At 44.2% G+C, this 62329-nt stretch overlaps 3 protein-coding genes across 8 annotated transcripts; 2 read left to right on the top strand and 1 right to left on the bottom strand.

Annotated features, from left to right (window-relative positions):
- The first annotated feature begins 24709 nt into the window (after positions 1-24709).
- Positions 24710-31672, top strand: LOC124872114. Its single transcript, XM_047371810.1, has 2 exons — positions 24710-26239; positions 29634-31672. The coding sequence occupies exons 1-2, from the start codon at positions 24828-24830 to the stop codon at positions 31237-31239; spliced, it is 3018 nt and encodes a 1005-aa protein (XP_047227766.1). The 5' UTR covers positions 24710-24827; the 3' UTR covers positions 31240-31672.
- Positions 31673-32423: 751 nt separating this feature from the next.
- On the top strand, positions 32424-54827 carry capslb (calcyphosine-like b). 6 transcript variants are annotated; one of them, XM_047371878.1, is made up of 6 exons: positions 32424-32549; positions 34730-34868; positions 37644-37821; positions 51385-51594; positions 51744-51841; positions 54480-54827. In XM_047371878.1, exons 2-6 carry the CDS (start codon positions 34732-34734, stop codon positions 54481-54483), a joined length of 627 nt encoding a protein of 208 aa, XP_047227834.1. In that variant the 5' UTR covers positions 32424-32549; positions 34730-34731; the 3' UTR covers positions 54484-54827. The 6 variants fall into 6 exon arrangements, with proteins under 6 accessions (XP_047227834.1, XP_047227832.1, XP_047227830.1 ...); XM_047371876.1 differs by lacking the exon at positions 54480-54827 and adding an exon at positions 52185-53584; XM_047371874.1 differs by lacking the exon at positions 54480-54827 and adding an exon at positions 52182-53584.
- il7r (interleukin 7 receptor) lies at positions 54757-60858 on the bottom strand. The gene is made up of 8 exons (XM_047371854.1): positions 60701-60858; positions 58962-59094; positions 58728-58879; positions 57561-57712; positions 57272-57437; positions 57075-57189; positions 56931-57003; positions 54757-56852 (listed from the first exon to the last, which is right to left on the bottom strand). The coding sequence occupies exons 1-8, from the start codon at positions 60789-60791 to the stop codon at positions 56469-56471; spliced, it is 1266 nt and encodes a 421-aa protein (XP_047227810.1). The 5' UTR covers positions 60792-60858; the 3' UTR covers positions 54757-56468.
- Positions 60859-62329: the final 1471 nt, after the last annotated feature.

The following is a 62329-nucleotide window of genomic DNA, read 5'->3' as shown; positions in this document are numbered from 1 at the left end:
TTATGGCTGATCTGTGTTTAAACCATTCATTAAAATAAAGTTTGTTGTAACTTTAAAACAACACATAAGAAACAGACTAGCCTCAATGCTGAGAGGCCTGTTCACAGCTGAGCTGATAGCCGGCTAGCAACTAATGTGGAACCAAAACCCATGTAAGAGAATGACTCCGCCCCTCGACACATTTTTTAAAATTCCACCAAAGTGGGCGGAGCCAAGTGTGGGGTTGTGTGATCAGGAGAACGAGGGAAAGATGCATTACTGAGATAGAGTTAACCCTAACCTTTATCCTGCAATAAACCTACATAGGCAGTAAAATGGTGACAAACCAATTAGCGCTCATATCTTTTCTGCATACATCACTCACAGTAAACTTAAAATTGGGACCCATATGAGTTGCATGTATGTTTTTCAGCTGGGTCCCACATCTCACACATTATTCATACCCATATATGCAATTGAGTCAGGTCATTTATGTAACTGGCAGACAGTTCTCATTGGGGCTAATAGTTTTACCCCATTCTGGGCCCCAATGGGCCCCACATATAAATGTTAGCTGGGTGGTGATCAGGAAAGCTAAAAAGACCGAAAACATCAAAAGAAAAAGGTTTTGTCAGGTCTACAAAGAGGATCAGGGCGCGCACACACACACATATATATATATATATATATATATACATACAGTATAAGTATTTTCTTTTCTATATTTCTGAACACAATTATTTCCCACCAAATGTTATATATTTATATTTTAAATGTTTATACATTGAGAGCAAAGTTGAACCAAAGTCCAATTCATTGTTTTTCCAGAAATGGGGTCCTGATTGTGTAATGGCAACGATTGCTTTTATTTTGAAAGTTGCTGTACTTTGACTGACTGAATGTAATTTGTGAATTGAAATCATGTTATTATCTGAATGCTTTATTTTGAGTTGGAGTTTTTTAAGGGTTTTATGAAGTCCGTATTTGAAGAAAATGAATCATTTGGCCGATAATGTGATGTTGGTGAGTTGCTGTATTTTGGAGCAAATTGGTGCTCTTTAACCTCCACCAGCAGAACCAGCTTTACTCTCTGGGCTGCAGCATGTGGACTCCCAGCACAGTCAGAGCCAGAACCTCCAGCAGAACCTCAGGTGGTCGATCCCAGCTGTTGCTCAGCTCTGTCAGCTTCTCATCGCAGGAACAGAGGAGTTCAGCTGCCCAGCGTAGCTCCCCGTCCTGCTGCAGGGGGGCAGGTGGAGACTCTGGGAGACAGGCGTCACCTTCGTCCTTCAGGCTGTCCACCTGGAGACACATGGAGACACATGCAGAAGGTTGAAGTCACCAGATGTCAGTGAATGTATTCTCATGAGATGGTCAGTGTTTGGGGTGGTCGTTTCTGAGAGAAAATGGACGAACCAGCTGGCTGAGGACTGCAAGGGTTTCACGACCGCAGGAGGTCAGAGGGCGCAGCATTATCTCTGGCAGAGCTGCAGAAAACCGAAGAAGACTTTGAGAATGGAGCCTGTAGAGGTTCCTGCTGTGAGTCATCTCATGCAGAAAGAAGTTACTAATGAAAACATCTGACTCATTTAAACATCATCATACTCTTTTCTGAAACCATCTCAGAGGTCCTGAAATTTGAACTTTCTGTGCTGTCAGGTTCTTCTGACAATGGGGGCTTCAGACTTACCCTCCATGGCAGTAACCAGCAGGTGAACAGAGTCCTTCACTGCTCCACACCCTTTGGACCTCTCCAGAAGGTCCATGAAGGAAGAGACGGCCTGAGACTGGGGACACTCATATGCTCCTTTGTTGCTCTGATCCAGCTGAGAAGAACATGAGGAAGAGGAGGATAATAATGATCCATGGATCCAGAATCAACTCAATAAATTATGGAGATGGGATAAACTGAGAACATGTGAGGAGATGTTCATCATGTCTGTGGAAACAAACTGGATCCCACCTTTCTGTCATTACAGCGCCACCACTGGTTAAAAATGGGTCAAACATTTTACAGCAGCAGGACAATCAGATTTAAACCATCAGAAAAATCAAACCTGGAAGTTTAGTTGGGAAAAAACTCCCAAATCTGAAAACTTTTCTCTACAAGGTGTCACAGCTCAGATCTACTGAAACTATGGTTTAGTGCTGCGGAAATTTGTTTTATATCAATGCTCAGATTTATTCTAAATCAAATGGTCTACTAGGTTCTGCAGAGACCTGCTAATGAGTCAATTATTAGATCCAAGTGATGCATCTACCTGAGGCTGTTATTGTGGCAGAAACTGCTTCATTGAAAGCTCAAGCTCTGGGTGAAAGGACTTCTAAAACACAAAGCTCTGACAGTAAATATGTCCCTGTTTCTGTGGGACACTGTGTGAAGGGGGGGTAAATACTTCCTGGAGGCAAACCCACCTCTATTAGCCCTTCTTTACAACAGGAAACACAGGAGAACATTCTATTAAAATAAGCCAGAAGTGTCTTCTGGCCTAAAGATCCCCTGCAACTGAGACAAGAAGGATGGACAAACACCCAAGTATATCTTCCACCTCAGAGAGAGGGGGACAATGCAAACATCTCCAAACATCACTGTTAGAGACCTGCAACAAAGAGTCACCAAGTCTCAGCAACAAGCATCCAGTCTGGCACACACTTGGCAGTTCAGCACCAGTAAGCCCCGTCCCAGGAGTAGAAGATGCAGATATCAGTCCATGAATGGACAGGAGCTTTCTGGTGTTGGCCATCTTATTATCAGAGTCCAACTCAGAAATGACAGCAAAGAGGAAGAGGAGACGACTGTGGAAGCACGTCACTTTAGAAAACTTGGTGACATCAGGAGTCTCGCTGCACGATTTTCCCTCAACATTTCAGATGCCGCTCCATATTTATCTCTGGACTTTGGTCATAACGTTAAACCAGAGCATCAGTCACTCTGAGCAGCCTCAAGCTTACCGCCGGAGATGTTTTTATGTCTGTTATAGTTGATGTTTACAGGGTGTGAGCTGGGTTCACAGATAATATGACTTCTAACTGGACCTGTGAGCTTTGGTCAGAAGAGACTCAGACTGAGCTTTTCAGCAACAAACACTCCAGGTGGGGTGGCTGTGAAACAAAGGACGAATCGGTGGAGAAGCACCTCACGCCCACTGCTAAGCATGGTGGAGGACATGGGATGCTGTGGGTCTGTTTTAGTTCCAACAGCCTTGGAAACCTTGTTGTAGTGGACCGCACCAGGGAGTCCTAAAATACCAGGATATCGAAACTAAATATAAACCAACTAAATGATGTATAAATGAGTCGACTCTTTCTCATTATTCAAATTTTCACATTCCAGGAAATCCTGAGGGAGGAGCATGAGTTGTACCCATCTTTCAGTCATTTATTGATCCATCCCAAGCAAATTAATATGAATTAATATCTGCAAGTTTATTGGTGGTTCCAAGAGGTTCTGAAATTTTAATGGAAGGCAGATCTTTTAGTTATCAGGCTCATAGAAGCTACACCTGGCCTGGCTCTGTGTTTAGCTGTGACACCTTCCTGGAGGGGGACATCAGCTGAGCTGCTGCTGACAACAACTTAATGCTCACCTTCTACAGATGATCCACATGGCCCTGTCTTTCAGTGTTTAACCCTTTCTCTCTCCTAGACATGGCTACTGACTGAGCTTCTACTGTAACTAACTCTATGTTCTCTCTTTCAGACTCTAACCTTGAAAACTGGTTCAGAGTTTATCTGTTCTTTCTTTCTAGATGAAACGACTAAAGGAGCTACAGGGGTTGAACAATGAAACTGAAACACCTGTCATTCTAGTGTGGGAGGTTTCATGGCTAAATTGGACCAGCCTGGTAGCCAGTCTTCATTGATTGCACATTGCACCAGTAAGAGCAGAGTGTGAAGGTTCAATTAGCAGGGTAAGAGCACAGTTTTACTCAAAATATTGAAATGCACACAACATTATGGGTAACATACCAGAGTTCAAAAGAGGACAAATTGTTGGTGCACGTCTTGCTGGCGCATCTGTGACCAAGACAGCAAGTCTTTGTGATGTATCAAGAGCCACGGTATCCAGGGTAATGTCAGCATACCACCAAGAAGGACGAACCACATCCAACAGGATTAACTGTGGACGCAAGAGGAAGCTGTCTGAAAGGGATGTTCGGGTGCTAACCCGGATTGTATCCAAAAAACATAAAACCACGGCTGCCCAAATCACGGCAGAATTAAATGTGCACCTCAACTCTCCTGTTTCCACCAGAACTGTCCGTCAGGAGCTCCACAGGGTCAATATACACGGCCGGGCTGCTATAGCCAAACCTTTGGTCACTCATGCCAATGCCAAACGTTGGTTTCAATGGTGCAAGGAGCACAAATCTTGGTCTGTGAACAATGTGAAACATGTATTGTTCTCTGATGAGTCCACCTTTACTGTTTTCCCCACATCCAGGAGAGTTACGGTGTGGAGAAGCCCCAAAGAAGCGTACCACCCAGACTGTTGCATGCCCAGAGTGAAGCATGGGGGTGGATCAGTGATGGTTTGGGCTGCCATATCATGGCATTCCCTTGGCCCAATACTTGTGCTAGATGGGCGCGTCACTGCCAAGGACTACCGAACCATTCTTGAGGACCATGTGCATCCAATGGTTCAAACATTGTATCCTGAAGGCGGTGCCGTGTATCAGGATGACAATGCACCAATACACACAGCAAGACTGGTGAAAGATTGGTTTGATGAACATGAAAGTGAAGTTGAACATCTCCCATGGCCTGCACAGTCACCAGATCTAAATATTATTGAGCCACTTTGGGGTGTTTTGGAGGAGCGAGTCAGGAAACGTTTTCCTCCACCAGTATCACGTAGTGACCTGGCCACTATCCTGCAAGAAGAATGGCTTAAAATCCCTCTGACCACTGTGCAGGACTTGTATATGTCATTCCCAAGATGAATTGATGATGTATTGGCTGCAAAAGGAGGCCCTACACCATACTAATAAATTATTGTGGTCTAAAACCAGGTGTTTCACTTTCATTGTCCAACCCCTGTATATCCCTTAACATTTACTTTTCCTTCCCATAGAAAGTACTCCTGGATCAGTGCTTCTTTGTTCTCTTTGTGTCTCTGCTCTGTTCTCTCAAACCTCCAGTCGGTCGTGGCAGATGGCCGCTCACACTGAGCCTGGTTCTGGTTCTACTGGAGGTTTCTTCCTGTTAAAAGGGAGTTTTTCCTCTCCACTGTCGCTACATGCATGCTCAGTATGAGGGATTGCTGCAAAGTCAACACCAGTGACTGTCCACTGTCTCTACATGCTCATCCAGGAGGAGTGAATGCTGCAAGTCACTGACTGGATGCAATCTGCTGGGTTTCCTTAGATAGAAAAACTTTTGATCCAATTTGAATAAATAACTGAATCTGACTGTTTGATGGTTAGGATTAACTGGAATGTATGAACCTGACTGGGAATCTGTCTGATACATGCTTTATCAAGACTTACGTAATCAGTCACATCAGCGTTATTTTACAAGTCTGTCAGATTTATGCTTAATTTGATGGTTTGGAAAGAAATCAACAGGTCTGGGCAAATTCTGTTGTTCCTGCACACAGTGGGCCAGTGATACGGGTCATTGGCCTCATTAAACTCTGGCTACAGAAAGATGGACACTGAGCCTTAAAACCAGGGGTAGGACTCTGTAGAACCTGCTTGCATGCTGAGGAGCTTCTTCAGCTATTTGGTCCAGGGGTGTTTGACAATGGACATCAGCCCTGGAGGACTGGAGTTCATGACCCCGCTTTAAAATGAGTCTCTGCTCATGCAGGGCCTTCAAACATTCCAGTTGTATTAGAGCTAATCTTCACTGAGGCTTCCAGTTCTCTTCTGTTTTCATCCATCCACCCGCCAATCCAGTCATCCGTGCCAGTCTGTTCCCAGAACCAACCTGATCTCCAGTCAGGGTAAAGAATATGCCTGAGGTTTGCTCCTCATGAAGGCTGCAGGTTTCAGCAGATTCTTTGTGTTATATAAGTTCTGTTGCCTCTGGACTTTTCTGATTCTCATCAAAGCCAGTTTGATAAGAAGAGCTTGTCCGGACAGAACGCTTCCAGAAAGAGTTCATTTACCAAACCTGATTAACTTCTAGCTTCCAGAATCATCAACAATGAAATCAAATCTGCAGAAATAAGTCCAGACAGAACAATAAAACCATCAGAAACATTAATTGTGACATTAATGGAGGTTCTGTCAAATGCGGGGAAACAAAAAGCTACTGAAGAAAACTGAGGACAGGACCCCACGAGTCCAACCGGTATTTGGGCCTTAAAATAAGCTTTTTACCATTATCATTTTCCTCTGGTCTGAGATGAGCAGGTCCAGGTCCAGGTTGGCCCAGATTTTAAACTCATCTTCTGCTCCTTCCGCTCTGAAACATTTGTTCCTACATTTAAAGGAGGAACATGCCACTGAAGCAGTTTCCTACTGTTGTAGAAAACTTGTATTTTCCAAAGAAAGAGAACGATGATAGCCATTCAACCAGCTTTATTAATTTAGTCTTATAAGGGAGACAGATCTTTCAGCATCCAACGTGTTACTGAACAGAGCCGAGCTCATATCTAATGAGACAAGTGCTGACCCCTCCTTATATCAGTCTGGTCCTGACACCCCCCCCTCTAGGAGAAACAGAGGTGAGAAATCAACCTAACTTTCTTGCAGACATCTCGGCTCCTCTGCGACTGATTGTTTGTTGGACTAGCAGGGGTTCCAGGGACAGGAAGAGAGACAAAACACCTTTTGTGTTCAGACACATTTCCCCTTCAGCTTGTAAATGCCTTGGGAAGACCACCCAGAGGGGGCAGAAAGGAAGGTAAAGCTATTGTCATTTCAAACGTGGTCATCACCTCAGAAGCACAAAAGCAATTTAAATTTTTACATTACACTACACAGGTCCAAACATCCCCCGATGTTCTCCATGATTTGTTTCAGGTTGTTAGAAGATCTGTGGAAGATGAACGCATGTAAAAGGATGATCACACATACTGTAAATTTATTATCAGCAAATAAGCAATGAATGTAACTAGTCAAAAAGAAGAATTAAAAGTAAAGATAGGTCATTTTAATCATTAAACTTGATTTATTTCATATTTCATATTTTTGCTTTTAGAGGCTGAAAAATAATTCAGTTAATATTTTTAGCTCAAAGTTCAGTTTTCCATGAAACTGTTGCATTTCTGAAGAGTCTTAAAGAAAACATCAGAACATGAGAAGTTAGAGCGATAAACTAACAGGAAACTGTTACTGTTCATAAAACATCTATAATAGACTGAACATTGGATCCATCTGACCTACATTCAGTCAGGAGCTTTAAGGGACAACACAGTCACCTAAACGTTGCAGCATAGTTGCTCTAGAGAACTGGAACTAGGCACCCCTTGATTAGGGTGATGGCAAAGAGGCTTCCAAGCTGTGAGACTTGGAGCTCATCACCAAAGACCACTAATCAGAACACCAGAGGAGATCAGCAGAAAGCTGCCCAGCTGTTAGAAGGAATGATGCTAAGACTTTTCCAGGGGTTATCAAGAAGATGAATATGAATACTTTATACATAACATTAGTTTTTCTTTTAAATTAATCCTTCTTTTAATTGTTTTAATTATCTTCTGAGAGATGCCTCTCTCTGAAACAAACTTCATGGCTGAATGAAAACTATTTTATATCTAAATCTGCTGCATTTATGGGAGTGGTGGCCTTGTGGTTAGAGAGCAGGGCATCTTGGGAAGATGGACGTTTCCCAGTTTGAAACACAGACTGCCTCCTTGAGCCAGACCCACAGCTCCTGAATGCTCCTCAGGGTTGTGTTTAATGCAAATGTGAATTTTGATTTAATGTATCAGTTGCATTAACAAATGGAGATGATAATTATTATTATACTTGAATTAAGCTTTGCGTTTTCAGTGGGATCAGGCGCCCCCTGCTGTTAATGTTGAACCCAACAACTTGTGGCAGCTGCTGGCCTATAAACTCTGCTGGAAGGAGATGAACCCTGACATAAAATGGCTCTGATATCCAATAAGTAGAAATCCTGAGAACCAAGATGCTGTTTGGCTTCTTCTTAAAGGAGATGTTGGTGAAGGAAAGATAATCATCTTTGAGGGGAAACAGCGCCCCCTAGTGGCACACCATGGTGCTAAAAGGTGTCCAGTAAAGCTCATATAAAGCACTTAAAACATGGTGTATATGACCTTTGAACTGTTGTGTGGACTGGACAAGAGGTCCACAGGGACACAGGCTAAACCATCATTAAGGCAGGTAGAGGACAGGTTGGGCTGTAGGTGACCCAAACAATGGCAGCAGGTGTGGAACGTTAATGGGAGGGAACATTGTTCCGTTTGTATTTTAGGAACTGAAGGAAGGAGTGTGACAGAACCGATCCGGTTCCACTTGTTCTGTGGAATGTCCGTGCGGTCAGAAGAGCTTCAACGGCTGAACAACAGACTCTTGAACACACCTGTCTGGCAGGGCAGGTAAATCTGTATAGAACATTTTAGAAACAGGAATTAATGTCCTAAATCCTTCACTATCAGATGTTCCTGTTCTCAAAGTAGGATCTGTTGCAGCTCTGAGCATTAACCACATTTTTTTAAATCTAGAAATGGTGGAGTCCGTCTGCAGTGTAAATGAAACCCAAACCTTTCTCTGAAATCTGCCGTCTGACAGCCATCACTGGGCATGCTCAGTCTGACTCACCAGCAGCCCAGCGCCGAGCCTTCTAGAAAGACTTGATCCACTTTATTATCTGTGTATATATTTATGCTTGATGGTGTTTATTAATCTTGATCTTTTTTAAACACCACAGGTTCCAGACAGTCAGTTTTTATTCAACAAGATAAAGATGGAAAAGCTGCTCAGCCTAAACGCTCCAGATGCAAATAGAACATCAGGACCGGAGATGTTCTGCTACTCTAGAGGTACAGTTAGAACCAGAAGACCAGGAACAATGCTGCCCCATGTTTCCATCCAGAAGAAGAACATTTATCACTGAACAAATAAATGTGAGACTATAACCCAGACTGAGAGCTGTTCAGCTGCTGAAGTCAGGATCATACTGCAGGTATCAGGTCATCTGCAGAGATGAATGAGCAGATCTGCTTCTAAATGAGTCTTTTTCAACTCCTTTATGGACTTCACAGCTAAACACGGTTCTGAAGGCTGATCCAAAGGAGAAACACAGGAGGATACTGGACTTCTAGTCGGGTTTCAACTAAACGAGTCTATTTAAAGATAAAAAGTACTTGTTGAAGACAAAATGTCCTAAATCCTACAGTCATTATACAAATATGTCAAGTTTTTCATCATTTTAATTCATTTCTATTGTCAAAACTATCCAGATGATTGTTGCTTTCATGTCTTTCTTTCTTCATTTTCTGCACCGGCTTTTTCCAAACAATGAGAGACGAGGAGCACCTGAAACATCATCAGACCTTCAGGGTTAAGAAACTGTCCCCAGGGCACTGAAGTCCAGTTGCTGGTCATTACATCAGCTGCTGGCTTTATGAACAAACCCTCTGAGAAAACAGTTAGATATGTCCTGCTGGACTGGAAGCTGCTGGATGAAGAGCATCAGCAGAAAAAACGACCAGCAAACAAGCAGCAGCATCACTGCATCCTCTCAGCCTGAAGCAGGAAGAGGAAGTAGCAGCACACACACAGAGTGATCACATGACTTCACTGTAACCAGTAGAGGGTGACACGGGAGTGTATTTTCTCTCCTGTCCCATCCCAATCCCAGGCCAGCATAATGAAAAAAATCCTGTCCCGTCCCACTCCTGGTAAATTGACTCCCACTCCTGTGACTCTCCCAGTTTAGTTTTCTTCATTTAGTCTTTTGGTAATTTGTTTCTTTGAAGGACCAGTTAGGTCCCTGTTTTTAGCTGTAGTAAAGGCCAGTTAAAGTAAAAAGAATAATAATGAAGAAATAATAAAATATTAAACAAGGAAACAGACCATGTCTATCTTAGTTGTATTTTACTTATTTATTAAGTGATTGTTTCCTTTGAACAATGACATCACTTTTATGTTTCAAGTTGCTGAAACAAAAGAAAAATGCACCTAGTAAGAGAACTGTACTTGTTGAACAAAAGGACAAAAAGACAAAACCTTCATAATTTAGAAACTGTACCTCAATGGTTCACAGCCCTGGTCCTCAGGGACCCCTTCCCTGCAAGTTTTAGATGTTTGTCTGATCCAGAACACCTGATTTAAATTCTGACATGACCTCCTATACAGGCATCAAGAATGGAGGGTCAAACTGGACAAAATTAATACAATAAAATCATCATTAAATAAATAAATGTTGTGAATGTCCCATAAGTGAAGTAAATGTAACATGAAATAAATGTAACATTAAATGTACCATTAAATTAAAGGTACCATTTATTTATTTAATACATCATTAGAAACAATAAATGTACCATTATATCATGAAATGGACTATTATGCAATTAAATGTGCCACTGAATAATTAAGTATAATTTTAAAGACGACATGACGTAATTAGTGGTACACTTAATATTTAATGTTGTATTAAATAAATTGTACATTTAATGGTACATTAAATTTTTTTCTATTTCACAACATATTTATTTAATATCTTCCCTTGATGAAGTCTTTCTACGAGGTCCGCGAGGGGACAAGGGGGGAATTTTTTTCTTTTTTGTGTCCCCACGCAATAGTCTTTACGTTATTTCGCAATACTTTGTGGGATGATTTCCAAACCAGATAACTGCTAAAATGAAACAAACACTACACCCGTTTTGAGATTTATTGAGTTTTATTTTGAAATCAGCGTTAAATAAAATGATCTTCAAATCAGACTAAAAGACAGTTTTTATCCACAAGCTGTCAAACAAACTACTGAACAATAAAACTACATGAAACCACATCTGTGACACTTTATTTCCTTATTACTGCTGCATGATGGGTACTTTTTTTTGTACGCCATTAGTGTTTTTGTTTTTATCGTGATTTGAACGGTTCTTCTTATCCTAAACATTTAATCACATTGTTTACTGCGTGTTAACCTGCATATGATAAATAAATCATATTAATGACATATCAGTGTTTGTTTTATGAGCAGTTTATCATCTGTGCTGTTGCTCCAAAATGCCGAACGTAAAATAAATAAATTTCCCCATGTCCCCTCACGGGCTTCCGTACCTTACCTCTTAAATCTTTAGTGCAGCAGTTTTGTTGGTCAGATGAGACTTGACACATGATGGTACTTTTGGTTTGATGAATGAAGAGATGCAGGACTGATTTAATCCAGAATATGTTTTACAAGTGTCCTTTAATCTCTGGTGAACTTGATTACAACTAAACACGTTTTACAACCAGCAGACTGCGTGTTAAAACCGCTACATTCAACTTTCCTGAAGTTCGGTCATATTTGAGACTTTCCTGTCAACTCTATGAGTTTAATAGATAAGTCTTTATTTCTGACTTTACGTTACAAATATAATTTTACCACGTCCAGTTCTCCACCTGCGTTTGTTCCCTCCATCCTGAACGCAGGTGGAAAACATAGATCAGAAGCACTGTTGGCTTGTGGGTCGTGTAGTTCGTTTGACTCACATTATAGTTTAGGCTTCTTGGAAAAAAACTACACAATGGCGGCGTCGATCCAAGTTTTTTTTTTCTTAACGTTTATAACAAAGTCTCAGTTTTACATTTCCAAATACAATTGATCCTAGTTTATTTTCCCTCCTATTGGTTAGCTCCCGCTCCCGTCTGCTCCAGTTCATGTTTTATCCTGTACCGTCCCAATTTACTGATGCTGTCTCCCGTCCTGCGGGATTCCCGTGGGAATCCCGTGACCCGTGGGACTCCCGAAAAAATGTCAGCCTCTAGTAACCAGGTGTGTCACACACAGGTGGAAAAGCCTCTGCAGTGAGGAGCTGTTTCAGAGGGAGAGTTGAACTTCTGCTGACCTCCAGGTAAGACCACGAACCTTTCCCCCACTGCTCTGCCACAAAGAATAAAACGTATAAAACTGTGGAGTTTCTGATGTGTTTTATTTACAGTTATTTACCATCTGTTGGTTTTCTTCACTCACAGAACCATCCAGACGTGGTCTCTTCAGGTTCCTGGTGGTTTTCTGAAGATGGACACAATTCAGAAGGAAGCAGCATTATTTATCCAACTGTGTCACAGCACTGAAGTAAAAATGAAACGCATCGTGCTTGAGGCTCAGCATGTTGCTGCTGAAAGACGACACATTCAGAAGGAGACAGAGAAGTGGGTCATTGCTGGAGTTGCTGTTGCAGCAGCTGGAGCTCTGCTGTCCATCCTAGCAGCCCCGGTCACTCATGGTTTAAGCTTCAATGTGTTTGGAGGAACTGCTGTTTGTGGAAGTTTTGCTGCTCTTTGCTTTATTCTAAAACAGAAACTGAAAGAACTGGCTAAAATGTCTGAAATGAACAGCCTGACAGCAGTTCAGTTTGCTTGTGAAACCCCTACAGAGCTTACTGGAAGAAGTGAAGAGGTCATGTAGGAGTCTCTGCAGCAAATCACCTGAAGGTGAAGCTTTAAAGTTCACACGGCTGGAAGTCAACATCCTGCAGATCTTCTACATCATTGAGAAGCTGAGAAACTCTGCATCTGTGATCTGTGTTACACAGCAGGCTGAGGGGGTGAAGAAGGTGGCTGATGAGCTTGGAAGGATGAAAACAGACATTAAAACCTTTTACTGATAAGACAGACGCTGAGAATAAAATGCTTCATGATAAGCTGAAGATCTTCTGACCATGAGTCTCTATAGACTTCAGGCGGGCGACCAGGAGGTCATCCCCAGCACGCACAGAGTTCAGGCGAACCCTCGGAGGCTGAAGCAGAGCCTGGCGAACCCTCGTCTCTGTGTTCAAAGGCCAGAACGAGGACAAAACGTTCCTCAAACCCCTCAGGAACAGGGTTCAGCGGAGCTTCCTCCTCAAACCCCTCGTCGCAGGGTTCAGAAGCCAGAACAAGGACCAGTTCCTCACTGAACCCCTGCAGACTAGGAACAGGAGCTGAGGTGTCGGCGGGACCCTCAGTGACGTGAGTAGGGTCGTCCCTCTTACGACGTCCTCTGCGCCGTGTGGAGGGGGTTGAGGCTGACATGGGGACAGGCGTCATCCCAGACTGTGGTGTGTCAGACTGAAGACCTGGCTGTGGACCTGACGTGGGCTGCTCTGCAGCAGCAGCAGCAGCAGCTCAGGTCCGTTGTTGGCGGAGACATTCTGATAGGTATTATTTAATCAACTCAGAGGTAAGGAAAGACACCGAGACAGTTTTACTTGCAAGGGTAGCTGTGCACTACAGACTACGAAGTATTAGCCCCCTCTCTCTTTATTTATACATGCTTGGTCACACACAGTTCAAACATCATTCAGGATGGGGTTGTGTGTGTGTGTGTGTGGGGTCAGAAAGGTTAGGGTTCATCTGTCTTGATTATAAACAAACAGAGGAAGTGGGAACCTGGTGTATAGCCCCCAGATGCTGCTAGTAATAAAAGCATAACTCATTCTTGTGACCATCTCCCTTCCTGTAACATGTAAGGAGGGAAAAGCACTTAGATGAGTGATAAACAATATAAAAAGTCATAAAAACCCTAACACATTCTGTTATGGTTTGCAAGATATTGGACCCCAGAATGCAGACGAGCAGGCAGCGTGATGGTAAGTGAAAAAAGGTTTAATTACAAAAACTCACACACAGCAGGAGGCAGGAACAAAACAAACGGGCAGGTAAGACAGGCATGGCATGATCAAAAAGACAAGACTTGGTTTGTGAACAAGACATGAGCATGAGAAATGTTTCTGCCACAACTAACAGAACAGGTGTGAATATATGGCGTGAAAACCAGGTGGAGCAAGGAGACAGAATAACTTGAAGCAGGTGAACCGAATAAACTTAATTAACAGAACAAAACGTGACTGGAGCAAAACAGAGACTCTTGAACACAAACTAGAAAAACATGAAGCAAAAGCATAACCAGATCCAAAAACCAAACTTGACAAAACATGAACAAGACGACAAAACTAAAGCATGACCAGGAAAATAAACAGAAACATGATTCAAAACTTCAACAGTGAAAAAGATAAGGAAAAAACCCGAAACCAAAAACCAAACAACCCTACATCATGACAGTTCTAGCTTGGTGAAGTGTCTTTTTATACAACAGTAGGCTATTTTTCCAGATTAAGTAGGAATCCTCTAGGTGTTTCGAGCGCCATTTTCTCTCCAATTTTCTAACATTGTGCTTTAAAGTACGCAGCTCTGAATTAAACCAAGGAGCTAGCCTCCTATTAATGATTACCTTCTTTTTCAAGGGGGCTGCATTGTCCTATTTGTGCAGACAAATGAGCCTTACTTAGAGAATGTCTTCTTATGAGCAGGATCTCTGGAGCTCTGACATGTACAAAAAACATTTGTCTTCTCAGTCCAGAGAGCTGCAAACTGGAATTGCAAACTGCTAAATCCAGTTTCTTGGCCAGAAATATATGACAAAGATCTACCCGATACGCATACAGCCAGATCTTAAAGTTTCTTCTTTGAAGGTTTAAGGGAAAGTTTGCTTGCCAGCAAATAGATAAATCCACTTGTGGTGAGATGCTTTTGATGCAGGCAGAAAGAGTGACGTAGCTGCATTGTGACTTCCTTATATAACCTCGGTCTGTGACATCAGCAGAATCCAGAAACTACAATTAATGTTGGGTGGAGTAGTTCGATTAGCCTTCTTTTCGGTAATGGTGGCACAACAATTTGTTAACAGTGCAGCAACTTGAAATATACAGGTCCTTCTCAAAATATTAGCATATTGTGATAAAGTTCATTATTTTCCATAATGTCATGATGAAAATTTAACATTCATATATTTTAGATTCATTGCACACTAACTGAAATATTTCAGGTCTTTTATTGTCTTAATACAGATGATTTTGGCATACAGCTCATGAAAACCCAAAATTCCTATCTCACAAAATTAGCATATTTCATCCGACCAATAAAAGAAAAGTGTTTTTAATACAAAAAACGTCAACCTTCAAATAATCATGTACAGTTATGCACTCAATACTTGGTCGGGAATCCTTATGCAGAAATGACTGCTTCAATGCGGCGTGGCATGGAGGCAATCAGCCTGTGGCACTGCTGAGGTCTTATGGAGGCCCAGGATGCTTCGATAGCGGCCTTTAGCTCATCCAGAGTGTTGGGTCTTGAGTCTCTCAACGTTCTCTTCACAATATCCCACAGATTCTCTATGGGGTTCAGGTCAGGAGAGTTGGCAGGCCAATTGAGCACAGTGATACCATGGTCAGTAAACCATTTACCAGTGGTTTTGGCACTGTGAGCAGGTGCCAGGTCGTGCTGAAAAATGAAATCTTCATCTCCATAAAGCTTTTCAGCAGATGGAAGCATGAAGTGCTCCAAAATCTCCTGATAGCTAGCTGCATTGACCCTGCCCTTGATAAAACACAGTGGACCAACACCAGCAGCTGACACGGCACCCCAGACCATCACTGACTGTGGGTACTTGACACTGGACTTCTGGCATTTTGGCATTTCCTTCTCCCCAGTCTTCCTCCAGACTCTGGCACCTTGATTTCCGAATGACATGCAGAATTTGCTTTCATCTGAAAAAAGTACTTTGGACCACTGAGCAACAGTCCAGTGCTGCTTCTCTGTAGCCCAGGTCAGGCGCTTCTGCTGCTGTTTCTGGTTCAAAAGTGGCTTTACCTGGGGAATGCGGCACCTGTAGCCCATTTCCTGCACACGCCTGTGCACGGTGGTTCTGGATGTTTCTACTCCAGACTCAGTCCACTGCTTCCGCAGGTCCCCCAAGGTCTGGAATCGGCCCTTCTCCACAATCTTCCTCAGGGTCCGGTCACCTCTTCTCGTTGTGCAGCGTTTTCTGCCACACTTTTTCCTTCCCACAGACTTCCCGCTGAGGTGCCTTGATACAGCACTCTGGGAACAGCCTATTCATTCAGAAATGTCTTTCTGTGTCTTACCCTCTTGCTTGAGGGTGTCAATAGTGGCCTTCTGGACAGCAGTCAGGTCGGCAGTCTTACCCATGATTGGGGTTTTGAGTGATGAACCAGGCTGGGAGTTTTAAAGGCCTCAGGAATCTTTTGCAGGTGTTTAGAGTTAACTCGTTGATTCAGATGATTAGGTTCATAGCTCGTTTAGAGACCCTTTTAATGATATGCTAATTTTGTGAGATAGGAATTTTGGGTTTTCATGAGCTGTATGCCAAAATCATCCGTATTAAGACAATAAAAGACCTGAAATATTTCAGTTAGTGTGCAATGAATCTAAAATATATGAATGTTAAATTTTCATCATGACATTATGGAAAATAATGAACTTTATCACAATATGCTAATATTTTGAGAAGGACCTGTACATGTCCATGCTGCGGTATAACTATGACAGAATAGTTTAGATTTGATTCCCCAAATTAAAGTATGCAAAGTTTATTTTAATAGCAGGTAAAAATAACTAAGTAAATTGAGCCTAAAACATTGAAAATGAAATTATCTGATCCCTGTGAAATGCTAGGACTTTTCTCTTTTAGCAAGCCTTGAATTACAACCTTTCTTGCACCTGGAAATCTGAAACGTGATCCAGTCAAACCAGTTGAGCCATCAAATTCAATAACGAGAATAATGTTCCTGTTGTTGACGTCAGTCCTCCAACCTTGTGTATAAAAGTATATTTGTCCTGTGGTAAAATATTCCGGTAATACGCCAAGTGATGAAATGTCAGTTAAACAGTTTCAATGCTAAGAATCTGATGTTTAAAAAGATCAACAATTAATTTCTGACAATTTCTATCATATTATTCTGTTGTTTTCTCATTTAGACAGGAAGGAGACAGAGTTCATGGGAGATCACATGACCACAGGTTCCACATGCTCCAGGGTGAGGAATAAAAGGAGGAGAACTCTGACTTCTCCTTTCTCTTTCTGGATTTTAGCGCTGTAGAACATCAGAAGGTAAGAACTCGTCAGGCGTCTGCAGGAAAAGATCGGACAAATACAGATACTTAATTCTAGATATGAGAATGGAAAAGGTTAAACTGATAGAAATCCCAATGACACTCCTCTAACTAATCAGTTTCATTATATGATCATCTTTCCCCGTCAAAAGAAGCATTCGAAAGGATTTTTTTAATAATGACTCTATTATGGGAAATATTTTTATGAATGATCATGTTGGAAATCTGTAACGTTCATTGTTTTTCTAATTTTCCAAATGTTTAGACAGATTACAGGTTCGACAGGTTCTTTGCAGCCTGCCTGTTAGGTCAGGGCATGAAAACGAAAGCAAAAATTCTGAATCCAAATGAGTCCAAGCTGACAATCCAATATATAGAATGAAAAGTCCCTTACCAGAAACCTCTAGGCAACAAGATGACAGCCTATAAGGTAACTATCTACTTTCAGAAAGGGACAGCATTGGAAAGGATGGGTTTAGTTCAGTGAAGATTTTGGTATGGAAATTCTGGTGGGGCCCAGGCTATTCATACCAGAAAATCTGATAATATAATCCAAACATGAACATATAACACTGAACCTTACCCTCAATACAAATACAACTTGCTGTGCACAAAGTGCGTAATCACACAATAATGAAGATGTGATGACATAATTTATTCTATCAACAGTACCAAAGTGTTTAAGAATCCACGTTTTTTACTAACTAACAACTACAAGCAGATTGTTCAATCAGAACCATATGAAATGGTCGTATGAACACTGACAGCACACACAACAAACAATGCTGCTGTCCATTGTGCTGTCGGAAACTGAACGCATCACCTGCATCATTTGGAAGATTTGATTAATTGAATTAAACAATAAACCCAGCAGCAACAAAGTAATGTGTATTTTAAAGATACATTAGGACCCTGATAGAAAAAACATCATATATTCTGAAAAATCGCTTTAACCCCTGCAGCAGTCAACAGTTGATAATTAAGCATAACAATATATTAGACTCACCAGTGAGGTTCATTTCTTGAAGAGGAAGGAAGCCCGGCGGTCCTTCATGTGTGCAAACATCTCTATGACCTTGCTGTTAAAGTCAAACAGTCAATGGATTGTCCAAGTTCATTTTCAATGGACAGCATTGCCAGGGCATTCAGTCTTTGCTGTCCCATTGTATTCCATCTAAATGTTTTTATCCTTTTTAGAGTGAAGAAGTTTCTCTCAGATTCAGTGCTTATCATTGGTGTTGTGATGATGATTTGGAGAAGTGTCACGGTTTCAGATAAGGCCTCTTGGAGGTTGTTTTCATTAAAGAAAGTGCGGTGTTGTCTTTGCTGAGTTCACTGTGTTGGTATAAGGACATCAACTCGGTTTTCAGCTTTGCCTTATTTGTTATTGGCCATAATTTAATGGCACATTCCAGTTCAGCTTCTGGAAATGACTGCACAAACTTGGAGAAAAGAGTGCAATCAATGAGATTTGGTGCCATCAAATGGTCACTCCTAGAGAACATCTCCTCCACTTGACTCATCACAGTGTCGCAGGCCTCTTTCATGACGTGTAGCCGTGTTGGTTTTCCTCCTCTTACTTCCTTCTGGATTACTTTCTTGCACAATCACATCAGCTCGTTCCCTAAGACGTCCTACATTTCTGTTGAAGGTTTTCATCGCGTGGTTGATGCCAGCTGCATCAATGTCCCGTTTTTGCAGTACACTGTAAAATATGTCCACTTCTGGCATGAGCTCGGAAAAGAACTGCAAGAATTGAAGGAACTTTGGTTCCTGCAGGTGCATAGACAGACCATAGGCCTCGCTGACCCTGTCCCATCCCTCTGTTGTGTGAATGTGGTCCAAACACTTCTTAATCTCTTCACGGCATTCCCACACAGCATTAACAGTTCTGCTTTCTGGAGGTCTTGGGATGTGCCTATCTGATGTTTCAGCAAGAGCAGCTGTTCTCTTGGGTGATCAAGAGAAAAAGGTTGCGAAAGCTGACAGATCAGCAAAAACACTTTTAATTCAGAAATCCTTGCTGAGCAGATTTGTTAAAGTGTTAAGTTTAACTGATGCGCGTAACAGTGCACAAAATGGGCGTTTGGATATCGCTCCTTCACAAGAGTCTGAACTCCACGCACACCTCCACTCATTACTGCAGCCCCGTCATATGTTTGCACTATGAGCTTGTCAGTCAGGTTCAGAGGCTCAAGAGATGAAAATATGGCATTTGATAAACCAGCAGCCGTTTTGTCTTTCACCTCAATAAATTCCCAAAACCTTTCTGTCACTGTGCCGTTTACCATATAGCGCAGAACGATGACCATTTGTGATTTACAAGACACATCGGTTGTCTCATCTGCCTCCACGGCAACAAAGGGTGCATTTGTCACCTGCTGAAAAACCTCATCCTTATAAACACTGTACATGCAATCTAAAAGTTCATTTTGAATGACTGCTGAGGTGCCCTTAAAATAGGGTTGAGCATCATAATGGCTCCTGAGTCTGGAGTCTCCCTCGCACATCGTCTCAAATATGCATCTAAAAATGTCGGGATTTAAGGAACCAGCAGACTCGTCATGTCCACGCAGGGCAATTTCACACTTTCTGCAAAGTTTTATACAGGTTATAATTCGGCCGAGAACATACCTGTTTTCTTCAGTCTGTCGGTTATGTTGTTCAATACCACGCTGGTATGCCCTGTCAAGCTGCGATGCAACATTCGTTGTCCCTAGTAAAGCTAACTTGATCGCATTATCCACATCGTGTTTTACCAGCCTTTCTGACAGATTTTTTAAATCTTTAAATCCAGTTGTCATCCAGACAGTTTCCCCTCCAAAGAGAAGACACGGAAAGCAGAACAGGGATTTTTTCAAAATGCTAGCTGTTAGCCACGTTTTCCTTTTGAACCACTCCTGGTTAAAGGATCTTGTTTTATCTTTACCTTCTTGTAAAATGGTAAAGTCATCTGGTCGATGTGGTCCCAAACGTTTCATTTCCAATTTCTCCTCAAATGGCAAGGTGCAAAATCGAGCGGTCGTTAAGTAGTCCACACGATTCATCATTAGCTAAAGAACAGCTATCGCAAAGGGCATGCCCGCCCTTTTGTATCAACCAATGGGAACACTTCGGGGGCCCTGGCCGCCTGACCCTACTTACGAAATTAAAGTGCATGTTGAGCACGCGCATGCGCAACAGTTTGTCCAGCTCATAACAGTGCACGTACAGGGCCAACTCTGCTGTGCCCCACCGAGCGAAAACTGGCGAGCAGCATAAGCACAGAGACAAATTCACACACTACTACGCTATTACCTTAAGCTCAATCACATTATTGTGTCTGATTTATAAAAGAAATTATAAAAATGTATATCTTATATCTGATTTATTAAAAAAACATATATCTTCTTGTACAAAACAGCCCCACTGGTGGGGCCGTGCCCCACGGGCCCCTAATGCAAAAACGCCACTGGTTTGGTTACTGATTACTTACAATGATTAAAATCCTTTAAAAAATAAACAAATGTGCAGCTTTTATAAATCTAAAATAATTTCAAGAGGGAAAGTTTTTTTAAATCATATAATAAATCAAAGTTGTTTTTTTTGAATATCAAAACAAACTTTAGTTTTGTCTGTGGCAAAAACTTCCTGCTTATTTCCTGAAGTGTTAGCCTTCCTTATCTCAACAAATAGGCATAAACTTGCAGCAATATAGTAAACTTAGTAATATACTTAAATCTGCATTGCAGACACTTAATGTATGTTACTGGTCACAAAGAATTAGTGTGAACCCAAAATGTAGAGGATTCAAGGATTTTTATTGTCATACCAGCTCACATTTACATGTTAAGGTACAAAATTCAGACTTGGTCCCAGTTAAGAATGGTAATACGTAAGTAAAAAGAAAACTAACTATCACCAACAAAGCTAAATCTAACAAGAAATAGCCGGTCAGTTTGATAAAACTTTTTTTTGATTAAAATGACTCATTTTTTCTCACGAAGAGAAAAAAGTTATTTGCAAAACATAAACTTTTATTTGCGCAGGTCAAAAATCTTTGGTTACGACTCTCTTGGTTTTGACGCTCTCTGTTTTTGGTTGAACTCAACAAATTTTGAGTTCTGGGAACATGAACATCCTGGGCGGGGCCTAAAGACGAACGCTGTAAGATGTTTCCCTATTGGTTAGCGCTGACTAAAGCTGCAGACTCTGATCCCTCCACCTCTGAACTTCTGGTCCAACTGCAGGGTTTGCAGCGTCGCTTCAGTGAGGAGACATCAACTGTACAGAAGAAAACTGAGCCGACAGTCAGAAATACGTGGTGACGTCAGCCGACACCAGCTCTCTCTTAAAGATTAGCGTCGCGCATAGAAGATGCTTTAATGGAGCAGAAAGGACCCGATCCTGGCAACGGTTGAGAAAATAAGAGGAAAACAGAAAAGGAACCTACAGAACATTTATATTAATTACATTTTTACAACTTTAACATTCATGTTTTATGTAAAAGAATAAATATTTAATATTTTACTGTACAGTTTTGGAGAAATATCTTGTCAAAATACCTCAAAATGCTCAACCATTATATGCATTGGTCCCACTTTCAGGAATTTATTTCTCCAAAACCATGAGAGGTGACAACACAATCTCTTCAGATTATATTAGAGGGTCATCTATATTATAACCAGAATTAATATTTCATAATTTTACTATAAAGGTTTGGAGAAATACACAACTACCCCAAGTGTAGTATAAAACAGAGTCCATGTCAGGCAGATGGCATCCCATAATCCTGTGTGTTGTCCTCACAACCCGTGAACCTTCCTCTCCTGTGCAGTTCCCTCACCACACTGTCCTCCTGAGACACAGAGTGCTTTCCACCGTGGCCTGTAAACATCTGTAAGCAGCTGAGGAGATGAAGAAGAGCTGTTGTTGTACCTTCTTCAACAGGTGAGGGGCGTTTCTAGTCCAGGAGAGGTCAGAGGAGATCTGGATGCTCTTGAACTTTAACCTGTCCAGACCACTTCCCAGGACCTCATCGACCTCACCAAAAAGAAGCATTTGTGGTACTTTGTTGGGGTAGTTGTGTATTTGACCAGAAACCTACAGTAAAATTATGAAATATTAATTCTGGTTATAATATAGATGACCCTCTAATATAATCTGAAGAGATTGTGTTTTCACCTCTCTTGGTTTTGGAGAAATAAATTCCTGAAAGTGGGACCAATGCATATAATGGTTGAGCATTTTGAGGTATTTTGACAAGATATTTCTCCAAAACTGTACAGTAAAATATAAAATATTTATTCTTTTACATAAAACATGAATGTTAAAGTTGTAAAAATGTAATTAATATAAATGTTCTGTAGGTTACTTTTCTGTTTTCCTCTTATTTTCTCAACCGTCACCAGGATCTGGTCCTTTCTGCTCCATTAAAGCATCTTCTATGCGCGACGCTAATCTTTAAGAGAGAGCTGGTGTCGGCTGACATCACCACGTATTTCTGACTGTCGGCTCAGTTTTCTTCTGTACAGTTGATGTCTCCTCACTGAAGCGACGCTGCAAACCCTGCAGTTGGAGCAGAAATTCAGAGGTGGAGGGATCAGAGTCTGCTGCTTTAGTCAGCGCTAACCAATAGGGAAACATCTTACAGCGTTCGTCTTTAGGCCCCGCCCAGGATGTTCATGTTCCCAGAACTCAAAATTCTTTGAGTTCAACCAAAAACAGAGAGCGTCAAAACCAAGAGAGTCGTAACCAAAGATTTTGACCTGCGCAAATAAAAGTTTATGTTTTGCAAATAACTTTTTTCTCTTTGTGAGAAAAAATGAGTCATTTTAATCAAAAAAAAGTTTTATCAAACTATTTTATTTCTCCCCAAAATAAAATATTCCGTTTAAAAAAAAAAATTGTTACAACGCTGAAAGTTTTGATCACAACTTAATATTTTTTGATTGAGATTATTTTTTTGTTTGATTGAATAATATTGAGACTAATTTAACTCCATAAATCTTTGGTTTTGTTTTTGCATGACAGAATATCCATATTTACAATGTACAAATTATGAAGATGATGCTCAGAGTTCTCCATAATGTTCTTCATTTTATGAAGAGTCCTTATTTCCACAATGATCTTCAGAGGTTCCAGAGGAGTCCCCAGAACAGAACCAGCCTTCTTTATCAGGTTGCTGAGCTTTTTTAAGTCCCTGGTTCTGATGCTGCTTCCCCAGCAGATGATGGAGAAGAGATCAGACTCTCCACAACAGACTTATAGAAGATCTGCAGCATCTTGCTGCAAACACCAAAGGACCTAAGCTTCCTCAAGAAGTACAGTCTGCTCTGTCCCTTCTTGTAGATGGCTTCACAGTTGCATCTCCACTCTAGTCTGTTGTCCAGGTGAACACCGAGGTATTTATACTCCTCCACCACCTCCACTTCTTCTCCCATGATAGAAATAGTTTTTGACTTATTCCTGTTTCTCTTAAAATCTACAATCATCTCCTTTGTTTTAGTCACGTTCAAAATGAGATGATTGTTTCCACACCATGCCACAAAGAGGTCCACCACCTTCCTGTACTCAGCTTCTTCTCCATCTCTGATCCACCAACAACTGCAGAATCATCTGAGTATTTCTGCAGATGACAGGAGTCTGTCTTGTACTGGAAGTCTGAGGTGTACAGAGTGAAAAGGAATGGTGAGAGTACCGTCCCCTGTGGTGCTCCTGTGCTGCTGACTACCTGGTTAGACTCACAACCCTTCAGTCTCACAAACTGTGGTCTGTTTGTCAGGTAGTCTTTGATCCAGGAGATTGTTGAGGCCTCCACCTGAGTCTTCTGGAGTTTCTGACAAAGCAAATCAGGTTGGATTGTATTAAATGTTCTGGAGAAATCAAAGAACATGATCCTCACAGTGTTGCTGGCTTTGTCCAGATGACAGTGGGTTTGTTGAAGCAGATGTTTGATGGCATCTTCAACTCCAACTCCACAGCGATAAGCTAACTGAAGGAGGTCCTGATGGTTTACTGTTTGCTTACTCAGGTGGGCCAACAGGAGTCTCTCTAGGACCTTCATGATGTGAGATGTCAGGGCAACAGGTCTATAGTCATTGAGGACTGATTGGTGAGTTTTCTTTGGTACCGGAACAAGACAGGAGGTCTTCCACAACACCGGAACCTTCTTCTGGGTCAGGCTAAGGTTGAAGAGGTGCTGCAGAATCCCACAGAGCTGCTCTGCACAGACCTTCAGGACTCTAGGTCTGACATGATCTGGACCTGCAGCCTTATTCTTCTTCAGTCTCTCCAGTTGCGTCTTTACCTGACTTCCTTTTTGTGTCCCCTACAGTGGCCGGGAGGTGCAAACCAACACTAGAAAATCTACAACACTTTTACAAACTTTAAAACAAATGAACATGTCAGAAAACACTAACAATATGTGAAACTTTCACTTGAAAGGAGGAAAGGAGGAAAAGAGAGAGTTTAGGGGATTGTCACCAGGAGTCCTGGGTGCTTGTGAGGAAGTAGTTTTCAAAATAAAGCTGATTTTTCCTTGTATACATTTCCAAATATTTTTTTTTAAAATATACTGGCAATTTAAAAAAAAAACAAATGTATATTAAAAACTTTTAGATACATTTATTAATCCTCACAATAACAAAATATTTGAACAAATTGGCATTCTTATTAATAAATTAATAGCAAATGTTGTGTTTTACCAGGTATATAATGACATCATCAAATTTTGAAGATATATTCTCCACCAGCCTTCTGGTCAGGTCAGGACCTCCTGCTGTCCACCAGCTGAGAACAAGAACCAACAAAGTTGGGACTTTGACAAGAGTGATTGTTGGTGAGAAAAACATGTACAAACCCAATAAAACCATTTTGCTTGTTGGTGAGACAGGAAGAGGAAAACCTGCTCTGATCAACTCTCTGGTGAACTACAGCATTGGAGTGAAGTTTGAGGATGGAGTGAGGTTCCAGATTGTGGAGGAGGAGGAGAGAAGTCAGTCAGAGAGTCAGAACTTAGATGTGGTTGTCTATGAGATCTTTGGGTTTAAAAATCAAACTATGCCGTTCTCTTTGACCATCATCGATACTCCTGGATATGGAGACACCAGAGGGATCCAACATGATGATGAAGTCAGTCAAAAGTTATTCAGCTTGTTTCAGTCAAAGGATATAGTTCATGAACTTCATGCAGTGGGTCTGGTGATGAAGGCCGATGATAATGTAGTCGGGGATCGACTGAAGTACATCTTTAATTCAGTCGTTTCTCTGTTTGGGGCAGAAAACTCTGTAGCTCTGATTACACACTCTGATGGAATGCCACCACATGATGTCCTTGAAGCCCTAGAAAAGGCAAATATTGGATGTTTAAAGGAAAACAAAAATGAGATGATTTACTTTGTGTTCAACAACCAACAGAAGACACAGAGAACTCACAAAAATGCCTTTGGCTTGGAGATGGCTTGGAGAGTAGCAATGACTGGACTAACTGCATTTACAAGGTTCCTCACGACAACCCAACCCAAAAACCTGACAGCAATGTTTGAAGTGTTGGCAGAACGGGCCAGACTGGCAGCCTGTGTCCAAAACCTACAGGACAGAATCCGATTCACTGAATTAAAGCAAAGAGATGTTCATCTGATTCCAGAGGATCTCAACAAACAAGGAGAAGAAAGGAAAACCGAGCAGTTCACTGTTACAGTTACTGAAGCCTTCAAAGACACAGAACCAATCCGAACAGGACCGTCTGGGCAGGTCTTTGAAGCCGCTGTCTGCTGTCCGATCTGTGAGGAAAACTGTCACTATCCTGGATGTACAATGGGCTTAGGTCCACAACAGTGTGAAGTCATGAAAGATGGAAACTGTACTTCATGCAGCAACAAGTGTCCTGCATCATATCATGTTAAAGACAACCTGAAGTATGTGATCAGAACCAGAAAAGTCCAACTCACAGAAAGAGCAGTGGCACAGAAGTTTAAACACAATCAGGGAATGAGTCCAAGCCAGTGGAGCCTTTCTCAAAATCTTTTGAAACAAATGGACCAACTGTCAGCAGAGAAGTTGCACCTGTTGGATCAAGCCTACCATCATGTGGTCAGACTGGATCAGATCAGATCAGTGACAGTTAACTTTGGATCTACTCATGTTCTACTGGACTTCCTGATCAAGAAGATGAAGGAGAAGGGAGATGAAGCAAAGCTGAAGAAACTGGAGGAGATAAACAATAAGATGGATGACAGAACCAGAGCAGCTCTGCTGGGCAAGTAAGTCTAAATTCCAGAAAGAAAGTGTTTCCATCATTGTGGTCAAACAACTATTACTGTTCACATATTTCTGTATTACCAAGACGTTTGAAATCCGTTGACAGTCCTTTAAAAAGGATGTTTTTTACTTTCATTATGTTGTTTTACAGAAAACGTTGCCTCTTTCATCTGTGAGACACAACTTCTTCTATCACACTTTACACACATATAGATAACCTCTATGTGTGTAATCTCTCACATTTCAGCCAATTTATTCTGGAATACAAACATGTTAATATAAATCTAGTTCCAGTGAAGTTTGGACATTGTTTAAAATCTGAACAAAACCAGAATCCAATGACCTGCTAATTCTGTTCAACCAGCAGCTGAATCCACCATGAAGACCAGATATTAAATGTTCAAACTCATAAACTTTATAGTTTTATTGCTAATATTCCCTCATGTTGAGTTAGATGCAACAAAGCTGGACCGGGTCATGTCCACCTCTGTGTTTCATCACCTTTCCTTCTAACACTCAGTCAGCGTTTGGGAACCGAGGACTAAATGTTGGAGCTTTGGAGGAGAAACTATATCCCATTCTTGCTTGATGAACACCTTCAGTTGCTCAACAGTCCCAGGTCTGGACAGCAGGAGGGCCAGTCTAGAACCAGAACTCTGTTAGAACGAAGCCACGCTGGTGGAACACGTGCAGAATGTGGCTTGGCATCGTCTGGCTGAAATAAGCAAGGATGTACCTGAAAAAGACGTTGCTAGGATGGCAGCAGATGTTGCTCCTGAACCTGTATGGGCCTATCTGCATTAATGGTGCCTTCACAGATGTGCCAGTTACCCATGATGCCGTGGGCGCTAACACCCCCCTATACCATCACAAATGCTGACTGTTGACCTTTGCTCTGATAACCATCCAGAGAGTCCCTTAGCTCTATGGTCCAGAGGACACGACGTCCATAATCTCCAGAAACAATCTGAAATGTGGACTTGTCAGACCACAAGGCAGTTTTGCATTGGGTCAGTCCACCTCAGATGAGCTTGGGTCCAGAGAAGCCAACCCCATTTTTGGGTGTTATGTGGCTTTGTCTTTGCATGGTAGAGTTTTAACTTGTAGACCTAGCGATGAACTGTGTTAACTGACAATGGTTCTGAAATGTTCCTGAGCCCACGTGGTGATATCCACAACAGAATGATGTCGGTTTTTAATGCAGTACTTCCTGAGCGGTCGAAGGTCACAGGCATTCATTGTTTTCCTCCTTGTTGCAGACATTTTTCCAGATTCTCTGAATCTCTTCATGATATTTAATTTCCCTTTGGGATTAATAAAGTATTTTTGAATTTGAATTGAATTGAATTGAATATTATGGACTGTAGATGATGAAATCTCTAAATTCCTGCAGTTGGAGACCATTGTTCTTAAACTGTTGGACTATTTGTTCACTCAGTTGTTCACAAAGTGGTGAACCTCACCCCATCATTGCTTGTGAACCACTGAGCCTTTCAGGGATGCTCCTTTTAGACCCAATCATGACCCTCACCTGTTTGCAGTTAACCTGTTCGCCCGTAGAATCATCCAAGCAGGTGATTTTGAAGCATTCCTCAACTTTCCCAGTCTGTTGTTGCCTCTGGTCCAGCTTTGTTGGAACATGAGGGAATATTTACAAGGAAACAATAAAGCTTCTCAGTTTGAACATTAAATAGCTTGTCTTTGTGGTGGTTTCAGTTGCACTTAGGCTGAACAGGATTTATAAATCATTGTACTTTGCTTTTATTCACGTTTTACAGAACGTCCCAACTTCAAACACTTCATTGGAGCTGGGGTTGTAATCCCTGCCTGTGTTTGTTCCTGTAACATCATGAAATTATAAGATCCGATCCCGACTTATTTGTCTAACATTTCGTCTCAGCAGTGACATCACAGCGCTCTCCTGGTTTCTGCCAAACAATGCAGTGCCAAGCTTGGAGTCATGTGACACCACAGGTCAAAGTTCACACCACTTAATGCCTTATCACACAACAAACCACCAGTTCCCAACTTAGTTTTGCTAATCAGCTTTTAGCTTAGCATTTTCATCTAACAGTGAGAACTGTAATGCAAAACCTCCTGATAGCAAAGAAATGTTTGTAGGTTCATATTTATGGAGCCATTGGTGTTGGTTCTATTGGTTGGTTCGATGATTGGCGCCTCTGGTACTATCAGCTCGTGTTCTGTTCTCCTCCACCTGTAGCTGTTCTCCCCGTTGTTTGCTCCACTTTCTGGAAACATTTTCCGTTTAAACGTCCAGCTCAGAGTTGCAGCTGATTATCTGCTCGGACAGAACCAGACCTATGTGTGTAGCTTCAGAGACATCTGTAACAATGAGGCTGATCCAGAAAGTGTCCAGTCTTATGAAGCCGTTTCACACAACATCAGCTGTCCATGCTGAGAGGTTGTTCTGATCCCCTCTTCTCCAAGACTAGTTTTCGGTAAATTATGACCCATAAATTAGTGTTTGACTGCATTACAAGCTACCTCGTACTGTTAGATGATGTATATTTAAATACATCTAAAAAGATGTAATCAAATATTCTTTTCATAGAATATCATCACAGGCTTGTTCATTTCTTTGTAAATAACATCATTGACCATTTCTTGTACTGATGGTTTTTGTGTTAATGAAATCTGACTAAAACTCCAATCACTTCTATATTGTTTTTAAAATACTATCAAATATAAAATCAAGTTATTATCAGACAACTTTATCACAGTCTTGATAAAAGATATGTGATATAAAGAATATGTGGCTGTGTTGTGAGACTTTCCTACTGCAGCATGTCTGAAAGGTGGTGGAGAAATAGTGCATTGTTGGCTGGTGGGTCCGATCCATTTCAAACATATTTTGTGGTGCCTGATGGGGAATATAGTTTACATTTTTAAAGAGAGGAAATCTCAATATGACCAAAGTCCAGAACACGAACCAGGTCAGTGAACAAAGAGCTTGTTGATTTGTGTAAAGCTGATCATTAAAATCTGTAACGTGTGTTAGAAGGTCATAGTGAGCTCCTCAGCCTGGTCAGTGTTTCTCCTCATACAGGAAACAGCTTCTGCTTTAAGAGTCCTTGTTAATGTATGATTTAGGGGTTTAAAACAATGGGAGCGCTGAATCTAAGCTCTTATAACACCTAATAAGCCAGGGTACGAGGACTGACCAAATGCTTACTGGACCAACCTCTATCACCCTGAACGTATGTCCTCACAGAACAAGCCTAAGATCAGCTGATTGCTAATATTATGTTTAAATACATTAAATACATCCACAGCCTTCAGCCTTGACAAGATGAGCACAGGAGAAAAAATTCATAGGACAATTTTGTTTCAGTAAATACTAGTGAACTGAAGGGCATCTGGACTTGTTCTCTGCAGGATGAGATGCATCACATCGGCTCATGAGGAGATCATCTCAGACAGTTTTCCAGTCCATCCAGGACCTCCTGCTGTCTACCAGCTGAGAACAAAGAAAGAGAAGTTTGGGACTCTGACCAGAGTCAGTGTTGGTCAAAAAGATGCGAAGAAGCCAAATAGAAACATCTTATTAGTTGGTGAAACAGGAGCAGGAAAATCTACTCTGATCAATGTTCTGCTCAACTACAGCATGGGAGTACAGTTTGAGGATGAAGTCTGGTTTCAGATCACAGAGGAGGAGGAGAGAAGATATCAGATAGAAAGCCAAACTTCAGATGTGATCATCTATGACATCTTTGAAAGTCACACTCTGCCGTTCTCTCTGACCATCATTGATACTCCTGGGTTTGGAAACAGCAGAGGGATTGAAAAGGATGTTACTGTCAGAGAAAGGTTGATGGACCTGTTTCAGTCAAATGATGGAGTTCATGAACTTCATGCCGTGGGTCTGGTGATGAAGGCCAATGAGAACCGACTGAATGACCGCCTGATGTACATCTGTGACTCAGTCATGTCTCTGTTTGGGAAAAACATGGAGAAAAACATTGTAGTTCTGGTCACACACTCAGATGGAACAACACCTGAAAATGTTCTTCAGGCCCTTGAAGCTACAAAGACCAAATGTGCCAGAGATGAGAAGAACCAGCCTGTTCACTTCCTGCTGGGAGGTAAACAAACCTTAAAGAGAGACACAACAGAGAAAGCAGCAGCTCTGAAATACTCCTGGGAGTTCTCCTACAAACAGTTGAGCCATCTAAGCCAGTACCTCACAAGATCCAAACCCCAGACACTGGTAACAACCATAGAAGTTCTGAATGATCGGATCAAACTGACGGCCTGCATTCAGAACCTGCAGGAAAGAATCCAGCTGATAGACCTGAAACAGACAGAAATCAGACGGATGAGGGAAGCTCTGAAGAACCATGAAGAAGAGATGAAGAGGAACATAAAGTTCACTGTAGAAGTTGATGAGGTCTACCAACATCAACAGCATTTTAATGGTGGGATGTGGGGGCTGGTGTTTTACAACGCAGCTGTCTCTTGTTTTCACTGTAAGAGAACCTGTCACTATCCATGTACCATGGCCTGGTCTCCTGACTCCTGTCAGGTCATGATAGATGGTTTCTGTACCGTTTGTCGTTGTCATGCTTCAGCTCATGTGAAACAAGAGTGGAGATATAATTCCAGAACAAGGAGAGTGCAGAAGACCCTGGAAGATGTGAAGAGGAGATATGAAACCAACAAGGCAGAATGTAAGAAGAAGTCGGGTCTTTTGGAAAGTCTTGAAACGGAAAGCAGAAAACTGTCAGCAGAGAGGTCCCAGCTGACTGATGAGGCCTATTACCATGTTGTCAGACTGGAGCAGATCGCCCTCAGAGAGGATTCACTGTCCACCTGTATCCTCCTGGACGTCCTGATTGACCAGATAAAGCAGAAGAAAGATACTTGGAAGGTCCAGAAACTGGAGGAGATGAGAAGCAGAATGGATGAAGATAAGAGAAGATTAGGGCTGCTATACATGGCTTCTGCATTCTCAGACAGTAAAAAGAAAAAGGGAAGATTTTAGTTGAGATAAAAAGGTAAAGAAACAAAATCTGGCCCAATGTCACCACTTCATTGTTCCTTCAGCCTGACACCAAACCCTGTAAACATCTGAGTCTTTGTTCCTGGCGGTTAATTAGGTGCCGAGTCTCTTAACGAACTCAGATCTTCACCACATCTTTGATCATCTCTGCAAAGAAGCTGCAGCCTTCAGTTCATCATCATTATTTCTGACCACTTCACTATAAACTCAGACATAATTAACTTAGTCATAGCTTTATTTCTATTTATTATACAGATTGTTTAGATTTTCATTCTGAATGTTGGGTCCATTTCTACAATAATTAATCAGTTAAATGTTTGACAAGAAAGATTTGAGGTTCTTTGATGTGTTGCTTGATATTTTAGAACATAGAATATAGTTTTCTACAAAATAACAGACTCTGATTTCCTTCCAATAAAATCTGTGCTTCATCATCGCTTGGGTCAGACAGTCTTTCCTTGTGCCCTTTATTGGACCAGTCTAAGATGCTTGTAAACAGGTCCAGAAACCTGGACCCAGTCCTCCAGTGTCTCCAGACAGATGTTCATGTATTTCCTGTGTTTGAGGAGTTTCTGTGACCTTTTCTTGGTAGATTTCTTGGTAGAAGAGAAGTTTTCAGTTCATGTAGACAGGCGCGCCATTAGACCTGAGCTTCCAGGGCTAAATCCCCCAATGTTTCAGGACCCTAAAATGCCCCTGAATGTAGATAAAATGGAAGTAAACCTTCCCATTTATTGGGAGGACGAGAAGGGGATAGAAATGTTAGAAAGGAACAGGATACTTTAGGATCTCTACAGCTGAAGAAGAGGAGAACATCAAAGTGATGAGTTATGCACAGCACGGTGGTTGCCATGACAACAGAGCAGCAAAAACACAGACATGCGTGCATAAATCATTTTCAGTGTTTTAGCTCCATAAATCACATCAACTCCTAAATACTTAGAGAGGTTATTTTATTTTGTAGCAACCGGAACTTGTCATATGAAGCTGAGCTGTTTCATGGACCAGGTTCTGGTTCTGATTCTTCACTAAATAACAGTTCATCAACACAGAACAAAATAAAAACGTTCAGAAAAAATGAGAAATGGGTCACATCACCGCTGCTGAGTGTGTGAGATTTGATTGGTTCCTGTGCTTCCTGACAAACACGACGTCACTGCTGCTGACTGAGCAGCCAATCAGAGCACAGCGCAGCTGGTCTCCTTGGTAACCGCGTAGTGTTTGGGACGGAGCAGTGTCGGAGTGAAGCTGAGGAGAAACTGGTTAAACTGGGAGTGTTGGAGCGACACACGGTGGGTCTGAGCTGCTCTTTGTTTGTTTGTTGTTTTGCTGCGCACTGCTGTTACAGCTTTCTGTTTCAGCTGATCAAAGCTGGAGCAGAACGTCAGAATAAAAGCACGACACAGAAAGAATCTGAGTTGGACCGAAGAGACGTGGTTCTGGTTAAAATTCCTGGTCCAGTCACCATTTGTTTCCTTAAGTCCCTGAAAAACCCAGAAGATACCTCGGTCCAGACAGGCAGAACCATGGATCCAAGCTCCAGAGAAATGGGAACGTGTCCTACAGCAGATGAAGGATAAAGCATAAGGTTCTGTGTTCTGGTCTGTTTCATAAAGACAGAACCTCTACCTGCTGGAGGTGAGTTCATCATCATCATTAAATGGACCAACAGAACACCGTCCTGAGATATTTGATGTTTAATTGGTCTAAAAAACAAAAACTCATTCATTTAAAACCTCGAAGACCTTCAGAACTCCTGCAGAACCGAGGATCCAGACAGTTCTAAAGGTTACAGAAGAAATTTAAAAACAATCATTAATCGTTTATTATTTGTTTGAAAATTAAAAGGTTTTCAACTTTTAGTTTCTACCTTATTTCTATAGAATGCAGGCAGCTCCTCCCTGTGACCAGCAGGTGGAGCTGTTTGTCTTACTGCTGCAGGCCAGCAGCTTCTGCTCTTTGCTTTATATTATTCTGATTAAAGGGAAACAGAAAACTTGAAATATTTCTGTTCAGGCTGCAGATTCATTAAAGATCTGATGGACAGTAGAGTCCAGCAGATTAACTGGGGCCATGTGAGGACTGGATCTTAACCAGTAAAACCTGATGGGAATTTTATCAGCTCAGAACAAATATTCTTCATGTAAAATCCCCCAAAAAGGAAAGTTTTCACTATCTTCTAAACATCTGAATGAGGATAAAAGATGACGCATTGACAGAAATCTGAGCGTTGAAAGAGCTGAAGCTGCTGCTAGATGATGTTCAATGTGTGTCTCCAGGAGAAACCATCTTGTATCTATGGTAGAGCTCCATGAGATTCAGTATCCCAGCCACCTAAAATCTACATCAGGTGTGGACACGAAGGACAGTTGGAGTCCATGCTACTGGCCAATTATATTATCTATATGTAAAGCTTGTCTGCGTGACCCTGGAAATATCCTCCAACTATAATCCAGTTCTCTCTGATAGCTTCATTAGTGATGCAGTGAGTTGGTATATTGTGTAGCTCTACTCTGTGATCAAATTATCCACATGGACTCAGGAGAACCTTGAAGAACCATCATCCTCTCCATAGTCAGCTGTTAGGTTCACACATCCATTCATTTGGACTTTTTATTTAATCTATGATAAACCATCTGAAGGAGAAGCTTCATTTTTAAATGAGCCCAGATCCAGAAATAACCATAAAACACACCAGACTGAGTTACGACAGAAACAGGGACAACATCTGCAGATCATTGAAAGGACACTTTAAACCAATAAGATGAAAGAACACCAGGAATCCGTCCTGAAAGTGTTGACCTGAAGGAGGAAGCCTCTCTCTGACCACAGGTATGTCTCAGATGGACAGGACACGTCTTCTCTGGAAACCTACAGTAAGTCCATGTTTCAGCTGAACATCTGAGGAAGACCAACCTGGCTGTGGTGGAATGGAGTAATATCAGCGTCCATGCTGACCTGCAGAGGATCCAGAGGAGAAAACTGGAATGTAGAACCATATTTCCTAGGAGTTCTATGGGTTCTTATCTGTCCTTCCTGCAGTCCAGTTCTGTCTCTGGTTGGAAATGTTTGGATCATCATAAAGAGGAGACAGACACCAAAGACCTCAGGCTGCTGAGGTACTGAGATCAGCAGGAATGGAGACAGATTCAGTGATCTTCAGCTCCCAAATGATTAAAAAGGGTCGTTATAAGGAAGATGAAGGAGGACCAGAAACAACTTTGTAGCCAAATATTTTTCTTTGTTTGGTTCTGCTGCTACAAGAAACTCTAGATTTAGTTGTTTTACAAACTGGAGGTAAGTTGGTCAGAAACGCCGAACCTGCATCATTCCTTCAGTGTTGTCCTTTTATTTGCAGATTAAATATGCAGAAAATCTGCCCTCCATCAGTTCTCTCTGTAGCAGAACCTCCTGCTTTTTTCCAGCTGGGTTCTTTGTCAGAACCGACCCTCTGCTGTGTGTTTCATATCAGCGATGGCAGGAACATCAAGACACGACCGGGAGATGGCCCTGAAGGCCAAGCAGCAGCTGTCGGACTGTTCGGATCCTGTGGAGAGACTCCGGCTGCAGTGTCTGACCCGGGGCTCGTCAGGGATTAAAGGTTTGGGCAGGTAAGCCCCGCCCACTTTATCACCTGTTCTGTTAATGTTCTCTTTTCATATTCAGTTCTCTTGAGACTCGTCATGTTTTCCTGTAATAATCCAAACTGCTGCAGTGATTCAGAACATTGTGTCCATTCCTAAGGTCTGCTCCAGCCGACTTTCTCAGCTGTAGTAAAGCTTATAGTTAGAGTGGCTTAGTTTATCCTGAAACTATCTGTGTAGTTATGCTGCTATAGGCTTAGACTGCTGGAGGACATAGTGAACACTTTCACCCTCTTCACTACATTCTCATACTACTCTCCTAGACATGGCTACTGACTGAGCTTCTACTGTAACTAACTCTATGTTCTCTCTTTCAGACTCTAACCTTGAAAACTGGATCAGAGTTTATCTGTTCTTTCTTTCTAGATGAAACAACTAAAGGATCTACATCCAGTAACATTTACTTTTCCTTCCCATAGAAAGTACTCCTGGATCAGTGCTTCTTTGTTCTCTTTGTGTCTCTGCTCTGTTCTCTCTAACCTCCAGTCGGTCGTGGCAGATGGCCGCTCACACTGAGCCTGGTTCTGGTTCTGCTGGAGGTTTCTTCCTGTTAAAAGGGAGTTTTTCCTCTCCACTGTCGCTACATGCATGCTCAGTATGAGGGATTGCTGCAAAGTCAACACCAGTGACTGTCCACTGTCTCTACATGTTCATCCAGGAGGAGTGAATGCTGCAAGTCACTGACTGGATGCAATCTGCTGGGTTTCCTTAGATAGAAAAACTTTTTATCCAATTTGAATAAATAACTGAATCTGACTGAACTGTTCAATGATTACGATTAATTAGAATGTATGAACCTGTTGTGAAGAACCTTGAGATGACATGTGTTGTGAATTGGCGCTTTATAAATAAACTGAATTGAATTGAATTGAATAGTACTTTACTTCATGCTGTATCCAGAGTATTTGGATCAGTACTTTAGTTCCTGAACTAGTCTGAGTACATGTCACGTCGCTCCAGCTGCACCGTGACTTTTGTCCATCAGTGTATCTTCTGCTTGTTTTAGTTCCTCTTGGCTCTTGTCTTTGGCTGGAGGAACAGGCTGGAGACACAGAGGGAAATATCAAACATTTGATCCTGACTTATTGTATTAATAGAGTCCAAGTCTCTTACAACAAAAATGTCCCAAAAAACAAAAATTCATCTCAGCAGGTTCACCGACCGCTCCACTGATGACAACAGTTTCCAGGAGAACCAGTTTGTCCCTCTGGGATACTGGCTCTGCATGAATACTTTAGTTCCTGCAGTACTCCGAGTAAACTTATGTGTACTTTAGTTCCTGCAGCACTCAGACTAGATGCATGAGTAAATGTGTGCCCTGTGTTGCCTACCAATTTGCGTATCAGTGTATGAATGTGGATCTAGTGCCATGACTGGCTTTATAGGTCTAGCCCATTTACTATTTAAATGTATGAGTACTTCAGTCCTTGTAGTGCTCTGAATACATGCAGTAGTAGTAGTAGTAGTCCCTGAAGTACTCTTGTGTACCTGTGTAAATATTCAGTGGTTAAGCTGTTGGACCTGTGCTGACTCGACGCTGCCGCAGGATGTTGTTGTTTTTGTCTTCGTTGTGTTGTTGCTGTTGCTGTTTGTGGTTTCCTTCCACCGATCTCAGCTCTGTAGTACTCAGAGCTCCTTTTACTACATCAGGTCAACAGTTTACTGTAGGACTGGGTTGTACTTATGGTTTTAATAATTTTAAGGTGTAAAAGTGACAGAATTGCTAGGAAGTAAAACACATACAGAAAGTATTTATATACGGTACATATGATAAAATAAATGATTAAAAAGTAAAATATTACACCTTGCATTTATACGAAATATTCTGTTAGTGCTTGTTGATGAAGAAGAGTGTTTATTGCTTGACTGTTTTGGTAAGTCTAGAAATCACTGAGTCGCCTTAAAGTGTCTGTGACACACTTTTCCCACAAATGCAAAAATTGAAAGAAATCATCTTAAGATTGAAAGAACTGGCAGCAATTAACATGATAATAGTTTTAAATACATGATAAAAGACAATTGTGACACAAAATAAGCATATTTTAATGTTAAATTTTGCAAGTCCAAAGTTGCCAAGAAGTGACGTCAGAGGGAAAGTCTCGGATCATTTATTGTGTGAGCCTCAATGATAAACGGTTCAGGTAGAAGCAAAGTTGGGTTAAAAACAGTGTTAATATGGAGAAACGGTGCATTGCTGATGGTGGCAGCAACACTACGATTGCAGCCGTTAGTCTGCACTACTTTCCTGAAGTAAAGAGGATCAGAGCTGCCTGGATCAGAGCTGGAAAACTGATGGATCCCACCAAGCGCAGCCAGGTGTGATCAGAGGAGTTCTCTGCAAACTCCTTCGAACAAGAAACCAGATCAGTGACAGAGATGAAATGCTTAATTCAGGATTTCAAGTACAATCTGGAGATACTTTAACAAATAAATAAATAAATTTTAGTTCAACAATCAGCAGATATTTTCAGAGAATACTGCTACAGTTAATGATGGACTATTTTTGAAGAACTGGTATTCCCTGAAATAAAACACTCCGAATGTTCTGCAGCACACTCAATATAAAAATACAAAATACTGATAAGACTTCTCAACCTTCTCCCTGTGATCATAAACTGTTTTTGGGTCAGCTTAAAAGCCAACTTCACCAAATTATTAGCCTGTTATGAACAATAGATGTGTAACCGTTCTGCTGTATTGTTCCTAGGTGTAAAAGTTTTTGAATGTTTTTTTTCTCATCAGAACCTTTAAAATCATGGACGACAACGAGAACCGCTCCCTGGACTTCAAGGAGTTCCTGAAGGGTTTAAACGACTACGGGCTGCTGATCGAGAAGGACGAAGCCACAGCCCTGTTTCAGCACTTTGACCGAGACGGGAATGGAACCATTGACTTTGACGAGTTCCTCATCACTCTGAGGGTAAACCAGTACACTCGTCGGTTTGAGGGCAGACCAGTACAGTTGTCACTCTGAGGATAAACCAGTCCACTCGTCACTCTGAGGGTAGACCAGTCCACTCGTCGGTCTGAGGATAAACCAGTACACTCGTCGGTCTGAGGGTAGACCAGTCCACTCGTCACACTGAGGATAAACCAGTCCACTCGTCGGTCTGAGGGTAGACCAGTACAGTTGTCACTCTGAGGATAAACCAGAACACTCGTCGGTTTGAGGGTAGACCAGTACACTCGTCGGTCTGAGGATAAACCAGTACACTCGTCGGTCTGAGGGTAAACCAGTCCACTCGTCGGTCTGAGGGTAGACCAGTACAGTTGTCACAATGAGGATAAACCAGTACACTCGTCGGTCTGAGGGTAGACCAGTACAGTTGTCACTCTGAGGATAAAGCAGTCCACTTGTCACTCTGAGGGTAGACCAGTCCACTCGTCGGTTTGAGGGCAGACCAGTAAAGTTGTCACTCTGAGGATAAACCAGTCCACTTGTCACTCTGAGGGTAGACCAGTCCACTCGTCGGTTTGAGGGAAGACCAGTACAGTTGTCACTCTGAGGATAAACCAGTACACTCGTCACTCTGAGGATTAACCAGTCCACTCGTCAGTCTGAGGGTAGACCAGTACAGTTGTCACAATGAGGATAAACCAGTACACTCGTCGGTCTGAGGGTAGACCAGTACAGTTGTCACTCTGAGGATAAAGCAGTCCACTTGTCACTCTGAGGGTAGACCAGTCCACTCGTCGGTTTGAGGGCAGACCAGTACAGTTGTCACTCTGAGGATAAACCAGTCCACTTGTCACTCTGAGGGTAGACCAGTCCACTCGTCGGTTTGAGGGAAGACCAGTACAGTTGTCACTCTGAGGATAAACCAGTACACTCGTCACTCTGAGGATTAACCAGTCCACTCGTCAGTCTGAGGGTAGACCAGTACAGTTGTCATTCTGAGGATAAACCAGTCCACTCGTCAGTCTGAGGGTAGACCAGTACAGTTGTCACAATGAGGATAAACCAGTACACTCGTCGGTCTGAGGGTAGACCAGTACAGTTGTCATTCTGAGGATAAACCAGAACACTCGTCGGTCTGAGGATAAACCAGTACACTCGTCAGTCTGAGGGTAGACCAGTCCACTCGTCATTCTGAGGGTAGACCAGAACACTCGTCGGTTTGAGGGTAGACCAGTACACTCTTCACTCCGAGGGAAGTACAGTACACTGGTCGGTCTGAGGATAAACCAGTACACTCGTCGGTCTGAGGGTAGACCAGTACAGTTGTCACAATGAGGATAAACCAGTACACTCGTCGGTCTGAGGGTAGACCAGTACAGTTGTCATTCTGAGGATAAACCAGAACACTCGTCGGTCTGAGGATAAACCAGAACACTCGTCGGTTTGAGGGTAGACCAGTACACTCTTCACTCCGAGGGAAGTACAGTACACTGGTCGGTCTGAGGATAAACCAGTACACTCGTCGGTCTGAGGGTAGACCAGTCCACTCGTCACTCTGAGGGTAGACCAGTACAGTTGTCACAATGAGGATAAACCAGTACACTCGTCATTCTGAGGGTAGACCAGTACAGTTGTCACAATGAGGATAAACCAGTACACTCGTCGGTCTGAGGATAAACCAGTACACTCGTCGGTTTAAGGGTAGACCAGTACAGTTGTCACAATGAGGATAAACCAGTCCACTCGTCGGTCTGAGGGTAGACCAGTACAGTTGTCACAATGAGGATAAACAAGTCCACTCGTCGGTTTGAGGGTAGACCAGTACACTCGTCACTCTGAGGATAAACCAGTCCACTCGTCGGTTTGAGGGTAGACCAGTACACTCGTCGCTCCGGGGATAAACCAGAACACTCGTCGGTTTGAGGGTAGACCAGTACACTCGTCACTCTGAGGGTAGACCAGTACACTCGTCGGTTTGAGGGTAGACCAGTACACTCGTCGCTCTGAGGATAAACCAGAACACTCGTTGGTTTGAGGGTAGACCAGTACACTCGTCGCTCTGAGGATAAACCAGAACACTCGTCGGTTTGAGGGTAGACCAGTACACTCGTCGGTCTGAGGATAAACCAGTACACTCGTCGGTCTGAGGGTAAACCAGTCCACTCGTCGGTCTGAGGGTAGACCAGTACAGTTGTCACAATGAGGATAAACCAGTACACTCGTCGGTCTGAGGGTAGACCAGTACAGTTGTCACTCTGAGGATAAACCAGTCCACTCGTCGGTTTGAGGGTAGACCAGTACAGTTGTCATTCTGAGGATAAACCAGTACACTCGTCGGTCTGAGGGTAGACCAGTACACTCGTCACTCTGAGGATAAACCAGTCCACTCGTCGGTTTGAGGGTAGACCAGTACAGTTGTCACAATGAGGATAAACCAGTACACTCGTCATTCTGAGGGTAGACCAGTACACTCGTCGGTCTGAGGATAAACCAGTACACTCGTCGGTTTAAGGGTAGACCAGTACAGTTGTCACAATGAGGATAAACCAGTCCACTCGTCGGTCTGAGGGTAGACCAGTACAGTTGTCACAATGAGGATAAACCAGTCCACTCGTCGGTTTGAGGGTAGACCAGTACACTCGTCACTCTGAGGATAAACCAGTCCACTCGTCGGTTTGAGGGTAGACCAGTACACTCGTCGCACTGAGGACAAACCAGAACACTCGTCGGTTTGAGGGTAGACCAGTACACTCGTCACTCTGAGGGTAGACCAGTACACTCGTCGGTTTGAGGGTAGACCAGTACACTCGTCGCTCTGAGGATAAACCAGAACACTCGTCGGTTTGAGGGTAGACCAGTACACTCGTCGCTCTGAGGATAAACCAGAACACTCGTCGGTTTGAGGGTAGACCAGTACACTCGTCGGTCTGAGGATAAACCAGTACACTCGTCGGTCTGAGGGTAGACCAGTACAGTTGTCACAATGAGGATAAACCAGTACACTCGTCGGTCTGAGGGTAGACCAGTACAGTTGTCACTCTGAGGATAAACCAGTCCACTCGTCGGTTTGAGGGTAGACCAGTACAGTTGTCATTCTGAGGATAAACCAGTACACTCGTCGGTCTGAGGGTAGACCAGTACACTCGTCACTCTGAGGATAAACCAGTCCACTCGTCGGTCTGAGGGTAGACCAGTACACTCGTCACTCTGAGGGTAAACCAGTCCACTCGTCGGTTTGAGGGCAGAGCAGTACAGTTGTCACTCTGAGGGTAGACCAGTCCACTCGTCGGTCTGAGGGTAGACCAGTACACTGGTCGGTCTGAGGATAAACCAGTACACTCGTCGGTTTAAGGGTAGACCAGTACAGTTGTCACAATGAGGATAAACCAGTCCACTCGTCGGTCTGAGGGTAGACCAGTACAGTTGTCACAATGAGGATAAACAAGTCCACTCGTCAGTCTGAGGGTAGACCAGTACACTCGTCACTCTGAGGATAAACAAGAACACTCGTCGGTCTGAGGATAAACCAGTCCACTCGTCGGTCTGAGGGTAGACCAGTACAGTTGTCACAATGAGGATAAACCAGTACACTCATCGGTCTGAGGGTAGACCAGTACACTCGTCACTCTGAGGATAAACCAGTCCACTCGTCGGTTTGAGGGTAGACCAGTACACTCGTCACTCTGAGGATAAACCAGTCCACTCGTCACTCTGAGAACCATTGACTTTGACGAGTTCTTCATCACTCTGAGGGTAAACCAGTCCACTCGTCGGTTTGAGGGCAGAGCAGTACAGTTGTCACTCTGAGGGTAGACCAGTCCACTCGTCGGTCTGAGGGTAGACCAGTACACTGGTCGGTCTGAGGATAAACCAGTACACTCGTCACTCTGAGTGTAGACCAGTCCACTTGTTGGTTTGAGGGTAGACCAGTACACTCGTCGGTCTGAGGATAAACCAGTACACTCGTCGGTCTGAGGGTAGACCAGTACAGTTGTCATTCTGAGGATAAACCAGAACACTCGTCGGTCTGAGGATAAACCAGAACACTCGTCGGTTTGAGGGTAGACCAGTACACTCTTCACTCCGAGGGAAGTACAGTACACTGGTCGGTCTGAGGATAAACCAGTACACTCGTCGGTCTGAGGGTAGACCAGTCCACTCGTCACTCTGAGGGTAGACCAGTACAGTTGTCACAATGAGGATAAACCAGTACACTCGTCATTCTGAGGGTAGACCAGTACAGTTGTCACAATGAGGATAAACCAGTACACTCGTCGGTCTGAGGATAAACCAGTACACTCGTCGGTTTAAGGGTAGACCAGTACAGTTGTCACAATGAGGATAAACCAGTCCACTCGTCGGTTTGAGGGTAGACCAGTACACTCGTCACTCTGAGGATAAACCAGTCCACTCGTCGGTTTGAGGGTAGACCAGTACACTCGTCGCTCCGGGGATAAACCAGAACACTCGTCGGTTTGAGGGTAGACCAGTACACTCGTCACTCTGAGGGTAGACCAGTACACTCGTCGGTTTGAGGGTAGACCAGTACACTCGTCGCTCTGAGGATAAACCAGAACACTCGTTGGTTTGAGGGTAGACCAGTACACTCGTCGCTCTGAGGATAAACCAGAACACTCGTCGGTTTGAGGGTAGACCAGTACACTCGTCGGTCTGAGGATAAACCAGTACACTCGTCGGTCTGAGGGTAAACCAGTCCACTCGTCGGTCTGAGGGTAGACCAGTACAGTTGTCACAATGAGGATAAACCAGTACACTCGTCGGTCTGAGGGTAGACCAGTACAGTTGTCACTCTGAGGATAAACCAGTCCACTCGTCGGTTTGAGGGTAGACCAGTACAGTTGTCATTCTGAGGATAAACCAGTACACTCGTCGGTCTGAGGGTAGACCAGTACACTCGTCACTCTGAGGATAAACCAGTCCACTCGTCGGTTTGAGGGTAGACCAGTACAGTTGTCACAATGAGGATAAACCAGTACACTCGTCATTCTGAGGGTAGACCAGTACACTCGTCGGTCTGAGGATAAACCAGTACACTCGTCGGTTTAAGGGTAGACCAGTACAGTTGTCACAATGAGGATAAACCAGTCCACTCGTCGGTCTGAGGGTAGACCAGTACAGTTGTCACAATGAGGATAAACCAGTCCACTCGTCGGTTTGAGGGTAGACCAGTACACTCGTCACTCTGAGGATAAACCAGTCCACTCGTCGGTTTGAGGGTAGACCAGTACACTCGTCGCACTGAGGACAAACCAGAACACTCGTCGGTTTGAGGGTAGACCAGTACACTCGTCACTCTGAGGGTAGACCAGTACACTCGTCGGTTTGAGGGTAGACCAGTACACTCGTCGCTCTGAGGATAAACCAGAACACTCGTCGGTTTGAGGGTAGACCAGTACACTCGTCGCTCTGAGGATAAACCAGAACACTCGTCGGTTTGAGGGTAGACCAGTACACTCGTCGGTCTGAGGATAAACCAGTACACTCGTCGGTCTGAGGGTAGACCAGTACAGTTGTCACAATGAGGATAAACCAGTACACTCGTCGGTCTGAGGGTAGACCAGTACAGTTGTCACTCTGAGGATAAACCAGTCCACTCGTCGGTTTGAGGGTAGACCAGTACAGTTGTCATTCTGAGGATAAACCAGTACACTCGTCGGTCTGAGGGTAGACCAGTACACTCGTCACTCTGAGGATAAACCAGTCCACTCGTCGGTCTGAGGGTAGACCAGTACACTCGTCACTCTGAGGGTAAACCAGTCCACTCGTCGGTTTGAGGGCAGAGCAGTACAGTTGTCACTCTGAGGGTAGACCAGTCCACTCGTCGGTCTGAGGGTAGACCAGTACACTGGTCGGTCTGAGGATAAACCAGTACACTCGTCGGTTTAAGGGTAGACCAGTACAGTTGTCACAATGAGGATAAACCAGTCCACTCGTCGGTCTGAGGGTAGACCAGTACAGTTGTCACAATGAGGATAAACAAGTCCACTCGTCAGTCTGAGGGTAGACCAGTACACTCGTCACTCTGAGGATAAACAAGAACACTCGTCGGTCTGAGGATAAACCAGTCCACTCGTCGGTCTGAGGGTAGACCAGTACAGTTGTCACAATGAGGATAAACCAGTACACTCGTCGGTCTGAGGGTAGACCAGTACACTCGTCACTCTGAGGATAAACCAGTCCACTCGTCGGTTTGAGGGTAGACCAGTACACTCGTCACTCTGAGGATAAACCAGTCCACTCGTCACTCTGAGAACCATTGACTTTGACAGTTCTTCATCACTCTGAGGGTAAACCATTCCACTCGTCGGTTTGAGGGCAGACCAGTACAGTTGTCACTCTGAGGATAAACCAGTCCACTCGTCGGTCTGAGGGTAGACCAGTCCACTCGTCGGTCTGAGGATAAACCAGTCCACTCGTCGGTTTGAGGGTAGACCAGTACAGTTGTCATTCTGAGGATAAACCAGTCCACTCGTCACTCTGAGAACCATTGACTTTGACGAGTTCCTCATCACTCTGAGGGTAAACCAGTCCACACGTCGGTTTGAGGGCAGACCAGTACAGTTGTCACAATGAGGATAAACCAGTCCACTCGTCGGTCTGAGGGTAGACCAGTACAGTTGTCACAATGAGGATAAACAAGTCCACTCGTCAGTCTGAGGGTAGACCAGTACACTCGTCACTCTGAGGATAAACCAGTCCACTCGTCACTCTGAGAACCATTGACTTTGACGAGTTCTTCATCACTCTGAGGGTAAACCAGTCCACTCGTCGGTCTGAGGGTAGACCAGTCCACTCGTCGGTCTGAGGATAAACCAGTCCAATCGTCGGTTTGAGGGTAGACCAGTACAGTTGTCACAATGAGGATAAACCAGTACACCCGTCACTCTGAGGAGAAACCAGTCCACTCGTCACTCTGAGAACCATTGACTTTGACGAGTTCCTCATCACTCTGAGGGTAAACCAGTCCACACGTCGGTTTGAGGGCAGACCAGTACAGTTGTCATTCTGAGGATAAACCAGTACACTCGTCGGTATGAGGGTAGACCAGTACACTCGTCACTCTGAGGATAAACCAGTCCACTCGTCGGTTTGAGGGTAGACCAGTACAGTTGTCATTCTGAGGATAAACCAGTCCACTCGTCGGTTTGAGGGTAGACCAGTACAGTTGTCATTCTGAGGATAAACCAGTCCACTCGTCGGTTTGAGGGTAGACCAGTACAGTTGTCACAATGAGGATAAACCAGTCCACTCGTCAGTCTGAGGGTAGACCAGTACACTCGTCGGTCTGAGGGTAGACCAGTACAGTTGTCACAATGAGGATAAACCAGTACACTCGTCGGTCTGAGGGTAGACCAGTACACTCGTCACTCTGAGGATAAACCAGTCCACTCGTCACTCTGAGAACCATTGACTTTGACGAGTTCTTCATCACTCTGAGGGTAAACCATTCCACTCATCGGTTTGAGGGCAGACCAGTACAGTTGTCACTCTGAGGATAAACCAGTCCACTCGTCGGTCTGAGGGTAGACCAGTCCACTCGTCGGTCTGAGGATAAACCAGTCCACTCGTCGGTTTGAGGGTAGACCAGTACAGTTGTCATTCTGAGGATAAACCAGTCCACTCGTCACTCTGAGAACCATTGACTTTGACGAGTTCCTCATCACTCTGAGGGTAAACCAGTCCACACGTCGGTTTGAGGGTAGACCAGTACAGTTGTCACAATGAGGATAAACAAGTCCACTCGTCACTCTGAGGATAAACCAGTCCACTCGTCACTCTGAGAACCATTGACTTTGACGAGTTCTTCATCACTCTGAGGGTAAACCAGTCCACTCGTCGGTCTGAGGGTAGACCAGTCCACTCGTCGGTGTGAGGATAAACCAGTCCAATCGTTGGTTTGAGGGTAGACCAGTACAGTTGTCACAATGAGGATAAACCAGTACACCTGTCACTCTGAGGAGAAACCAGTCCACACGTCGGTTTGAGGGCAGACCAGTACAGTTGTCATTCTGAGGATAAACCAGTACACTCGTCGGTATGAGGGTAGACCAGTACACTCGTCACTCTGAGGATAAACCAGTCCACTCGTCGGTTTGAGGGTAGACCAGTACAGTTGTCATTCTGAGGATAAACCAGTCCACTCGTCGGTTTGAGGGTAGACCAGTACAGTTGTCATTCTGAGGATAAACCAGTCCACTCGTCGGTTTAAGGGTAGACCAGTCCACTCGTCGGTCTGAGGGTAGACCAGTACAGTTGTCACAATGAGGATAAACCAGTACACTCGTCGGTCTGAGGGTAGACCAGTCCACTCGTCGGTTTGAGGGTAGACCAGTACACTCATCGGTTTGAGGGTAGACCAGTACAGTTGTCACAATGAGGATAAACCAGTCCACTCGTCGGTTTAAGGGTAGACCAGTCCACTCGTCGGTCTGAGGGTAGACCAGTACAGTTGTCACAATGAGGATAAACCAGTACACTCGTCGGTCTGAGGGTAGACCAGTACACTCGTCACTCTGAGGATAAACCAGTCCACTCGTCACTCTGAGAACCATTGACTTTGACGAGTTCTTCATCACTCTGAGGGTAAACCATTCCACTCATCGGTTTGAGGGCAGACCAGTACAGTTGTCACTCTGAGGATAAACCAGTCCACTCGTCGGTCTGAGGGTAGACCAGTCCACTCGTCGGTCTGAGGATAAACCAGTCCACTCGTCGGTTTGAGGGTAGACCAGTACACTCGTCGGTCTGAGAACCATTGACTTTGACGAGTTCCTCATCACTCTGAGGGTAAACCAGTCCACACGTCGGTTTGAGGGTAGACCAGTACAGTTGTCACAATGAGGATAAACAAGTCCACTCGTCACTCTGAGGATAAACCAGTCCACTCGTCACTCTGAGAACCATTGACTTTGACGAGTTCTTCATCACTCTGAGGGTAAACCAGTCCACTCGTCGGTCTGAGGGTAGACCAGTCCACTCGTCGGTGTGAGGATAAACCAGTCCAATCGTTGGTTTGAGGGTAGACCAGTACAGTTGTCACAATGAGGATAAACCAGTACACCTGTCACTCTGAGGAGAAACCAGTCCACACGTCGGTTTGAGGGCAGACCAGTACAGTTGTCATTCTGAGGATAAACCAGTACACTCGTCGGTATGAGGGTAGACCAGTACACTCGTCACTCTGAGGATAAACCAGTCCACTCGTCGGTTTGAGGGTAGACCAGTACAGTTGTCATTCTGAGGATAAACCAGTCCACTCGTCGGTTTGAGGGTAGACCAGTACAGTTGTCATTCTGAGGATAAACCAGTCCACTCGTCGGTTTGAGGGTAGACCAGTACAGTTGTCATTCTGAGGATAAATCAGTCCACTCGTCGCTCTGAGAACCATTGACTTTGACGAGTTCCTCATTACTCTGAGGGTAAACCAGTCCACTCGTCGGTTTGAGGGCAGACCAGTACAGTTGTCACTCTGAGGATAAACCAGTCCACTCGTGGGTGTGAGGGTAGACCAGTCCACTCGTCGGTCTGAGGGTAGACCAGTACACTCGTCGGTCTGAGGATAAACCAGTCCACTCGTCACTCTGAGGGTAGACCAGTCCACTCGTCGGTTTGAGGGTAGACCAGTACACTCGTCGGTCTGAGGGTAGACCAGAACACTCGTCATTCTGAGGGTAGACCAGTCCACTCGTCGGTCTGAGGGTAGACCAGTCCACTCGTCGGTCTGAGGGTAGACCAGTACACTCGTCACTCTGAGGGTAGACCAGTCCACTTGTCGGTCTGAGGATAAACCAGTACACTCGTCGGTCTGAGGATAAACCAGTCCACTCGTCGGTCTGAGGATAAACCAGTACACTCGTCGGTCTGAGGATAAACCAGTACACTCGTCGGTCTGAGGATAAACCAGTACACTCGTCGGTCTGAGGGTAGACCAGTCCACTCGTCACTCAGAGGATAAACCAGTCCACTCGTCGGTCTGAGGATAAACCAGTCCACTCGTCGGTCTGAGGGTAGACCAGTCCACTCGTCGGTCTGAGGGTAGACCAGTCCACTCGTCGGTCTGAGGGTAGACCAGTACACTCGTCACTCTGAGGGTAGACCAGTCCACTCGTCGGTCTGAGGGTAGACCAGTCCACTCGTCGGTCTGAGGATAAACCAGTACACTCGTCCGTCTGAGGATAAACCAGTCCACTCGTCGGTCTGAGGGTAGACCAGTCCACTCGTCGGTCTGAGGGTAGACCAGTCCACTCGTCGGTCTGAGGGTAGACCAGTACACTCGTCACTCTGAGGGTAGACCAGTCCACTCGTCGGTCTGAGGGTAGACCAGTCCACTCGTCGGTCTGAGGATAAACCAGTACACTCGTCCGTCTGAGGATAAACCAGTCCACTCGTCGGTCTGAGGATAAACCAGTACACTCGTCGGTTTGAGGGTAGACCAGTACACTCGTCGGTCTGAGGGTAGACCAGTACAGTTGTCACAATGAGGATAAACCAGTACACTCGTCACTCTGAGGATAAACCAGTACACTCATCGGTTTGAGGGTAGACCAGTACAGTTGTCACAATGAGGATAAACCAGTACACCCGTCACTATGAGGATAAACCAGTCCACTCGTCGGTTTGAGGGTAGACCAGTCCACTCGTCACTCTGAGAACCATTGACTTTGACGAGTTCCTCATCACTCTGAGGATAAACCAGTCCACTCGTCACTCTGAGAACCATTGACTTTGACGAGTTCCTCATCACTCTGAGGGTAAACCAGTCCACTCGTCGGTTTGAGGGCAGACCAGTACAGTTGTCACTCTGAGGGTAGACCAGTACACTCGTCAGTCTGAGGGTAGACCAGTCCACTCGTCATTCTGAGGGTAGACCAGAACACTCGTCGGTTTGAGGGTAGACCAGTACACTCTTCACTCCGAGGGTAGACCAGTACACTGGTCGGTCTGAGGATAAACCAGTACACTCGTCGGTCTGAGGGTAGACCAGTCCACTCGTCACTCTGAGGGTAGACCAGTCCACTTGTCGGTTTGAGGGTAGACCAGTACACTCGTCGGTCTGAGGATAAACCAGTACACTCGTCGGTTTGAGGGTAGACCAGTACAGTTGTCACAATGAGGATAAACCAGTACACTCGTCGGTCTGAGGGTAGACCAGTACACTCGTCACTCTGAGGATAAACCAGTCCACTCGTCGGTTTGAGGGTAGACCAGTACACTCGTCACTCTGAAGATAAACCAGTCCACTCGTCGGTTTGAGGGTATACCAGTACACTCGTCACTCTGAGGATAAACCAGTCCACTCGTCGGTTTGAGGGTAGACCAGTCCACTCGTCGGTTTGAGGGTAGACCAGTACAGTTGTCATTCTGAGGATAAACCAGTCCACTCGTCGGTCTGAGGATAAACCAGTCCACTCGTCGGTTTGAGGGTAGACCAGTACAGTTGTCATTCTGAGGATAAACCAGTCCACTCGTCGCTCTGAGAACCATTGACTTTGACGAGTTCCTCATCACTCTGAGGGTAAACCAGTCCACTCGTCGGTTTGAGGGCAGACCAGTACAGTTGTCACAATGAGGATAAACCAGTACACTCGTCGGTCTGAGGGTAGACCAGTACACTCGTCACTCTGAGGATAAACCAGTACACTCGTCTGTTTGAGGGTAGACCAGTACAGTTGTCACAATGAGGATAAACCAATACACTCGTCACTCTGAGGATAAACCAGAACACTCGTCGGTCTGAGGGTAGACCAGTACACTCGTCACTCTGAGGATAAACCAGTCCACTCGTCGGTATGAGGGTAGACCAGTACACTCGTCACTCTGAGGATAAACCAGTCCACTCGTCGGTTTGAGGGTAGACCAGTACACTCGTCACTCTGAGGATAAACCAGTCCACTCGTCGGTTTGAGGGTAGACCAGTACACTCGTCACTCTGAAGATAAACCAGTCCACTCGTCGGTTTGAGGGTATACCAGTACACTCGTCACTCTGAGGATAAACCAGTCCACTCGTCGGTTTGAGGGTAGACCAGTCCACTCGTCGGTTTGAGGGTAGACCAGTACAGTTGTCATTCTGAGGATAAACCAGTCCACTCGTCGCTCTGAGAACCATTGACTTTGACGAGTTCCTCATCACTCTGAGGGTAAACCAGTCCACTCGTCGGTTTGAGGGCAGACCAGTACAGTTGTCACAATGAGGATAAACCAGTACACTCGTCGGTCTGAGGGTAGACCAGTACACTCGTCACTCTGAGGATAAACCAGTACACTCGTCTGTTTGAGGGTAGACCAGTACAATTGTCACAATGAGGATAAACCAGTACACTCGTCACTCTGAGGATAAACCAGAACACTCGTCGGTCTGAGGGTAGACCAGTACACTCGTCAGTTTGAGGGTAGACCAGAACACTCGTCAGTTTGAGGGTAGACCAGAACACTCGTCAGTTTGAGGATAAACCAGAACACTCGTCAGTTTGAGGGTAGACCAGTACAGTTGTCACAATGAGGATAAACCAGTACACTCGTCGGTTTGAGGGTAGACCAGTACACTCGTCGGTCTGAGGGTAGACCAGTACAGTTGTCACAATGAGGATAAACCAGTACACTCGTCGGTTTGAGGATAAACCAGTACACTCGTCACTCTGAGGATAAACCAGTACACTCGTCGGTCTGAGGGTAGACCAGTACACTCGTCACTCTGAGGGTAGACCAGTACACTCGTCACTCTGAGAGTAGACCAGTCCACTCGTCGGTCTGAGGGTAGACCAGTATAGTTGTCACTCTGAGGGTAGACCAGTACACTCGTCACTCTGAGGGTAGACCAGTCCACTCGTCGGTCTGAGGGTAGACCAGTACACTCGTCACTCTGAGGATAAACCAGTACACTCGTCACTCTGAGGGTAAACCAGTACACTTGTCTGTTTGAGAGTAGACCAGTACACTCGTCACTCTGAGGATAAACCAGTACACTCGTCGGTTTGAGGGTAGACCAGTACAGTTGTCACAATGAGGATAAACCAGTACACTCGTCGGTCTGAGGGTAGACCATTATAGTTGTCACTCTGAGGGTAGACCAGTCCACTCGTCGGTCTGAGGGTAGACCAGTACACTCGTCACTCTGAGGATAAACCAGAACACTCGTCGGTCTGAGGATAAACCAGAACACTCGTCACTCTGAGGGTAGACCAGTCCACTCGTCGGTTTGAGGGTAGACCAGTACACTCGTCGGTTTGAGGGTAGACCAGTCCACTCGTCGGTTTGAGGGTAGACCAGTACACTCGTCGGTTTGAGGGTAGACCAGTACAGTTGTCACAATGAGGATAAACCAGTCCACTCGTCACTCTGAGGGTAGACCAGTCCACTCGTTGGTTTGAGGGCAGACCAGTACACTCGGTGAATCTCGTCTTATGGGTTTGCTATAATGTGGTCCTGCGAGCCACATCTGTCAGACTGCTTGGTGAAATCCATATCTTACATATCTATTCTAAGCTCAGAGCCAAGTGGTTCCACTGGTTTAGGTCAAATAGAAACCTGAGTTGAGCAGATAATTCCTAACTGTTCCCTGCAGCCTCCAATGTCCAAGGCCAGGAAGGAGGTGGTGATGCAGGCGTTCCGGAAGCTGGATCGATCCGGAGATGGCGTGGTCACCATCGAGGACCTAAGGGGGGTTTACAATGCCAAGTACCACCCTAAGTATCAGAACGGGGAGTGGACAGAGGAGCAGGTGTTCAGAACGTTTCTGGACAGCTTTGATTCTCCGTACGACAAAGATGGAAAGGTATGCTAATGTTTCTTTGGAATCTGAATCTGACTGGGCCTTCTGTTGATTAAAGTGTCTTTAAATGGGCCAGTTTCTCTCAGATCTGTTCAGCCTGCTGAATTTCAGAAGCTTTGGGGTGAGAAGGTTGTGCTGTGTTCTCTCTGAAGGTAACCCTGGAGGAGTTTCTGAATTATTACGCTGGTGTGAGCGCCTCCATCGACACTGACGTCTACTTTATAGTGATGATGAACAATGCCTGGAAGCTGTGAGTCAGCAGTGTTCTGGTGGTAGGGGGATGGGTTTGGTTCACCTTCAGTATGATGTATGGTTGGGTCTGTTTGAAACAACACCTGGGCCCGGGAGGTGATGGTTGGACTGGAACTGTACAGCATATTCAGTTTAGTTCTGAAAGAGTAGAGCTGGTGAAGGTTCTGTCTCAGTTCTGATAAATGACTGCCTCCTCATCTTCTTCAACTGCATTAATCATTTGATTGTCTCTCTCTCTCTCTGGACTTTACTTCATTCTACCTTATTGGTTCTGAGACCAAACTGACTTTAACCTTAATCCTAAAGACAATCCGTCTCCAAACCTTTCTTTATTCCAGCAGCTCCTCTGAAGCCAGAGACCAGCTCCGATGAATCAGAGCATCCATCTCCACCTCCTGGGTTGGATGTCCTCCTGGTGCTCCCATGGTTTCAGTGATGAGTTTACAGAAGATGAAGCATTCAAAGTTCAGATAAAACACACAAAACTTCTCAGGGCTGTTCTGAGTCTGAGTCCGAGTCCTTCCTGGTTCTATCATTCATAAACAATCAGGTCCAAAATTATTCAGATCCCTGGCAGATTCACGTTTCAAGTCATTCTTTAATGTGACCAACATGTTTCTTCTGAATGATCTGGAGTGGTCCAATCAGAGTCCTGACTGGAATCTGATAGAGAATCTGTTGAGGGAGCTGAAGATTAGGGTGATGGTAAGGAGGCCTTCCAATCTCAAAGGCTTAGAGCTCATCACCAAACATAAATCATCTAAATACCAGAGGAGACCTGCAGCTCAGCGGTTGGAAGAAGGGTCAGATTGGCTGTGATGGTAAAGAATATTTTATCTCTGATTATTGAGAAGGACACAGATCATTTTCAGCACATCAGTTTTAATATAATGTAAATAAAAACAGATAAATTATGATGCTCGTTTACAGTGTTGTGTTCTCTTCAGAACCAGGAATTATTTCATTGGTTGAATGATCTGCCAGGGGTATGAATACTTTGGGGCTTAGTTTGTGTTTAGATGTTTTTGGAAGGTTTAGGGTGTAACACTTAAATAGAAAATGAATTGGCTGAATATGCAGCCAATTTAGATTTTAAATGTTTGATAGACTTTGTGTTCCAGGAAGTGATCAAATCTCAAGGAAAATCAGTATGATGATTTTAAAACTCCTCGGTAGGTCTATGAAACACTCACTTTGCTGTATATCTGCCTGGCAGTTCTTATTTAAATCATTTAGATATTAAATATAATTGTAGGTGTGCTGATGAGTAAACCTGCATACCTCGGCAGAGATCTGAATGTCTGGTGTTAGAGATGTCAGAAAGCTTCTCATCTTCTCTCTCATATATTTGGATCCAAGTGAGGCTTTGCAATCATTCACATTTCCAACATTAAGAAATTCCCTTCTATGAGAAAAACGACGTTTTGAGAACTGCGACCAAATCTGTGACCCGAAACAAGTCATAAACCATCAAACAAATGAAATGAATTATTGAGATGATTGTTTCTCCGTTCAACTTCGGTTTCCTCGTCGGGTCAAAGTCAGAATATTTGATTCACTCTCAGGTTCTTGTTTTGTTTATTGTTTTTAGTTTTCTACCATTAAACACTAATAGCTGTCCTCCTGTCCTCCACTCATGTCCTCCTGTCCTCCACTCATGTCCTCCTGTCCTCCACTCATTTCCTCCTGTCCTCCACTCATTTCCTCCTGTCCTCCACTCATTTCCTCCTGTCCTCCACTCATGTCCTCCTGTCCTCCACTCATTTCCTCCTGTCCTCCACTCATGTCCTCCTGTCCTCCACTCATGTCCTCCTGTCCTCCAGTCATGTCCTCCTGTCCTCCACTCATGTCCTCCTGTCCTCCACTCATGTCCTCCTGTCCTCCAGTCATGTCCTCCTGTCCTCCAGTCATGTCCTCCTGTCCTCCACTCATGTCCTCCTGTCCTCCACTCATGTCCTCCTGTCCTCCACTCATGTCCTCCTGTCCTCCACTCATTTCCTCCTGTCCTCCACTCATGTCCTCCTGTCCTCCACTCATGTCCTCCTGTCCTCCACTCATTTCCTCCTGTCCTCCACTCATGTCCTCCTGTCCTCCACTCATGTCCTCCTGTCCTCCACTCATGTCCTCCTGTCCTCCACTCATGTCCTCCTGTCCTCCACTCATTTCCTCCTGTCCTCCACTCATGTCCTCCTGTCCTCCACTCATGTCCTCCTGTCCTCCACTCATGTCCTCCTGTCCTCCACTCATTTCCTCCTGTCCTCCACTCATTTCCTCCTGTCCTCCACTCATGTCCTCCTGTCCTCCACTCATGTCCTCCTGTCCTCCACTCATGTCCTCCTGTCCTCCACTCATTTCCTCCTGTCCTCCACTCATTTCCTCCTGTCCTCCACTCATGTCCTGCTCTCAGTCATCCTTTATTTCCATGTAAATCTCACTGGGTCAGAATTATTGTAACAAGAACCACATGGATCAGTCTTCAGACCCAGAAGGATAATCTCTACTCAAACTGTTGGGTTTTCTTCTAGTTCAGAGAAAGTTGGATAGAACCTGATTCTGTCTGTTTCTAGAGGACCTCCTCCTCTTCCTTGCTGCCTGTCATGTCTGATGGTGCATAAATGTAATCTTCTGACCAACAGGTGACCAAAGAGGAGTTCATCAACTACTATAGCGGTGTCAGCGCCTCCATCGACAGTGACGCCTACTTCATTCTGATGATGAGTAACGCCTGGAAGCTCTGACACCGGCATTCATGTGAACGGACAGAACCATTTAGAAAACGGACCGTCGCTTTTATAATATTTACTGTTGATGATTAACTTGAAGGATCTGAAGCTTTGCTGAAACTTCTACCTGCTTGTGTCTGTAGAAAGGTTCTGTTCTGCCCAACTGTCTGGACGTTTTAAGAGGGAAACCTTCTTATTCATTCTTTACTTTATTGTGCATGAACAGATAAAACGGTTAAATAAAGGTTCTATCAAACCTTACAGCGTGTACAGAACATTTAATACAAACGAAGCTGAATCAGTGGGAGATGAAGCGTACAATCTTCTCTGGATGCTCCTGAAGTGTCGGTTGGGTCAATGTTACAGCAGCAGCGTTGTGTTTTGGGTCTCTATGACGGTAATCCGACCACAACCAGAACAAACAGGTCCATCAAACAAACAGGTCACCATAGCAACAAAAAGTTCCCTGCAGATTACTCAGTGCATCCAGACGTGACGCATGATGCGTTGCAGTGCTGTTGGACAAATGAGACCCTGCAGCAGCAGGTGGTGTGGTTCTACGAGGGTCCCAGTGCAGATGAGTTCAGACTGGAGCAGCTTTTAAAGTACATCACTGGTGTTTCTACAAGTTTTACTTCTGGGAGGAACCAGGAAAGAATCAGGTGACAAATAAAACCAGGGTTCTTTGAACCCAACATGAAGACACACTCAGAAGGTTCTGGAGGCTGAACATGAACAACTGAAACTGTCTGATAGGGTCAACCTGGCTTTGGACCCAGTTCTGACCCAAATTAATGGATTGATGGATGATTATGGACTCCTGGAGATGAATTGGATCCGTTTGTGTCGTAAAGTGCCTTCAGATAACCTTCATGATGAACTGGTGCTCTAAAATAAACTGAACAGAACCAAACTAAAGCGAACTGAATGTGTGTCACTGTGAGGAAATGTGTCGACCCCACTTTCTTTTATGAATCGAAACCTTTTACCGTGTTCAACACAACCAACAGAACTTTCTGTGTAAGGTAATTTAGCATCCTGGAGAGCCCAAAGATCTGAAGATCCTTCTACATCCTCCCAGATGTACAGAGTTATAGTAAAATGTCCAAAAACACCAGCAGGGGTTTGTTCCTCCATGAGCAACGTCCATATATGAAGTGTAGATTTAAATAAAAACAGTGAACATGTCAGCAGCCTGGACCCATCAAACTGCTACATTTAAGGAAAACATTAAAGTTCAGATCAAATCTTGAAAAGGAAGTTTCATTAATCTGGCAGCAGGCGAAGAACATGTGTTAGAAATAGTCCGAATAAATGCTTGGCTCTGATTGGCCGGTGTCTAACATGTGACCAATTGTTGTATCACTGTGTCCTCTGTTAGTGTGAATGTAGCCAGTGAAAAGCAATGGTTGTTCTCAGGTTCATGGGTTTGGAGTCTTAAAGCGGACCAGGAAGGCTGAAAGGTTCTCCAGTTTAAACAGACCAGCAAGGTCCAGTCAGAGAGCAGCTCAGTGAGACCAGAGCTCAACACATTAAATACTGAGAGGACACCTGAGATCAGACACTGAAGAAACTCTAAGACGCCTGAGGAGGGCTCCTGGGATAACAAATGTTCCTCTGGAGAGCGAGGAGATCTAGATGCTATACTCGACCCAGAGCTCAATTTCTCTACATTCTGCTTCCTAACATGAAATCTACTGAGAAGATCTAAGAAAGGCTGGCTGGATGAAGGTTAGATGTTCTGTAAAGTTTAGGGAACAATAATGATGTTGTCCATCAGAATCGCTAAAATCTGCCAGGATCTTCCTTCAAACCTTGATTAACACTCAACCAGCAGTTGGTGAGATGTTTCATTTTGGGCTTCCTTCAGTGTGTCTCTCACAAGTTTGATCAGCTCTGGTCCTATTTGATCTGATAGAAGCTGGACATGGTGACATAGGCCTCCTCTGGCTGGTTCATCCCAACCGCGTTTCCTCGGCTGCCGTTTTCAGGCTGAAGGTTCTGAGCCTCGTCTTCTCGCTGTAGGACCATGACGGGAGACGGGCTGCTGCTCGGGAGGCTATCCTCCCCATAAGAGGCGCTCCTACTGAGCAGGGCAGAGATCTCCAGCTCCTCGGTGCTAACGCTGGTGGTGCTCCTGCAGTCAGAGCTCTGGTTTGAGCTGGACTGGGACCCATCAGCAGCAGCAGGACCAAGCGAAGGTTCTGTTTCCTCAAAATTGGTTTTCTCCAGCGGGTAAACTTTCAGGGAACTAAAAACCTCAGGGTTCAGGTTCAGCAGCAGGCCCTGGTGAAACATCACAACATGATTATTTGTTCTTAGATGCTGGTCCATGATCAGGAGCTCCGGGTTCTGGGGACTCACTTTGTTTGGTTTGTAGATCTTAACCAGTGTCTGTTTGGGATGCGGGATGCTCGGCCACATGTAGGTGAAGATTCTGAGAAGAAAACAGGAAAATTAGTAACGACATAAATGACATCTCTAAAACAGAGAGCCAGGATGTCCTACTTGTTTTTCCAGAAGACGAAGATGCTGGACAGAACCACCACCACCGAGATGAAGCTCACTATGAGTACGTACATGGTCAGCTGCCACTCTTCTGGACTCGGTGGCCTTTTCTCTTCTAAAGGACAGAAAATTATTTCATGAGTTCAACCTCAGAGTTTATTGAAGCAGCTGCTGGAGGTGTGGACTGATGTTCTCACCAGGTGGTGTGAAGAAGGTGTACACCTTGCTCCATTCGCTCCAGGTTCCCTGCAGACCCCTTTTGTGTTCATTAGGGATCGCTCGGACTTTCACGTGATACTCAGAGTGTTTACGGAGATGCTCCATGTTAATCTGGAGGAAGTTCTGTGATGAGATGTTTTGGGTCTGTAGGAAAAATTTACCTGGAGTTCAGTCATCTACAAACACCTTCAAAGGTGACTTTTCACCAGATTCTCTTCAGTTTTTACAACACATTTCTGAATAATATAAAAATGCTGAAGACAGTACAATGTTGCTTCCTTTGGTCCACAGGTTCAGCTGGAAGATCTGGTTTTCCAGTGTCAGGTAGTCCTTGGTGTAAGGGATCTGGATATAAACCACGGTCCGGTTCAGCTGCGGCTCAGAGGTGACGTTCCAGACCTGCGGACTTTTTGGTTTCACTGAAAATGAGCAGAAACAACATGCAGATTCTTTCATTTGGTGTTGATTGTTGAAGGCTTGTTAACTATGGGATACGGCACCCTGTAAAAGTATTCACACTCCTTTCCTCATCTTTCCCGGTCCAACTTCAAATCTCGGGTCTTTTTTGGGATTTCATGTGACAGACCAACACAAAGTTCTCCAGAACTGTCAAGTGAAAGAGAAATGATTCATAGGTTTGCACCTTTTAAAAGGTTTTGGTGGGCTTTTCTATCCAGTCCCTCCTGGGTCAGAACTCTTTAGAACTACATCTGGCTGCAGGTCCAGCTGCATGTTTGTCTCTATCAGCGTTAAACAATCTACTGACTGACGGTTCTTCTCATTCTTCTTTGTAAAACATCTCAGGCTCAGTCAGAATAGATGGAGAACATCTATACAACATGTGTTGTGAATTGGTGCTATACAAATAAAACTGAACTGAATTGAATTTTCACAGATCTAAACCATCCACTGATGTTCAGGGTGGTTCTCCTGCTACAAGGTGAACCTCCACCCAGTCTCAGGTCTTCTGCAGCCTTTTTTTCTAGGATTGTCCTAGATTAAGCTCCATCCATCTCCATCAACTCTGACCAGCTTCCCTATCCCTGCTGAAGACACGCATCCCCACAACATGATGCTGCCACCACCGTGTTTGCCTGTAGGGATGATGTGTTCAGGAGAAGTGCAGTGCTTGTTTTTGTGGTGTTTTGGATGGTATCTTAAAAGTTACATTTACTAGATGATTAAAGTGTTCTGGGTTCTGTGTTTGAGGGTGTCAGAGTGAAGAGGTTTTAAGGGGGTTTAAGGAGGCTGGATAGAAAAGCAACACCTTGAATCATTTTCCTTCCACCTGACAACAATACATTACTCCGTGTTGGTCCGGGACAGAAAAGCCTGGTTAAACACCCATAAATCTTTGGTTGGATCTGGATAAAACATGAAGAACAACACCTGCCTCCATGGTGCTTCTGGCTCACTGATTTCTGTCAGGTTTACCTATCTTCTGCAGGTAGAATGTCGCTGAAATCTGGCCTCCTCCCTTCCGGTGGACAGTCACGTTCACTGCAGGCAAAGGTTTCAGATCTTCTGATGTCACCGTGGCTCCATGAGCCTGGAAACATTTTTTTTCTCTTCTGATGTGAACTTGACTGAACAGAGGAACAGAGAGGTCTGTCAGCCGCTGAAGCTAGAAGCTGCAGGAAGGTGCTGGAATGGAGATAAGATGTTTACCACACAATCATCTTCTTGATAGTTTCTCCTTCTCCATCTTCATCGTCCTCGTTGCTTCTGCGTCCGAGCAGCTGGCAGGTCAGGTTGCCAGGACCTTTGATGCTGATGTGAGAGCTGCAGCTGAGTTGGAGCTCTGACAGGAAACACAGACTTCAATCACATCTAAAACGCTTACATAAGATCCTGCGATCAAAGTTCTGCAAAATTCCCATTGAATCATTGATCAGCTGAGGATGGATCTATTTGGTGATCAGATTTTCTTTTTACAGGTCAGATTAGATCTACCATCCACCCTTTCCTGTAGATCTGCAGCTTTTTAACCCAGCTCACCAACCCTGTGTGGCTTCAGCTCCTCAGATCCTGATGAAAGACATTTGACTGTTTGTTCCAGATGGATCTAAAGCTGTTTCTCTCCAGCATTTCTTACCTTTAAAGCAGTTTCAGCTGTTTTAGGATTTCTGATTATATTTCATCTGATGACTTATGAAAAACCCTGAAGGGTCAGAAAGTTTCTGTTGTCCTAACAACAAAGTGACAATATATGAAGAATGGTGCTGAGCTCGTAGCCCACAGGGCCTCATCCTGCCTCCTGCTCCTCGTCTGACTCATGGCTTTTTTCATTAAATTATGACATTTGAAATGAAATAAAAATTGTGGATCCGTCTGCAAAACTGCAGCCACGAAGCACTGTCTTGATCCAAAATGTGGTCTGCTGTAATATTTGAGATGTTGTGGGTTGATGCGCTGTAAGCACACAGCTGGATGGACTGAACCAGGCCCTGGTTCCTACCGCTGAGCAGGTTGGACATCATGACGATGAGAACAGTAAGGAAACGTGTTTTCATCATATCATCATGACTGACTTTATTCATCTTTTCCCGCACAAGAACCATCAGCACCAGCGCCCTCCAGGGGTTTGTTCTCTCCCCACTTCTCCCTCTACACTAATGACTGCACCTCAGGGGACCCGTCTGTGAAGCTCTTGAAGTTTGCAGATGACACCACTGTTATTGGACTGATCCAGAACAGTGATGAGTCTGCATACAGACCGGAGGTGGATCAGATGGTGCACTGGTGTGGTCAGAACCACCTGAAACGTAACCACTCAAGACTGTGCGGTTTAATCAACACTTTGCACCCATAGGGTCCAAATCATTGAAGGTTTGTTCTTCAGAACATTCTCATGAAAATCAGTCCCATCAATTCTGCTGTTTGAAGCTCAGCACATCTTCTGCAGCATGTTTACTTGGTGGATGCATGCAGATGTTCCCTGGATCAATGTTCTGGCTGACATTTGAAGCAGAAACGTTGTGAAGCTCAGATTTTACAGGAGCTTCAGGATCAGCAGAGAAAAACAAACGGCTCTGAGGAAAACATGATATCATCTACACAGGAACAAACCTCCTGACTGAAGCAGGACATCAGATCAGCTCTCAGCAGGTTTCACACCTCTGACAGCTCAACAGCTGATAAGATCTCAACAACAAGCCTCTGAATATCACTACATCTGCAGCGCTGAAGCTGCTTTTGTTCCTGGATCTGCACTCTATGGCCACGGTTGCATCCCTTTACATCACAGATCCTCAGCTCTAATTTCAGAGCCCATCGAGTCGGAACTGAACCCAGAGCTTCTAATCAAATGATCGATCATTTAGGCAGCAAGCAGCAACGTTCATGTTTGACTCCTCAGTTTGTTGGATTAAAGTGACTCAGCTCAGCTGGTGTTCAGGTGCTCTCACCTGTGTCCAAGTCTCCATCTCCACTCTGAGCTTCACTTCCAGCCGCCTCCAGCAGCAGCAGCAACACTGTGATCCTCCAGCCAGACAACATCTTCTCAGCAGGTCTCCATTCAGCTGCAGATGAACTCACCTGTTCTCTACTCAGTCAGAACTACACTGCTGTGACAGCGGAGAGCCGCTGTTTTCAGGAGGAGGAGGAGGAGTGGCCACCCTGCAGAGGAAGGAGGGAGGTGTTGTTGGGTTCACTGAGGTTTCTGCTCACAGGATGTTTGTGGATCAGAAAACATCTTGATAAGCAGAAAAAAGACTTATTGGACAGCAGATTTGAAACTTTTGTTTCTGAGATACTTCAGTTTTGAGGCAACTTCAGTCACAGAGCAGCAGTGAGATGACAGGCTGCCTGAAGCTCTGAACGTTGAGGTCACAGTGAGCTCACAGCAGCTGATGATTCATCAGGGGGATTTCTATCTGCTGGAGGTAAAAATCAGCTGCTGTTTCTGGTAAGCAGCTTTAGTTCAGCTGAAACCAGAAAGACAAAGGAAGCGAAGCCTGAACATCAGTTTTCTGCTGACAGATTTAACACAACTAAAAACATGACTTCTGTCTGCTCACATATCTGCCATTTAACTTCCTCCTATTAGACACATTTAGACTTAAAACTACATCCTGCCTTACTGACTGCTGCCTTGGAGCATGCAGGTGTGTGTTAGCACAATGCCAGGATGGAAAAACATCAGCAATGACCTCAGAGAAGCAATTGTAGCTGCCCATCAACCTGGCAAGGGTTATAAGGTCATCTCCAAAGTATCTGAAGTCCATCATCCTACAGAGAGGAAGATTATTTCCAGGAGCTAAACATCTCAGACAGCTGCAAGTCTTCCCAGGAGTGGATGTCCCAGCAGATTCAGCCCAAGGTCAGAACGTGAAGCTCAGAGAAATGACCATAAACCCAAGAGCTCCATCTCAGACTCTACAGACCTCAGTTAGCAGGTTAAAGGTTGAGGGTCATAACACTGAACCAGTCTGGCTGTTAGGAAGGGTTGAAGGAGAAAGACTCTTCTGTCTAAAACCAAGATGGCAGCAGGACTTAGGTTATCAAACCTGCATCTGAATGAAGAGAAAACTTCTGGGACAATGTCCTCTAGACAGATGAGACCAATGTAGAGATATTTGAACACAATGGACAGAACCATGTTTGGAGGAAACCAGACAGAATAGCCGCACGAACCCCTCAGACCCACTGTGAAGCAGGATGGTGGAGGATAGAAAACTGTAGGTGATTTATTGGTTCGAGAGGAAAATTCAAGGTATCCAGTCACACATTCTCCAGTGCATATAACAATGCATATAATATGGGAGTCTATTATAGTTGTTGAACTGGCTTGCTCCATCCAAACTAGTGGCTAAGCTGCCACTTCTCTTTATACAACCTGTGAAGGTTTCCATCCCCTCCCAGACCCCCGTTGCATTGTTCTCCTGCAGCTTCTGAGCCACCTTCTTCCTGGAGAACTCCTTGCCCTCTTCAAGTGGAAGCTTGAGTTCCCTCTGCACACATTCAGCTCTAATGTCTCCAGCTTAGAGGTGACTGTGGCTCAGTAGAAGGAGTAGTTGTCTTGCAATCAGAAGGTT

This window comes from Girardinichthys multiradiatus, chromosome 8 (assembly GCF_021462225.1).
Source record: "Girardinichthys multiradiatus isolate DD_20200921_A chromosome 8, DD_fGirMul_XY1, whole genome shotgun sequence".
In the NCBI taxonomy this organism is placed as follows: Eukaryota; Metazoa; Chordata; class Actinopteri; order Cyprinodontiformes; family Goodeidae; genus Girardinichthys; species Girardinichthys multiradiatus.
Note: the sequence above shows the minus strand (reverse complement) of the source record. Positions and strands in the feature narration are given on the sequence as shown.

What these genes read in the sequence shown, in the direction of transcription:
- LOC124872114 (XM_047371810.1), top strand. Translation starts at nt 24,828, where the DNA reads ATGTACAAACCCAATAAAACCATTTTGCTTGTTGGTGAGACAGGAAGA. An exon ending in AGAGCAGCTCTGCTGGGCAA is followed by an intron (nt 26,240 to 29,633) that starts GTAAGTCTAAAT and finishes TGTTCTCTGCAG; the next exon opens with GATGAGATGCATCACATCGG.
- capslb (XM_047371874.1), top strand. Translation starts at nt 34,732, where the DNA reads ATGGCAGGAACATCAAGACACGACCGGGAGATGGCCCTGAAGGCCAAG. An exon ending in CGTACGACAAAGATGGAAAG is followed by an intron (nt 51,595 to 51,743) that starts GTATGCTAATGT and finishes TTCTCTCTGAAG; the next exon opens with GTAACCCTGGAGGAGTTTCT. An exon ending in ATGAACAATGCCTGGAAGCT is followed by an intron (nt 51,842 to 52,181) that starts GTGAGTCAGCAG and finishes TCTTTATTCCAG; the next exon opens with CAGCTCCTCTGAAGCCAGAG.
- il7r (XM_047371854.1), bottom strand. Translation starts at nt 60,791, where the DNA reads ATGTTGTCTGGCTGGAGGATCACAGTGTTGCTGCTGCTGCTGGAGGCG. An exon ending in CACCTTCTTCACACCACCTG is followed by an intron (nt 57,190 to 57,271) that starts GTGAGAACATCA and finishes TCTGTCCTTTAG; the next exon opens with AAGAGAAAAGGCCACCGAGT. An exon ending in AGATCTACAAACCAAACAAA is followed by an intron (nt 56,853 to 56,930) that starts GTGAGTCCCCAG and finishes ATGTTTCACCAG; the next exon opens with GGCCTGCTGCTGAACCTGAA.